Source organism: Oncorhynchus keta, chromosome 20 (assembly GCF_023373465.1).
Source record: "Oncorhynchus keta strain PuntledgeMale-10-30-2019 chromosome 20, Oket_V2, whole genome shotgun sequence".
In the NCBI taxonomy this organism is placed as follows: domain Eukaryota; kingdom Metazoa; phylum Chordata; class Actinopteri; order Salmoniformes; family Salmonidae; genus Oncorhynchus; species Oncorhynchus keta.
In genome coordinates this window covers 16,741,196-16,813,284 of record NC_068440.1, presented here as the reverse complement: position 1 = coordinate 16,813,284, position 72,089 = coordinate 16,741,196, and the positions used below count along the sequence as shown (strand labels likewise).

Genomic DNA, 72,089 nt, shown 5'->3' with positions numbered 1-72,089 from the left:
CATACTTTACAGTTGGGATGAGGTTTTGATGTTGGTGTGCTGTGACTTTTTTTCTCCATACATAGTGTTGTGTGTTCCTTACAAACAACTAGTTTCATCTGTCCACAGAATATTTTGCCAGTAGCGCTGTGGAACATCCAGGTGCACTTTTACAAACTTCAGACATGCAGCAATGTTTTTTTTCGGACAGCAGTGGCTTCTTCCGTGGTGTCCTCCAATGAACACCATTCTTGTTTAGTGTTTACGTATAGTAGACTCGTCAACAGAGATGTTAGCATGTTCCAGAGATGTCTTTAGCTGACACTCTAGGATTCTTCTTAACCTCATTGAGCATTCTGCGCTGTGCTCTTGCAGTCATCTTTGCAGGACAGCCACTCCTAGGAGAGTAGCAACAGTGCTGAACTTTCTCCAATTAAAAAAATGTGTCTTGCCGTGAACTGATGAACATCAAGGATTTTAGAGATACTTTTGTAACCCTTTGCAGCTTTAACAATTCTGCATCTGAGGTATTCTGAGATCTCTTTTGTTCAAGGCATGGTTCACATCAGGCAATGCTTCTTGTGAATAGCAAACTCAGATTTTGTGAGTATTATTTATAGGGCAAGGCAGCTCAAACCAACATCTCCAATCTCATCTCATTGATTGGACTCCATGTTAGCTGACTCCTGACTCCAATTCTCTTTTGGGGAATTCATTAGCCTAGGGGTTCACGTACTTTTCCCCAACCTACACTGTGAACGTTTAAATTCTGTATTCAATATAGACAAGAAAAATAGAAAAATGTGTGTGTTATTAGTTTGAGCATACTATGTTTGTCTATTGTTGTGACTTAGATGAAGATCAGATCAAATTTGATGACTAATCTATGCAGAAATATAGGTCATTCCAAAGGGTTCACATACTTTTTCTTGCCACTGTATGTAAATTAAATATTTCTGTTTTTAATTTTCAATAAATATGTTCACTTAGTCATTACGGGGTATTGTGTGTAGATGGGTGAATCCGTTTTGAATTCAAGCTGCAACACAACAAGATGTGGAATAAGTTAAGGGGTATGGATACTTTCTGAATACACTGTAAATGATCAAGTGTGGTGAAAAAAGCTTTAAATGAAGTTATAGGCAGAAAGGCAGAAAGACTAATTCAACCTAATATTTTATTGAATCAGATGGCTCGTTTATCACAAAACATTTTGAAGTTGCTAATTATTTTAATGACAATTTCATTGGCAAAGTGGGAAAACTTTAGCCATGAAATGCCAACAACAAACTGTGAGCCATCATATTCGTGCATAAAATACCTAATACCGAAAGAAACGCATTGCAATTTTGAAATTTGTACAGTTATTATGGGAGAGGTGGAAAAATGATTGTTGTTCATTGATAATGAGAGTGGGAGAGGTGGAAATGTAGATGGAAAGCTACTGAGGATAGTAATGGGCAATCCTATTTGCCACATCTTTAATCTGAACCTGAAGAATAGTGTTTGTCCACAGACCTGAAGGGAAAGTGATACCACGGCGCTACCCAAGAATGGCAGATCACCCTTTACTGGCTCTAACAGCCGACCAATCAGCTTTCCGCCAGTTCTTAGCAAACTGTGAATAATTTAACAATTTACTTTTAGCATGCTTTGCCTTGATGACAGCGTTGCACACTCTTGGCATTCTCTCAACCAGCTTCACCTGGAATGCTTTCCAACAGTCTTAATGTTCCCACATATGCAGAGCACTTGTTGGCTGCTTTCCCTTCACTCTGCGGTCCAACTCATCCCAAACCATCTCAAATGGGTTGAACTCGGGTGATTGTGGAGGCCAAGTTATCTGATGCAGCACTTCGTCGCTCTCCTTCTTGGTCAAATAACCCTTACATAGCCTGGAGGTGTGTTGGGTCATTGTCCTGATGAAAAACAAATGATAGTCCCACTAAGTGCTTGGGCTCCCACTAAGTTGAGTGTGCTATTTACAGATTGGCTGTGTACAGGTACAGTGATCGGCAAGCTGCTCTGACAGCTGAACGTTAGAGAGGGAGATATAAGAGTCCAGCTTCAGTGATTTTTTCAATTTGTTCCTGTCATTGGCAGCAGAGAACTTGAAGGAAATGCGGCCAAAGGAAGTGTTGGCTTTGGGGATGACCAGTGAAATATATCTGCCGGAGAGCGTGCTACGGGTGGGTGTTGCTATGGTGACCAGTGAGCTGAGATAAGGCGAGGCTTTACCTACCAAAGACTTATAGATGACCTGGAGCCAGTGGGTTTGGTGATGAATATGTAGTGAGGGCCAGGCAACTAAAAAAACTAACAAATTGGATGTCACTGTGATAGACTACATCCAGTTTGCTGAGTAGAGTGTTGGAGGCTATTTTGTAAATGACATCGCCGAAGTCGAGGATCGGTAGGATGGTCAGTTTTACGAGGGTATGTTTGGCAACATGAGTGAAGGAGGCTTTGTTGCAAAAATAAGAAGCCAATTCTAGATTTAATTTTGGATTGGAGATGCTTAATGGGAGTCTGGAAGGAGAGTTTACAGTCAAACCAGACACCTAGGTATTTGTCGTTGTCCACATCTTCTAAGTCAGAACCGTCCAGAGTAATGATGATAGTCGTGGGAGTGTGCGGGCAGCAATCGGTTGAAGAGCATGCAATTAGTTTTACTTGCATTTAAAAGCAGTTGGAAGCTACGGAATGAGTGTTGTATGGCATTGAAGCTCATTTGGAGGTTTGTTAGCACAGTGTAAAAAGAAGGGCCAGATGTATACAGAATGGTGTCGTCTGCATAGAGGTGGATCAGAGAATCACCAGCAGCAAGAGCGACATCATTGATATATATAGAGAAAAGAGTCGGTCCTAGAATTGAACCGTGTGGCTCCCCCATAGAGGGTGCCAGAGGTCCGGACAACAGGCCCTCAGATTTGACACACTGAACCCTATCTGAGAAGTAGTTGGTGAACCAGGCGAGGCAATCATTTGAGAAACCAAGGCTAATGAGTCTGCCGATAAGAAGGCGATGACATGACAGAGTCGAAAGCCTTGGCCAGGTCGATGAATACGGCTGCACAATACTGTCTTTTATAGATGGTGGTTATGATATCGTTTAGGACCTTGAGCATGGCTGAGGTGCACCCATGACCAGCTCGGAAACCAGATTGCACCGTGGAGATGGAACGGTGGGATTCAAAATAGTTGGTGATCTGTTTGTTAACTTGGCTTTCGAAGACCTTAGAAACACAGGGCAGGATGAATATGGGTCTATAACAGTTTGGGTCTAGAGTGTCACCCCCTTTTAACAGGGGGATGACTGCGGCAGCTTTCCAATCATTAGGGACCTCAGACTATACGTAAGAGAGGTTGAACAGGCTAGTAATAGGGGTTGCAACAATTTCAGCAGGTAATTTTAGAAAGAGAGGATCCAGACTGTCTAGCCCAGCTGATTTGTAGGGATCCAGATTTTGCAGCTCTTTCAGAACATCAGCTGTCTGGATTTGGTTGAAGAATTAGTGGGGGGGCTTGGTCAAGTTGCTGCAGGGGGTGCTGAGATGTTGGCCAGGGTAGGGGTAGCCAGGTGGAAAGCATGGCCAGCAGTAGAAAAATGCTTCTTGAAATTCTCGATTATCGTAGATTTATCGGTGGTGACAGTGTTTCGTATCCTCAGTGCAGTGGGCAGCTAAGAGGAGGTGCTCTTATCTTCCATGGACTTTACAGTGTCCCAACGCATTACGCACGCAGGCAATGAGGCAGTGATCGCTGCGATTCTGGTTGAAGATAGCAGAGGTGAATTTAGAGGGCAAGTTGGTCAGGATGATATCTAAAAGGGTGTCCTTGTTTATGGATTTAGAGTTGTACCTGGTAGGTTCCTTGATAATTTGTGTGAGATTGAAGGCATCTAGCTTAGATTGTAGGACAGCCGGGGTGTTAAGCATATCCCAGTTTAGGTCACCTAACTGTACAAACTCTGAAGATAAACGTGGGCAATTCATTCATATATGGTGTCCAGGGCACAGCTGGGGGCTGACGGGAGTCTATAACAAGAGGCAACAGTGAGAGACTTGTTTCTGGAAAGGTGGATTTTTATAAGTAGAAGCTTGTTGTTTGGGCACAGACCTGGATTGTATGACAGAACTCACTGAAGTAGATTGCAACTCCGCCCCCTTTGGCAGTTCTATCTTGTCGGAAAATGTTATAGTTAGGGATGGAAATTTCAGGATTTTTGGTGGCCTTCCTAAACCAGGATTCAGACTAATCAAATCAAATACAATTTTATTTGTCACATGCAGATGTTAGTGCGAGTGTAGCGAAATGCTTGTACTTCTAGTTCCGACAATGCAGTAATAACCAACAAGTAATCTTGCTAACAATTCCAAAACTACTACCTTATAGACACAAGTGTAAGGGGATAAAGAATATGTACATAAAGATATATGAATGAGCGATGGTACAGAGCGGCATAGGCAAGATACAGTAGATGGTATTGAGTGCAGTATAAACATATGAGATGAGTATGTAAACAAAGTGGCATAGTTAAAGTGGCTAGTGATACATGTATTACATAAGGATGCAGTAGATGATATAGAGTACAGTATATACGTATACATATGAGATGAATAATGTAGGGTATGTAAACATTATATTAGATAGCATTGTTTAAAGTGGCTAGTGATATATTTTACATCATTTCCCATCAATTCCCATTATTAAAGTGGCTGGAGTTGAGTCAGTGTGTTGGCAGCAGCCACTCAATGTTAGTGGTGGCTGTTTAACAGTCTGATGGCCTTGAGATAGAAGCTGTTTTTCAGTCTCTCGGTCCCAGCTTTGATGCACCTGTACTGACCTCGCCTTCTGGATGATAGCGGGGTGAACAGGCAGTGGCTCGGGTGGTTGTTGTCCTTGATGATCTTTATGGCCTTCCTGTGACATCGGGTGGTGTAGGTGTCCTGGAGGGCAGGTAGTTTGCCCCTGGTGATGCGTTGTGCAGACCTCACTACCCTCTGGAGAGCCTTACGGTTGTGGGCGGAGCAGTTGCCGTACCAGGCGGTGATACAGCCCGACAGGATGCTCTCGATTGTGCATCTGTAGAAGTTTGTGAGTGCTTTTGGTGACAAGCCGAATTTCTTCAGCCTCCTGAGATTGAAGAGGCGCTGCTGCGCCTTCTTCACGATGCTGTCTGTGTGGGTGGAACAATTCAGTTTGTCTGTGATGTGTACGCCGAGGAACTTAAAACTTACTACCCTCTCCACTACTGTTCCATCGATGTGGATAGGGGGGTGTTCCCTCTGCTGTTTCCTGAAGTCCACAATCATCTCCTTAGTTTTGTTGACGTTGAGTGTGAGGTTATTTTCCTGACACCACACTCCGAGGGCCCTCACCTCCTCCCTGTAGGCCGTCTCGTCGTTGTTGGTAATCAAGCCTACCACTGTTGTGTCGTCCGCAACACGGCTAGGACATCCGGGTTGGCAGAGTGTGCTAAAGCAGTGAATAAAACAAACTTAGGGAGGAGGCTTCTGATGTTAACATGCATGAAACCAAGGCTTTTACGGTTACAGAAGTCAACAAATGAGAGCGCCTGGGGAATGGGAGTGATTCTGGGGGCTGCAGGGCCTGGATGAACCTCTACATCACCAGAAGAACAGAGGAGGAGTAGGATAAGGATACGGCTAAGGCTATAAGATCTGGTCGTCTAGTGCTTTCGGAACAAAGAGTAAAAGGAGCAGATTTCTGGGCACAGAAGTATAGATTCAAGGCATAATGTAAAGTCAATGGTATGGTAGGATGTGAGTACAGTGGAGGTAAGCCTAGGCGTTGAGTGACAATGAAAGAGGTTTAGTCTCTAGAGGCATCATTTAAGCCAGTTGTGGTCACCGCATGTGTCGGGGGTGGAACAAAGGGGCTAGTTAAGGCATATTGAGCAGTGCTGGAGGCTCTACAGTGAAATAAGACAATAATCACTAACCAAAGCAGCAATAGGCAAGACATATTGACATTAGGGAGAGGCATGTGTAGCTGAGTGATCATATGGTCCAGTGAGTAGCTAAGCGAGCTGAAGACGCGCTGATTCAGACAGCTAGCGGCCCGGGTTGGCAGGTTCGCAGATGGGCCTCAGGGGGACGTCGCAATGGAAGAGCTGAAGACGCGCTGATTCAGACGGCTAGCAGGCCCGGGTTGGCAGGTTCGCAGATGGGCCTCAGGGGAACGTCGCAATGGAAGAGCCTTTTGAAACCCCCTCAGGTGGTTACGTCGGCAGACCAGTCGTGATGGATCGGCGCGGCTCCGTTCTAACGTCCATTGCTCTTGTTTCTTGCCCCATCAAGTTTCTTCTTCTTATGGGTGTCTTTTAGTAGTAGTTTATTTGCAGTAATTCGACCATCAAGGCCTGATTCACGCGATCTCTTGAGGAACAGTTGATGTTGAGATATGTATGTTACTTGAACTCTGTGAAGCATTTATTGGGCTGCAATCTGAGGTGCAGTTAACTCTAATTAACTTATCCTCTGCAGCAGAGGTAACTCTGGGTCTTCTGTTCTGTGGCGGTCCTCATGAGAGCCAGTTTCATCATAGCGCTTAAATGTTTTTGTGATTGCACTTGAAGAAACTTTGAACTCAAAGTTCTCGAAATGTTCCATATTGACTGAACTTGATGTCGTAAAGTAATGATGGACTGTTGTGTCTCTTTGCTTATTTGAGCTGTTCTTGCCATAATATGGACTTGGTCTTTTACCAAAGAGGGCTATCATCTGTATACCAACCCTACCTTGATTGGCTCAAATGCACGCCTAACTGATTGGCTCATTTTAAGAAGGAAATAAATTCCATAAATTAACTTTTAACAAGTAACACCTGTTAATTGAAATGCATTCCAGGTGACTACCTCATGAAGCTGGTTGAGAGAATGCCAAGAGTGTGCAAAGCTGTCGTCAAAGCAAAGGGATGCTACCCTGAAGAATCTCAAATATAAATATATTTTGTATCAACATTTTTTGGTTACTACATGATTCCATATGTGTTATTTCATAGTTTTGATGTCTTCACTATTATTCTTCGATGTAAAAAATGGTTAAAAAAACAAACAAAAAAACATTGAAACTTTTGACTGGTACTGTATCTAAAACTAAAAGCATTGTATTTGGTAAAAAAGTATTCCTTAAGTTAAAGACCTCATCTGAATCGGGTAATGAAAAATGTGGTGTTGAGCAAGTGGAGGAGACTAAACTTATTGGTGTTACATTAGATTGTTAACTGTCAAGGCACATGATTATATATTGCTGTACAGATGGGGAGAGGTCTGTCTGTGATAAAGATATGTTCTGCTTTTTTAACACCACATTTGACCAAAAAAGTCTTGCAGGCTCTAGTTTTACTTGACTATTGCCTGGTTATATGGTCAGGTAAAAAAAAAGAAATGATCTAGAAAAAGTTGCAGCTTGCCATTCACTGTAAACAGAGGGATAATGTCAACAAGATGCATGCCAGTCTCTCTTGGCTTAGGTAGAAGAAAAATTGACTGCATCACGTGTTTTTATGTCATGAAAATGTCAAATTGTCTGTATTATCAATAACATACAGTTCTGACATACATACGTGCCCCACAAGAGATACCACCAGTGGTCTCTTTACGGTCCCCAAGTACAAAACAAATTTAAGGCAATGCACAGTATTGCATAGAGCAGGGATCTCCAACAGGTCAATCATCAAAATCAAATCAAATCAAATTGATTTATATAGCCCTTCGTACATCAGCAGATATCTCAAAGTGCTGTACAGAAACGCAGCCTAAAACCCCAAACAGCAAGCAATGCAGGTGTAGAAGCACGGTGGCTAGGAAAAACTCCCTAGACAGGCCAAAACCTAGGAAGACACCTAGAGAGGAACCAGGCTATGTGGGGTGGCCAGTCCTCTTCTGGCTGTGCCGGGTGGAGATTGTAACAGAACATGGCCAAGATGTTAAAATGTTCATAAATTACCAGCATGGTCAAATAATAATAATCACAGGCAGAACAGTTGAAACTGGCCACCCCACATAGCCTGGTTCCTCTCTAGGTTTCTTCCTAGGTTTTGGCCTGTCTAGGGAGTTTTTCCTAGCCACCGTGCTTCTACACCTGCATTGCTTGCTGTTTGGGGTTTTAGCAGCAGCACGGCCAGGTGGACTGGGGACAGCAAGGAGTCATCATGTCAGGTAGTCCTGAGGCATGGTCTTGGGCTCAGGTCCCCCGAGAGAGAGAAAGAAAGAGAGAAAGAGAGAATCAGAGAGAGCATACTTAAATTCACACAGGACACCGGATAGGACATGAGAAGTACTCCAGATATAACAAACTGACCCTAGCCCCCCGACACATAAACTACTGCAGCATAAATACTCGAGGCTGAGACAGGAGGGGTCAGGAGACACTGTGGCTCCATCCGAGGACACCCCCGGACAGGGCCAAACAGGAAGGATATAACCCCACCCACTTTGCCAAAGCACAGCCCCCACACCACCAACCACCAACTCACCATCCTGAGACAAGGCCGAGTATAGCCCACAAAGTTCTCCGCCAAATGGTGTCATGGCTTTAGAAGCTTCTCATAGGCTAATTGACTTATTTTGAGTCAATTGGAGGTGTTCCTGTTGATGTATTTCAAGACCTACCATCAAACGCAGTGCCTCTTTGCTTGACATAATGGGAAAATCAAAAGACCGCAGAAAAGAAAATGTTGATCCTCCACAAATCTGGTTCATCCTTGGGAGCAATTTCCAAAGGCCTGAAGGTACCACGTTCATCTGTACAAACATAGTACATAAGTATAAACACCATGGGACTTCGCATCCATCATACGGCTCAGGAAGGAGACACGTTCTGTCTCCTAGAGATGAACGTACTTTGGTGTGAAAAGTAGAACAACAGCAAAGGACCTTCTGACGATGCTGGAGGAAACAGGTACAAAAGTATCTATATCCACAGTAAAACGAGTCCTATATCAACATAACCTGAAAGGCCACTCAGCAAGGAAGAATCCACTGCTCCAAAACCGCCATAAAAAAGCCAGACTACAGTTTGCAACTGCACATGGGGACAAAGATTGTACTTTTTGGAGAAAAGTCTTGTGGTCTGATGAAACAAAAATAGTACTGTTTGGCCGTAATGACCATCATTATGTTAGGAGGAAAAAGGGGGAGGCTTGCAAGCCGAAGAACACCATCCAAACCGTGAAGCAAGGGGGTGGCATCATCATGTTGTGGGGGTGCTTTGCTGGTGCACTTCACAAAATAGATGGCATCATGAGGCAGGAAAATTATGTGGATATATTGAAGCAACATCTTAAGACATCAGTCAGGAAGTCAAAGCTTGGCTGCAAATGGGTCTTCCAAATGGACAATGACCCCAAGCATACTTCCAAAATTGTGGCAAAATGGCTTAAGGAGAACAAAGTCAAGGTATTGGAGTTGCCATCACAAAGCCCTGACATCAATCCTATAGAAAATTTGTGGGCAGAACTCAAAAAGCGTGTGCGAGCAAGGAGCTCTACAAACCTGACTCATTTACACCAGCTCTGTCAGGAGGAATGGGCCACAATTCACCCAACCTATTGTGGGAAGCTTGTGGAAGGCTACCTGAAACGTTTGACCCAAGTTAAACAATTTAAAGACAATGCAACCAAATATTAATTGAGTGCATGTAAACTTCTGACCCACTTGGAACGTGATGAAAGAAATAAAATCAGAAATAAATCATTCTCTCTACTATTCTGACATTTCACATTCTTAAAATAAAGTGGTGATCCTAACTGACCCAAAATGGAATTTCTACTAGGATTAAATGTCAGGAATTGTGAAAAACTGAGTTTAAATATATTTGGCTAAGGTGTATGTAAGCTTCCGACTTCAACTGTGTCTAAACAACGCAACATTGACATAGTCACTATTTTCTTAAAAAGCCAGCCAATTCATTTCCAGTAATATTGCCCCTGTCTGTCTGCGCATTTTTCTATCAGTCCATGTGTAGCCTGTTGATGTGATAACTGTCTTGTGGGTTGACAGAAATACTTTCCCCAAAACTTTCTCAGTTAAATGTTAACCACAAAGTGGGCTTAACTGGCAGAAGTACAATATATCATGAGTAAGTATATAATTTGTATATATTATTTGTTAATTGCTAACTTTGCCATGAAATGAGCAGCAGCAGTATAGAACCATCTCTACACAGGCACAGTAAAACAGCACATTCCTCACTCTCTCGATGTGCAATTAAAGTGCCAGATGCCCAATTAAAGGAGAATTACACCCCCAAAAAATATTTAAAAAAAACAAGATCTTTACTTTTTTATTTTACAGGGCCCGCTTTAAGTTGTTTACTAACCATTATTTTACCAGGTATATTGACAGAACTTTCTCTCGTACACTAAGGTCCCGGGAAAGAGTTGCAGGGGAGAGGAGAAGGCCGTGCCTATTTGAAAGCTACACCAAAAAAACAAAAACATTTTTCTTAAGTAGCTCTGATGCTAGATAAGTTTGGAGACCACTGGTATAGATCCATAGATACAAGGAGCGCACTTCCATCTCAAATGACCCAGGCAAAGAGCAAAATCAGCTTTAAAAAACAAATTAAACAACCCCTCACGGCTCAGGGGTTCTCAAACTGTTTGACCCCTTTTGTGACAGAAAGTTCATCAGGGGCCGCCTCATAACTCGAGTGATAAAAAAAAAAATGTATACAAGGAGTTTTACTATGACTTCAGCAGTGCATGGTCGACTAAACCAAGTCTCGGGCTCTGGGAAGGAACATTTTAAAAGACCATTTCTTGGCATCAGAGAGAAGATTTTGCCATTCTCAAGCTATTTTCCTGCAATTCCACACGCCTCTGATTGGGTAAAAAGGGGTTGGGCCTGGAGAAATGTAACCACTCTCAAATTCATAGCCAGAGCTAGGACTGACAATCCATGATATCACATTATAGTTTTAACAATGTTTTGAGGCTATACAGTGTTTGTTTACATTTACATTGGATACAAACATTGGAGTAAAACAAGCTTTTATTTTGCTTTTATTTTGGGTTCTGATGGGGTACAACAGTTGAACTAAGTACATGAGGCCTTTGTAAGTTATATTCTTCAAGAATCAATGGGTATATCAGGGTATTCCATACCAAAAATGAATGTAGCAAATAAGGCTTGAAGCTTTAAACTAACAGAGCATGGGGGGGAATAAAATAAATATTTTAAATTGAAAAATGTATAATTGGTGGAGCACTATGGATACCAATATTCATAGCCTCCCAGGCCATGTTAAATAGGGAATGATTTTGTTTTCAGCAGTTTTATTTCCATGATTGATGATGTAAAAAATTGAATTTAGGAAATCTGTTCTCAAGTATTCCCATCCATAATAGAGAGACACTTTGTATACAAATGTAAGAAAGGTTTGAAATGATTATGTTTTGCCTTCTTGCTGTCAATTTTCAGTCTGAAAATTATTTGTAATTATATTCCGGATTATCCTGGATGTACAGTATGTTTCCATTTATAGATGAATTGCTTGTAATTAGGGTTTGGAACTGAAATGATTTTCCAATCATTCTGTTCCGAACAGAACCCCTTATTTTTAAAATTCCGTTTCAGTCTTCAGACCAACATTATAAAGTAACAGTTTGTATAGTTCCTTTTCATTCATTAAAAAAAAAAAAACGTTTGAAATCAACATCGTTTTTAGATTTAGCACATTATTTTACCTCAACAATTAGAACATGTTTAATTGGTCAGTTAGGCTATTCCTAGCATCATAATTTCACTGAATTACAAAATTATATACTAGATTTGATATACAATTTTTGGAACATAAAATAACATTATTAACCAGTTCTCAAGATAAAAAAAACGGTTCTGTTCCGGAACACTATAGATCGCTTTTGTTCCCGGTTATGTTTCCTTTCCTCAAAAATTGTTGTTCTATGTCCAGCTTTCGGTTCTGTTCCCTGATTGGTTGTAATTATCATGTTGACTGTACAATCTACACACACACAATGCATAGCCCGGGTAGCCATTTGATTAGCTGCTCAGGAGTCTTATGACTTGGGGGTAAAAGCTTTTGAGAAGCATTTTGGTCTTAGACTAGCCATGTGGTAGCAGAGAGAACAGTCTATGACTGGGGTGGCTGGAGTCTGATATAAAGGTCCTGGATGGCAGGCAGCTTAGTCCCAGTGATGTACTGGGCCGCACACATTAGCCTCTGTAGTGCCTTGTGGTCAGAGGCTGAGCAGTTGCTGTACAAGGCAGTGATGCAACCAGTTAGGATGCTCTCCATGTTGCAGCTATAGAACCTTTTAAGGGTCTGAGGACCCATGCCAAATCTTTTTAATTTCCTGAGGGGGAATAGGCTTTGTTGTGTGTCACTAGTTCGAGCCTAGGGGATTGGGGCAGAGGAGGAAGCAAATATGTTAGCAGCACAATGTCGTCTGTCACACACATGTACGCCACTTCTTTCTTTGGAGAGTAAGACATATCAGATTGTACACCAGTATTTTTTTTTTGCTGTATAATAAATACATTTGTTGCTGTATAATAAATAGCCAAGCCTTTTTGTGAAATAGCACAAAGGTCTTTACGCTCTCTTTATACTCTCCATGTTTACATCCCAAACGGCACCCTAGTCCCTATATAGTACACTACTCCTGAGCAGGGCTTTCTTTCTTTCACCTCCCTCCCTCTCTCCTGGCAGCACAAGTAAGGTGTGGCCTTACCTTTACCCTGCAATTTGACATAATGACCAGCAGAGATCAGCATACTCACATTTTTGACATAGTCCTGCAGCAGCACAGCGAGCATTTGTGTAACTTCAACAATGCAATCATACCACAATAAGATTAACATAGCATGATCGGTTAATTGCACACAAGGTTCAACCGAAATTTGCCTTCCGCTTTTAACCAGCCCACTCCGAAATACACGTTCAGTACCAGTCAAAAGTTTAGACACACCCACTTATTCAAGAGTTTTTCTTAATTGTACTATTTTCTACATTGTAGAATAACAGTGAAGACATCAACACTATGAAATAACACACCTGGAATCATGTTTAACACTTTTTGTGTAACTACATGATTCCATATGTGTTATTTCACGTAATTGCAAAGGTGGAGCGCTTCATTTTGCACCTTCAGTGCGCCTGTGCGAACTAATCTCCGAACACCTTCGACAGCGATTTCTGAGCACTGTTTTCAAATTGTTAGCTGGCTAGCTATGCAAGCTAATATTTATCTAAGCAGTGTAGCTATGTACAAATGAAAATGTATAGAATATACTAACCTGATAATAGTTGTTGCCTAGCTTTTGGTACTTTTGGTAGCTAAATTAGCTGGTTAATTTAGCTAGTTCCGTCTGGCTTCAGTTGTGTTGATTGAACGACGTAGCCAGCTAACAAGGGATTTAAAGTCGAGCGAAGCAGGAAGCAGCTTTCAAAGGTAAGTGCAGCTAATGTTCGCTATTATATCTTATTTCTCAAGATACACAACTGTCTCGGTGAGAATGTACATGTATTGTGTTCATTGTTAGTTCATTAAAGTTGTTAACTGGTTAGCGAATATATAACTATACTAGTGATGAATTAGCCAGAACTCTGAAAGCTAGCCACCTGTTGCTACCTAGAGCAAGCTAACGTTAGCAATTGTGCTTGTAAACTCGAGTACTGTGCTGTAGCAAGTCTATCACATCACTTGTTTGGTATCAATAAGCTATCTAATGTTGACATTAACTTTATAGTTACGAGTAAATCTATTACGTCTCACTAAATGTTCCTATTTTAGTTAACCAGCTAGTTAGCTGATAAGCTAGTGCAACTAGATAGCTATCCAGGCAGGTCAGGTGCAGTGCACACCCCCATATTCCATAAGACGTTTGGCTATTCTTTTGTGCCACTATAACGTTACATGACATAGTATTTAGTCGGCAAAATGTTGGTTAAATTGATGGTACGTTATTTAGTTGGCACATTAGTTATTTCTGTTTGGTGATACAGTCAGTGTAATGCCAAGTGCCAGAAAAACAATATTGTGGACAGAATTCAAGGTAATTGAAGTATACTTTGAGTTTAACCACAATTTCAGACTACGTTTCCATCTGTATGCCATCGAATAGGCCTAAAAGCAGTTCAGCAGACACACGCAAAAGTACCAGCAAGGCGTTTTTAAATAGGCTAGATCTATTTTGTCTAGTAAAGCCATCAGTTTGATTGTTTTCAGGACTTTGTGTCAGCAAAAAAAACATACAGTAACCTTGCTTCGTCCAGTAACAAGCCATTGTTTCCAGATTGCTCGTTGCGGACGACTCCGTAGCTTAGCATCCTTGATCAACCTATACTATTGTCCCACTTATCAAATTAAATGGTATTGGTCACATACACATGGTCAAGTGTAAGGGGATGAATACGAATAGGTAAATATGTGGATGGCGATGGCTGATGCAGGCAACATGCAGTAGATGGTATAGAATACAGTATTTACATATGAGTAATGTAGAATATGTAGACGTTATTAAAGTGGTGCTATTTAAAGTGCATAGTGATACATTTGTTAAATACATTTATTAAATGTATTAAGGTGGCCAGAGATTTGAGTCTATGTTGACAGCAGCCACTCTGTGTTAGTGGTGGCTGTTTAACAGTCTGATGGCCTTGAGATAGAAGCTGTTTTTCAGTCTCTCGGTCCCAGCTTTGATGGACATGTACTGACATAGTCTTCTGGATGATAGCGGGGTGAACAGGCAGTGGCCCGGGTGGTTGTTGTCCTTGATGATATTTTTGTCTTTCCTGTGACATTGGGTGCTGTAGGTGTCCTGGAGGGCAGGTAGTTTGCCCCCGGTGATGCGTTATGCAGACCGCACTACCCTCTGGAGAGCCTTGCGGTTGTAGGCGGAGCAGTTGCTGTACCAGGTGGTGATACAGCCCGACAGGATGCTCTCGACTGTGCATCTGCAAAAATTTGAGTGTTTTAGGTGACAAGCCAAATTTCTTCAGCCTCCTGAGGTTGTCCCGTCGATGTGGATAGTGGGGTGCTCCCTCTGCTGTTTCCTGAAATCTCGTTTTGTTGACGTTGAGTGAGAGGTTATTTTCCTGACTCCACACTCCCGAGGGCCCTCACTTTCTCCCTGCAGGCCTTCTCATCATTGTTGGTAATCAAGCCTACCACTGTAGTGTTGTCTGCAAACTTGATGATTGAGTTGGAGGCGTGCATGGCCACGCAGTCTTGGGTGAACAGGGAGTACAGGAGAGGGCTGAGAACACACCCTTGTGGGCTCCTAGTGTTGAGGATCAGTGGGGTGGAGATGTATTTTCCTACCCTCACCACCTGGGGGAGGCCCGTCAAAGTCCAGGACCCAGTTGCACAGGGCGGGGTCGAGACCTGCGGTCTCGAGCTTAATGACGAGTTTGGAGGGTACTATGCTATTACATGCTGAGCTGTAGTCAATGAACAGCATTCTTACGTCGGTATACCTCTTGACCAGATGGGATAAGGCAGTGTGATGGTGATTGTGTCATCTGGACTTTTTGTGGGGGATGTAAGCAAATTGGAATGGGTCTTGGGTATCAGGTAGGGTGGAGGTGATATGATCCTTGACTTGTCTCTCAAAGCACTTCATGATGACAGAAGTGAGTGCTACGGGGCCATAGTCATTTAGTTCAGTTACCTTAGCTTTCTTGGGAACAGGAACAATGGTGGCTATCTTGAAGCATGTGGGCCCAGCAAACTGGGATAAGGATTGATTGATTGAATATGTCTGTAAACGCCAGCCAGCTGGTCTGCGAATGCTCTGAGGATGCGGCTAGGGATGCCCTCTGGCCCAGCAGCCTTGCGAGGGTTAACATGTTTAAATGTTTTACTCGCATTGGCCATGGTGAAGGAGAGCCCACATGCTTTGGTAGCGGGCCATGTCAGTAGCACTGTGTTGTCCTCTAAGCAAGCAAGGACGTTGTTTAATTTGTCTTGGAGCAAGACGTTGATGTCCGCGACAGGGCTGGTTTTCTTTTTGTAATCTGTGATTGACTGCAGATCCTGCCACATACATCTTGTGTTTGAGCTGTTGAATTGCAGCTCTACTTTGTCTCTATACTGACGCTTAGCTTGTTTGATTGCGGAGGGAATGGCTACACTGTTTGTATTTGGTCATGTTTCCAGTCGTCTTGCCATGATTAAACGTGGTGGTTCATGCTTTCAGTTTTGCGCAAATGCTGCCATCTCACCGCAGTTTCTGGTTAGAGACGGTTTTTAATGATCACAGTGGGTACAACATCACTGATGCACTTGCTAATAAACTCACTCACCTGGTCAGAGTATATGTCAATGTTGTTGTCTGTGGCTACTCGGAACATATCCCAGTCCACGTGATCAAAGCAATCTTGAAATGGGGAATCCGATTGGTCAGACCACCGTTGGCTAGACCACGGACGTTTCCTGTTTTAGTTTCTGTCTACGGGCTGGGAGCAACTAAATGGAGTCATGGTCAGATTTGCTGAAAGGAGGGCGGGGGAGGGCTTTGTATGCATCGCGGAAGTTAGAGTAGCAATGGTCCAGAATGCTACCAGCTGGTGTCGCGCATTCGATATTCTGATAGAATTTAGGAAGGCTTGTTCTCAGATTAGCTTCGTTAAAATCCCCAGCTCCAATACATCAATAAATGCAGCCTCAGGATATATGGTTTACATAGAGTCCATTCAAGTTCTTTTAGGGCCGTCGTAGAATTATTGGATATGCCTCTGTTGACGGGAAACAGTTATTTTGGTGAAACAGAATAGGCTAGGTTGATCATGGATGCCAGGCTACGGAACCTTCCGCTACAAGACATATGTAACAATGGCTCGTTGCGGGAAGAAGCATACAGTAGCCCTTGAATATAGGCTCTTTTTCATAAGCCCCATCTGGATGAACTACAATTTAGTTTCACTGTTTTATAAGTACTTGCAACTTGAGCAATGTCTCATTCAGCAGCATTCTTATTAGTCTCTCAAGTTTAATAAGCCTATGCCTAGTTCAGTTTCATCTCTCTGGTTTCATTATGCTTGTGATTTGAAACAAGTGTGTAACAATGTAAATCATGTCACTGGGCGTTTTAGTTTCCAAAAAATAGAGAGGAGCAAATACTTCTCAGGCATTCCATTGCATTCATTTTCTGCGTGTTCCAACAAGTGTCCACTGCCTTCAGTGCTGATTGGAGGTTGGAAAAAGCTCTGTAGCACAGGATACCTCAAGGTTTGTCTGACTTGTCAGGTTCTTCTAGAGAGAAGATGAAAGAAAGGGATTGTTTTACTACAGTTCTATCATATTGTGGGTCGTTTTAAAGGTAAGGCTCTGTTTCTATAGCCTGCTTTAACACTGCCCTGCAAAAGGTGATGGAAGTCAAGTCTGGGTTCAAGTCCATGGTTTTAGGGAAGAGATTGGAATGTAATTTTTCGGGACAGAAAATTACTGAGGTCTTCGCTTTCCAATTTAGTGTCTGTCATCCATCACATCAAGGCTACCTTATAATAGGCCTTAATTTAGTTAATAATTGTTTGAAATGGAAAGTTAGTGATATGTGTTTTATTATTGTTTCAGACCTATAGAGCAATCACCCCCCCCCCAACTCTGTGTGTGGACATGGCCAGTGCTGGCCAGTGCTGCAGAATTAACTTGACACAATGGGTGATTGTGCCCACCCAGCAATATGCTTTACTCTGCTCTAGGAACAAGCCGTTAATAAGATGTCAGGGAGTACAGAACAGGCTGCACTGGTTGTCGCTCTCTACAATTTTTCTGAAAGCTATCACACAATTAAAGTGGAGAGCAGCTGATTTAGCACCAGAAGGCATTTTATGTAGGTATTTTTAGCCTTATGCAGTTATTGCCCTCCTACAGTTCATGCATTACTAATCTATAGCCTAATAAGTAATACATTAATAATTTGGCAGGTGCTTATATTTGTCCCATCTCCCACAAGTGTGTATTATACGTATGTGTGAGTTGGAAATGTGTTTTTTGCATATCCCAACTACTCCTGAGACGCCCTCGGACAGTTGGGTCACGGCCAGGGTCTGGCATTATCAACGGCAACCCTGACGCAATTATGTTTAGGTGCTTTTGCTCAAGGGCAAATCAACAGATCACCTGGTCTGCTCAGGGACTCAAACTAGCGACCTTTCATTAACTTGCCCAGTGCTCTAACCGCTAGGCTACCTGCCACCCATGCAAGCTAGGTATGTATGTAATTCGCACAGTCAAGGGAGCACCCACACAGTGAAAGTACATACAATACTCTGATCACTTTACCAAACCTGGAAATCTGGCTTCCTGTGTTACTTTATTCCTTTCTGTGTAATTCTCTGCTTTCCTGAGGCAAGAGAGGACTCTGCAAACAACCTAAACATACCAGTACATACCAGTAAGCACAGAGAGACAGGTCGTCACCTGCTCTGCTCGCTTACCCTTTGATGCAATGTAAAATGGCTGTAGACAAAGGGGTGTGTGTGTGTGTGTGTGTGTGTAACTATCTGTTGCTTGTTCAAGTGTGGACCTGTTGTATTATGGATCCCTCCCCCTTGCCCTCAGAACAGCTTCAATCTGTCGGGCATGGACTCAAAAAGTTGTCAAGTCTTCCACAGGGATGCTGGCCATGTTGACCCCAGTGCTTCCCACAGTTGTCAAGTTGGCTGGATGTCCTTTGGGTATTGGACCATTCTTGATACACACTGGAAGCTGTTGAGCATGAAAGCTGTGTTTCAGTTCTTCAAACAAACCAGTGTGCCTGGCACCTACTACCATAACCTGTTCAAAGGCACTTGAATCTCTTCTTGCCCATTCACCCTCTGAATGGCACACATACACAATCCATGTCTCAATTGTCTCAAGGCTTAAAATCCTTCTTTAACCTGTCTCCTCCCCTTCATCTACACTGATTTGAAGTGGATTTAACAAGTGACATCAATAAGGGATCAAAGCTTTCACCTGGTCAGTCCATGTCATGGAAAGAGCAGGTGTTCTTAATGTTTTGTTCACTCAGTGTAGGTCTACAAATAAATAGCCTACTGATTATCCCATTAAATATAGGAAAAGCAGAGTAACCAGGGCCAGGCAGACACTTTGCAGGCTCTGTCTAGTTCCACCAAGTGCCTGATGATCCGGCTGGCAGTGGGGATTAGTTGGGCTAATTTAAGTGGTGTACAGAGTGGCATACAGACGGACACTGCTACTGCTGAGAGGAAGGACATCACGTGTGTGTCTGTGTACACTACAGTAACACTGGACTAGTCTCCAAACCGGTTAGACAGAGCACAGCTGACCAGGCGTGAGATTGCTGTAACTGCAACAGGACAACTTAGCCCGACTGTTCTATGAATGATTAATTTGGGCTAAATTAGTGTTCAGGTTCAGTAGTTCAAGCAGTGTGTTTTTGGTGTTGTCACTCTTCATGATTAGGGCTGTGACTGTAATTGAATGAGTGTAACTGATGGTTATGGATGGAGACCACCATTTACATTTACATTTACATTTAAGTCATTTAGCAGACGCTCTTATCCAGAGCGACTAATAACTGTCAAAGTTGTTTAAATAGGCCTACATTTTTTTGTTTTTTTGCATAAACTTTATTTTCTTGTAGTTAAACTTCACCTAATAGCGGGATTGTTTACTAATGATTTATAAGCAGTTATGGAAACTTAATCTCTTCTTTCCATCTGTCTGATGCTCGTTCAGCTAAATCGCTAGTTGTGCGTGGGTGTAGAAGCGCCAGCATATAGGATGTGTAAACTTTTAATACAATGCACATTTCCATTGCTTGCTAGTGAATAAATTGGTGTTTTCAAACCGGTTGGATGTGTCTGACTATTCATTAACTATTCAACAGCAGTCGACAAGGTTGTTATGGCTGAGGCCACTAATGTTGTCAAATGGACAAGGCGCCAATCCTCTCCAACCTGGCATGGTTTCATTTGATACGAAACTGTAATTTATAGACTAATGCTGATAAATAGGCTATGGACATGTTGTGTGTATTTGTTTCTATTTTAATGATTGTCAATGTCATACTGTTGCATAGCCGTCTCTCTCCCCTTCATACTTTCCTTGTCAATTCATTATCTTATAGGCTTTCTGAAAGTAGGCTAAGGTAGGGCCAGGTTTTTTAATACCTTTTTTAAGGAAATTATAAATATTTGCTTGTGTCCGACATACGCTGATGGCTTTGATTGACGGGTCCTTTTACGGGAGTGTGAGTTGGCTGATTCTCTCTATAGGCCTAGATGTCCATTCAGGAAGTTTCCTAAAGTAGCCTGTCTGTATCTATTTTAATAAGAATGATTTAATCTAGTAAAAGGCCTATTTTCAGAAAAGGCCCTTTCTCACCAAATCTGTTATTTTCTTCTGAATAATTAGGAGGAAAAAAAACATACACGCACTTCTTGTTTATTACCCCATTCACACCAATTGTGAAATATCGTCCTGCCACAGTCTGTCAATTATTTATTCGGAACAGGTTAGGGTTTTGCGTCTTTTCACATGTGAAAATATGTTGGCCGATAGAAATGATCTCAGACACTGCCACTGACATGTCGGTGGGTACATTGTGTGAATTAATTTCTCTCTGCCTGTTGTTTTTTACATTTGCATTGCATCAGTGAAGCAAGGTATCAATTTAGCCAATGTGGTCTCATTACCCCAGTGCTAGGCTACACGTTGCTCTCACTATTTAAACTTCCCCACCAGTTCATTGCCAACGCAAGAGGTTCGATCGATGATTCTCTCCTCGAATAGGGCTAGACCTATTAGTTAAAAAAAAATATAGCTTGAAATAAGTTTCAAACTATATTGCTGCTCATTGTCTATATATAAGTTACTCGTTCAAGCGCTAGAGAGAGAGGGAAGAGAGGCCAGTGGAATTGGCAGCAGAGATCTGTGATTTGCACAGGAATGGAGCAGTGAAGAAGACAGATGTGTAAGTTAGAAGTTAATATATGAATGCATCATTTGTATAGCCTATATATTAGCCTATATCTTCTAGGCCAGACCTTGACCACCTGTGCTATAGACAACCCTGACAGACAGAGGAAAATATCTGCTGGCGTTTACCCTTATCAATAAGTGTGTTGCACATATTTAGATAAGCCACTCAAATGGAAATGTAATGTCAACAAAACCACCCATTGTTTTCCTAAAATGGATCAACAGCTGACCATTAGGCTATGGACAGGCTGCGTGCATGTGTTTTCTGATGGTTGTCAATTTTGTCTTCATGCCTGTCACAGCTGTCTCTTTTTTAAAACTTCCTCGTCAATTTATATAATAGGCTGCATTGGTTTGGCTGGGTAAAGAATCCCAGACACTACTACTGACTGGGGATGTTACAAGGCCTATGGCCTTCTGAATTGAGTAAGTTACCTAGCTGTCGGCCCCAGTCATGCTCACTGGGCACCTTGCCAGGGGTGTTACCTTCTGATTGATATGTAGGTCAAAGACTTGACTTCCTGTTTGAGCTCTGGGCCATTTTCACAAGGTGAATGTTGATGAAAATAGAAATGGCATAAATAGAGCCTTATTCTACATTTCAGGGAGGCATGTTTGTTCTACGTGACATATTTCTACCTGGACGTTTCATAACATTGCACCAAGATGAACGCAGCCCTTTTTTCTGCTCGGGTTGGTCACATGAGCAGCAGGGAGGGAATGTTTGTTTTGGTCAGTGGACTTCGGTCAGGGACTACTACATTCCAAAGTGCAGCAAAGGGCCGATACTGTACCTACCACAAACCGCCCGCCCATTTTCTGCAACGATAGGCCAGGGCCACACCTACTCCACACGGCCAATCAAATCACAAGCTAGGCGACCACAGCATTCTTTGTTGCTGCGGTGACCGTTCAACTCAGTGGCGATCGGCCCTTTGTGGTGATCAACTTTGTCAGATCCTGATCCAGCCCTGGGTCTGGGTGCGTCTGCCTCAACGAACAAACACTCCCACTAACTGTCTCTCAGTTCAAAGAGCAGCTCTAAGCCTCCCTGGATACCCACTAAAGCTGTCCTTAGTTGTGATTACAGGAAAAGTACCTGATCTCTTGAAGAGGTGATTGTTCCTGTGGGCCACATATACAGACAGTAGGCTTCCATTTAATACAATAAGTCATTGGCTGCGCTTGTCTTGTCCTATTGTCCAGAATAGAAAATAACTAACGGGTGTTTTGCTAAAATATTGTTTGTGTCATGTAGTAGGTTATAGCTTAGTAGTAAAGAAACTAGGTCTTTCCCGAAGTAAAACATGTATATTTGTTGACTGAGTCATTTGTTCTTTTGACCAGTCGATTGGTGGAACTTTTTTACCCGTGTACAGTACCAGTCAACAGTTTGGACACACCTACTCATTCAAGGGTTTTTCTTAATTTTTATTATTTTCTACATTGTAGAATAATAGTGAAGACATCAAAACTATGAAATAACACACATGAAGTCATGTAGTAACCAAAGAAGTGTTTAACCATTCAAAATATATTTGACATTCCTCAAAGTAGCCACTCTTTGCCTTGATGACAGCTTTCCACACTCTTGGCATTCTCTCAACCAGCTTCATGAGTTAGTCACCTGGAATGCATTTAAATTAACAGGTGTGCCTTGTTAATTTCTGGAATGTATTTCTTTCCTTAATGCGTTTGAGCCAATCAGTTGTTGTAACGAGGTAGGGTTGGTATACATAACAGCCCTATTTGCTAAAAGACCGACTCCATTTTATGGCAAGAACCGGTCAATTAAACAAAGGGAAACCACACTGGTATTGGCACGACACAAAAATAACCCACCTTGTATTTAGTTTTGTCGACATTTGGAAAGTTGAGCAAATTTTTTTTTTTTCTCCATCAGGCCGGTGATGACATTTCTTACATGTCACTCAAATAAAATGTTTGATGGAAACCTGGTTAGAGCAACAAAAAAAAAAAATCCCTATTCAACCCCTGCTCTCTTCACCTGACACATGTATCCATCACATGCACATGGGGCTTACCTATGCTTATCATAATCGCCTATGCTTATCATAATCGCATCAATAAGTTGTTTATAAGAAACTCCGAACACTGTAATGCATGTCAGCAAAATGGATGCGGATGACAGGAAAAATAACCTAAAAGGGGAATGTTTACTGGTTGCTCAGGAGGGAAAGACAGATGAGTGGATGACGTTTGACTGAACTGCAGGAGATCATCATAAAGGAACGTAAGAAGCTCTGCGTTCATATTGTGTGCCAAACAGGTGCTGTTACAATACAATACATTTTCTTCTGACCATTAGCAACAGTATAAACAACAAATATATTATAAGCATACTTTTTTTGTAAAGCCATTATTATAGCAAAGACTAAAAACAGCCGCATGCATACGTGAATGCAATTGCCGACATGGAACAGATGAATATTTTAGGGTAATTACTCAAGGCTCCCTTTATTTCATTTTAAAAATAAAATTGCATTTCGAATCATGAATGACTCCTATGCTGTGAACTTGAACAAATTAATGATTGGTACAGTAATACAGTGCCTTGCGAAAGTATTCGGCCCCCTTGAACTTTGCGACCTTTTGCCACATTTCAGGCTTCAAAAATAAAGATAAAACTATTTTTTTGTGAAGAATCAACAACAAGTGGGATTCATGAAGTGGAATCATGAAGTGGAACGACATTTATTGGATATTTCAAACTTTTTTAACAAATCAAAAACGGAAAAATTGGGCGTGCAAAATTATTCAGCCCCTTTACTTTCAGTGCAGCAAACTCTCTCCAGAAGTTCAGTGAGGATCTCTGAATGATCCAATGTTGACCTAAATGACTAATGATGATAAATACAATCCACCTGTGTGTAATCAAGTCTCCGTATAAATGCACCTGCACTGTGATAGTCTCAGAGGTCCGTTAAAAGCGCAGAGAGCATCATGAAGAACAAGGAACACACCAGGCAGGTCCGAGATACTGTTGTGAAGAAGTTTAAAGCCGGATTTGGATACAAAAAGATTTCCCAAGCTTTAAACATCCCAAGGAGCACTGTGCAAGCGATAATATTGAAATGGAAGGAGTATCAGACCACTGCAAATCTACCAAGACCTGGCCGTCCCGCTAAACTTTCAGCTCATACAAGAAGAAGACTGATCAGAGATGCAGCCAAGAGGCCGATGATCACTCTGGATGAACTGCAGAGATCTACAGCTGAGGTGGGACACTGTCCATAGGACAACAATCAGTCGTATATTGCACAAATCTGGCCTTTATGGAAGAGTGGCAAGAAGAAAGCCATTTCTTAAAGATATCCATAAGTGTTGTTTAAAGTTTGCCACAAGCCACCTGGGAGACACACCAAACATGTGGAAGAAGGTGCTCTGGTCAGATGAAACCAAAATTGAACTTTTTGGCAACAATGCAAAACGTTATGTTTGGCGTAAAAGCAACACAGCTCATCACCCTGAACACACCATCCCCACTGTCAAACATGGTGGTGGCAGCATCATGGTTTGGGCCTGCTTTTCTTCAGCAGGGACAGGGAAGATGGTTAAAATTTATGGGAAGATGGATGGAGCCAAATACAGGACCATTCTGGAAGACAACCTGATGGAGTCTGCAAAAGACCTGAGACTGGGACGGAGATTTGTCTTCCAACAAGACAATGATCCAAAACATAAAGCAAAATCTACAATGGAATGGTTCAAAAATAAACATATCCAGGTGTTAGATTGGCAAAGTCAAAGTCCAGACCTGAATCCAATCGAGAATCTGTGGAAAGAACTGAAAACGGCTCTTCACAAATCCTCTCCATCCAACCTCACTGAGTTCGAGCCGTTTTGCAAGGAGGAATGGGGAAAAATTTCAGTCTCTCGATGTGCAAAACTGATACATACCCCAAGCGACTTACAGCTGTAATCGCAGCAAAAGGTGGCGCTACAAAGTATTAACTTAAGGGGGCTGAATAATTTTGCACGCCCAATTTTTCCGTTTTTGATTTGTTAAAAAAGCTTGAAATATCCAATAAATGTCGTTCCACTTCATGATTGTGTCCCACTTGTTGTTCATTCTTCACAGAAAAATACAGTTTTATATCTTTGTTTGAAACCTGAAATGTGGCAAAAGGTCGCAAAGTTCAAGGGGGCCGAATACTTTCGCAAAGGCACTGTATATTGACATATAGGCCTCGGTAAGTTACGGTATTAAGACAGCTCAACAGGATGCGCTCTTAGGCCTACAGCTCGATGGTGGTTATACAAGGCTGCCATACTAAGCCTGCTAATGATAATGACATTATTTATTGTTATAATGATGATGGTCATAATAATAATGAGATCAAGAAAAAGGAAGAAAATGGGGTCAACTCTAAAAGAAACCCTACGTGATATTGCCTCCACACATGTTGTTGTTAATAACCAGAAGCTGTGCAGCTGGTACTGTGGGTGTAATTGATTATGGTTGTAAATCAGCTGGTTGTAATTGGCTAACATAACTGTGGACCTGTGATGCAACACTGCTTGGATCTGTTCTCTAAAAGCCTGAAGCACATCAACAAGTCAACTGACTGCTTTTGGCTGGGTTAGCAACATTTTAGTTTAAAACCCAGACAATTCACATGACATTGGTTCGTTCCTCCATCACCTGGGTCTCTTTCATATGGCCACAAACTTCAGATCTGTCTCAGACAGAAAGTAATTGCTTGATAGCGACAGGTGTTTACATTTTGCCAGTGTAATGAAATTAGTTTTGACTTGGCCGAGCGTCACCTGTCTGACTCGTGGCTAGGCTGACTAATGCACAATTATGTCACAGCTGCTAGCTCAAGCTAGTCTTTTTAGAAGTCATCCTCTTTCACTTCCATCCGCTCTCTGATCATTTACACTGAGCCAATCTGAGTCTGGACAAGCTTGTGGAACACTACATTGATTTGCTACTATCCCGTATGCCCAGAGTCCTACATTTTAATCTGAGGTGTGTTTCGATGTCGAGTGGAAAGCTCAACATCGATTTCCTCCTGTCTTGTGTGTGTGACCAGAGTCCATAACACAGTGAGCACCACAAGTTGGTTGCACTGCCAGCTAACTGAGGATCAAGGGCCATGTTAATAACTAGGGAAGGTGAGAGATTGATTTCTTAGCTACTTATTCAAGGGTTTCTATTTATTTTTACTATTTTCTACATTGTAGAATAATAGTGAGGACAAACTTTGAAATAACACATGGAATCATGTAGTAACCAAAAGTGTTAAACAAATCAAATACGTTTTATATTTGAGATTCTTCAAAGTGGCCACTTTGCCTTCACGACAGCTTTCCACACTTGGCATTCTCTCAACCAGCTTCACCTGGAATGCTTTTCCAACAGTTTTGATGGAGTTCCCACATATGCTGAGCACATGTTGACTGCTTTTCCTTCACTCAGCGGTCCAACTCTTCCCAAACATTCTCAATTGGGTTGAGGTCAGGTGATTCAGCACTCAATCACTCTCCTTCTTGATCGAATAACCCTTACACAGCCTGGAGGTGTGTTGGGTCATTGTCCTGTTGAAAATAAATAATAATCCTACTAAGCCCAAACCAGATGGGATGCTGTATTGCTACAGAATGTTGTGGTAGCCATGGTGGTTAAGTGTGCCTTGAATTCTAAATAAGTCACTGACAGTGTCCCCAGGAAAGCACCCCCCACAAATCACACCACCTCCTCCATGCTTCACAGTGGTAACCACTCATGCGGAGATAATGCGTTCACCTACTCTGCTTCTCACAAAGACCCAGTGGTAGGAACCAAAAATCTCACATTTGGATTTATCAGTCCAATGGACAGATTTCCACCGGTCTAATGTCCATTGCTTGTGTTTCTTGGCCCAAGCAAGTCTCTTCTTCTTGCTGGTGTCCTTTTAGTGGTGGTTTCTTTGCAGCAATTTGACCATGAAGGCCTGAATCACGCAGTCTCCTCTGAACAGTTGATGTTGAGATGTCTGTTAGTTGAACTCTGAAGCTTTTATTTGGGCTGCAATTTCTGAGGCTGGTAACTCCAATGAACTTATCCTCTGTAGCAGAGGTAACTCTGGGTCTTCCTTTCCTGTGGCCAGTTTCACCATAGCGCCTGATTGTTTTTGACTGCACTTGAAGACACTTTCGAAGTTGTTGAAATGTTCTGGCTTGACTGACCTTTCATGTCAGTCAAAGTATGGATGGACTGTTCTTACTCTTAGCTTATTTGAGCTGTTCTTTGCCATAATATGGACTTGGTCTTTTACCAAATAGGGCTTTCTTCTGTATACCTTGTCACAACACAACTGTTTGGCTCAAACACATTAAGAAGGAAAGAAATTCCACAAATGAACTTTTAACAAGGCCAACCTGTTAATTTAAATGCGTTCTAGGTGACTACCTCATGAAGCTGGTTGAGAGAATGCCAAGAATGTGCTTAGCTGTCGAGGCAAAGGGTGGCTACTTTGAAGAAACTTTACTATGTTGAAAATAGTAAAAATACAGAAGCCCTTGAATGAGTAGGTGTGTCCAACATTTTGACTGGTACTGTATATTAGACTAGTTATTAATTTTACAGTAACTAAACTGCTCCTTCCTGGCTTTGCAGCCTGTCTGGTGTCTGTTGGGGAGATGAGGTAAGCACCACTTTAATACTCTGTGGCTCCTCTCCTCCTCTTACAGACTGAATGACAGCTTGAAAGATGATCTGATGTGGTGTGAATTACTCTTTTTACACACAAGCTCTTATCTGAGGTATAAGGACCTCTGACCACAGTCATGCAGGATGAGGGTGGCTAGGTCAAACAAATGTCTCATTAGGCCATGTCATTTATTTTGTCTGTATATTTTAATCTAGTCGTTCTACTTCCTCATTTGTTCTGCTTCTTTTTTTGTCTGACTCAGGAGCTGCTGACTACTGGCCTTTGGACTGTGATGGAAAATCGTGGTAAGAAAAGTATCATTTCAATTCAGGCCTAAATTCTATCCTGGCCTACTGATTTATGAAAATGGATTTAGCCTAGCTGTAGTAGTGTGGCATGCATTTTACTGTTTGAATGGCTTGGCTCTTATTGTCTAGGAAAAGTTAGATTTTGTTTGTGGTGGTCTTAGCTTTTGCCCTCAGTCAAAACATCTGAAAACCCACACACAAGAGTTCTAACCTAGCTAGATGTTATAAGTGTTGCATGCTACTGTGGTGTGCTTTGGAGATTACCATCAGGAATGGTATGAGGAAAGCCGAAAGTGGGGAGTCAACACCAACAGTGTAAAGTGCGAAGTTGCCTGTGCTGGGTAAGCGATACTAGCCTGTCCTATCCGTTAGGGGTTGGGTGCAGCATGACGCATGGCTCTGTTGACAGGGGCTATCTGGTTGGGCCTTTCTCCCAGCAGAGGACACACTTGTAAAGGTTAGGAAGCAGCTCAGTGTTTATTTACCAGCCCCACGCGGCCTTGGCTGTAGTCTCTAATTTCAACTGCGGAAGGACCTCCATGTGAGTCCATGGAAGAGGAGACAGTATCAAGTACAGTCTCGTTAGTGTCTCCCTGTCGCAGACCGATCGGTTGTGTTCTATCGTTGGATGTATTCTATGTCTATTGATCTCTGAAAGGCCTAGCAATGGCTGTACGATGTGAGTAAAATGCTGTTTCTGTTTGTGATTTCTTCTGTTCTGTGCTTGTGTTCGATTGTTTTTTAAATTATTTGTTTGAAACTGGTGAACAATGTCAAAGTTATTTGTGAGGCAGTTTTATCAAGCAGAGTCTAAAAGACTGAACTTGACAACTGAATGGGGGAGCGTTGTGATTGTTTGTACTTTAAGCTGCCCGAGATATTTTGATAGGCGCTGTATGTGTGGCCTCTGATCTTCCTAAGCCAGGCAGTGAAAGACGTGGTGGCTGGTCTGGTGCAGTTCTGGACAGGTCAGGGCAGTGTCCTGGTTGACCAACACACAAAAACAAATAAATATGTTTTCACAATGCAGTGAAATGTGTTGTTTTACAGGGTCAGCCAAAGTACTACGGCACCCCTGGAGCAAATTGGGCTTAAGTGACTTATACCCACCTTGTCGGCTCGGGTATTCGAACCAGCGACCGTTGGGTTGCTAGGCTACCTGCCACTATTAGGCTTAGAGGAACAGACACACAGTCACCAGCTAGGACAGAATAGAAGGCCAGATCTACTCAACTCTGACCCTGGCTGGCTTTCTGACCCTGGCTGTCCTAGTGGCCCAGCTCAGTATAAATACACCTGACTGATTTGATTTCCTCCCTGTCTCTTAAACAGTTTTTAACAGAGGTGTTTAAACCGGACTGATTCCTTCCCCATCATAGTGCCCAGAGCTGTACATGGCTCTGATGGGGCCTTTGATATCAGTGGTGGAAGTTTTGGCAGTTACTGGAGTGACATGGTCAGTGGCAGTAATTCAATCTATTTGTATAGTCATGTAAGCAATAAGAACATTCTCTTGCCCTTGACTCCTGTATTGTGTGTGACTTGATGATGATTCATCAGTATTATGGAATTTGTATTGTGTTGAGTCATGCACTAGCCTATTTTTATTCAGCTCAAACAAATAAACGTTTTTGCTATCACAGATATTCCTTTGATAAATTCAATAAGGCCGGTATGGATCCATGTAGGGACCAGCTGACAGCCAGCTATGGTTCCCAGATTAGGACGTTGTATCAAAAAGCTGACCTATAGCCTCGCATTCCTAACATTCCTGCCTGTCATTTCCTCTTGAGCGAGGGCTCAGTGTCTTGTATTTACCTCTAGAGGGAGCTACTGTGTTCTGCACTGTGGCTCAACAGAGGCAAACAGGTTTTTGAATCGAGTAGTGTCAGATTTGAAAAGACGCACACTCAATCTTTTTTTATTTTTAAGTCAAGGTCATTCACTGTAGACATTCACACACTGACTACTACGTTCAGAGCAGTAAACAGTTGGCTACTTTATAGGTTACACTCTGTATTCAAAATAGCACTGTTTGAAACATTGACAGGTTTGAACAAGTGTCAAGTACGTTATCGTTCCAAGAATTGTGACACCTGTAACTGAATGGTTTAGGAAAGTGTCAACAAACTGCACATTCCCACAGCCAACTAGTCTGTAAATCATTCATTGGTTATGGTGGACCTTTGTAGCTCAGTTGGTAGAGCATGTCACTTGTAACGCCAGGGTAGTGGGTTCAATTCCCGAGACCAGGCCATACGTAAAAAATAAAAAAAAAGATTCAAGCATGACTAAGTTATTTTGGATAAAAGCATCTGCTCAATGGCCATTTATTATTATTATTATTATTATTATTATTATTCATATACACTCAGTAGCCAGTTTATTAAGTTCACCCATCTAGTTTCAGGTGTTCCTCTCATCAATTGTCTAGTGTTGATAATGGCGTGCCCACTGGAGCAGCTTATTGTTTTTAGCTGATAGGAGTGGAGCCCGGTGTGGTCATCTGCTGCAGTAGCCCGGACTGCCACTGACTGGATGTTTTTGTTTGCCACATCATTCTCGGTAACCACAGGACTGCCACTGACTGGATGTTTTTGTTTGCCACATCATTCTCGGTAACCACAGGACTGCCACTGACTGGATGTTTTTGTTTGCCACATCATTCTCGGTAACCACAGGACTGCCACTGACTGGATGTTTTTGTTTGCCACATCATTCTCGGTCAACCCTAGACATTGTTGTGCTTGAAAAGCCCAGGGTGGCAGTCAGTTCTGAGATACTGGAACTGGCGCGCCTGGCACCGACGATCATACCATGCTCCAAGTTGCCCAGGTCACTTGTTTTGCCCATTCTAACGTTCAATCAAACAGTAACTGGATGCCTGTCTGCCTGCTTTATATAGCAAGCCACGGTGCCGTGGTGACTCACTGTCTGTAGGTGTAAATCATTTTAGTGAACAGAGTTGTGTACCTAAAACTAGTGATTGAGTGTATATTATATTGAGCTTCAATAGGTTTATTCACATAATTCCACTAAGACTACAGTTGAAGTCGGAAGTTTACATGCACCTTAGCCAAATGCATTTAAACTCAGTTTTTCCACAATTCCTGACGTTTAATGTCTTAGTTCAGTTAGGATCACCATTTCATTTTAAGAATGTGAAATGTCACTAGTAGGGAGAGATTTATTTCAGCTTTTATTTCTTTCACCACATTCCCAGTGGGTCAGAAGTTCACATACACTCAGTTAGTATTTGGTAGCATTGCCTTCAAATTGTTTAACTTGGGTCAAACGTTTCTGGTAGCCTTCCACACGCTTCCCACAATAAGTTGGTGTAAATTTTGTCCCATTCCTCCTGACAGAGCTGGTGTAACTGAGTCAGGTTTGTAGGCCTCCTTGCTCGCACACACTTTTTCAGTTCTGCCCACAAATGTTCTATAGGATTGAGGTCAGGGATTTGTGATGGCCACTCCAATACCTTGACTTTGTTGTCCTTAAGCCATTTTGGAAGTATGCTTGTGGTCATTGTCCATTTGGAAGACCCATTTGCGACCAAGCTTTAACTTCCCGACTGATATCATGCCTCATGATGCCATCTATTTTGTGAAGTGCACCAGTCCCTCCTGCAGCTACGAAACCCACAACACGATGCTGCCACCCCCATGCTTCACAGTTGGGATGGTGTTCTTCGGCTTGCAAGCCTCCCCCTTTTTCCTCCAAACATAACGATGGTCATTATGGCCAAACAGTTATTTTTTGGACATTTCTCCAAAAAGTACAATTTTTGTCCCCATGTGCAGTTGCAAACCTTAGTCTGGCTTTTTTTATGGCGGTTTTGGAGCAGTGGCTTTTTCCTTGCTGATCGGCCTTTCAGGTTATGTCGATATAGGACTCGTTTTACTGTGGATATAGATACTTTTGTACCTGTTTCCTCCAGCATCTTCACAAGGTCCTTTACTGCTGTTCTGGGATTGATTTGCCCTTTTCGCACAAAAGTACGTTCATCTCTAGGAGACCGAATGCGTCTCCTTCCTGAGTGGTATGACTGCTGTGTGGTCCCATGGTGTTTATATTTATGTACTATGGTTGGTACAAATGAACGTGGTACCTTCAGGTGTTTGGAAATTGCTCCCAAGGATGAACCAGACTTATGGAGGTCTCCAATTTTCTTTTCTAAAGTCTTAGCTGATTTATTTTGATTTTCACAAGATGTCAAGCAAAGGGGTACTTAGTTTGAAGGTAGGCCTTGAAATACATCCACAGGTACACCTCCAATTGACTCAAATTATGTCAATTAGTCTATCAGAAGCTTCTAAAGCCATGACATAATTTTATGGAATTTCCCAAGCTGTTTACAGGCACAGTCAACTTAGTTTATGTACATTTCTGACCCATTGAAATTGTGATACAGTGAAATAATCTGTCTGTAAACAATTGTTGGAAAAATTACCTACTTGCCAAAACTATAGTTTGTTAACAATCCATTTGTGGAGTGGTTTAAAAACGAGTTTTAACGACTCCAACCTAAGTGTATGTAAACTTCCGACTTCAACTATGAGTTTTTAGTGGTCTTTTAATGAGCCACGTTTCCTGGTTTAGTTTGTTTGCCTTCTATTAGCCTACTGTCAATATTGTAGGCTGGTCTCTAAAGGTTGAGTAAATGCATTTCTGTGACTGTTTAGGTTCACTGGCGAACTAGTTAATTTAGTCTTAGGCTATTATAGCTAGGCTAGGGGAAGAACCAACTGTTAATTTCCTTCATGCTCTGCAGTCAGAGTTTGAGATGGACTTTGCACGTTGCTATTTGCGAGAACATCCCTCATCCAGCAGGGCTTCCTGTATTTCATAGCAGTTTCACATTTTTAGGTAAGCTGATATGTACTGTTACATGTATTGGCACAGACTGAATTTGAGTGAAGGCATTTATACAGTCTATTCACATGTTGGCCTCGCGGTCAACTAGGCAACGCTGATTGTCAAATCTTCTCTTGATAAGATTCTCAGTAAATGGAATGTCTTTGTGGACTCTGGGTTGTATCTTCTTGTAGAATTGAAAGGGTTGCATCCTTAGTCTAGTGCACAGCCCACTCGGTCTGATTGGCTGGAGGAAAGACATGCCTTCCTCTCCCACCCCTTTCTTACCTCCCTCCCTCTAACCCACCTTATCTCTCCTTCCAGTAGCTTTTTCTCCTCTCACACCCTCAGCCTAAACGGAGTGGCTCTATGTAACCACACCACTCACTGCTACTGCAGTTCAGTAAAGCAGAGCTGAAGGAACATTGCTGTTAAACAGGGATTTCTGACTGACACGTTAAACACTCACTGAAATGTGAGGTGTTGATTTGAGCATTGTGTTAACGTTGGGGCATCTTAGGTGAGCTGTTATGCTAGTGTTTTCTCTCTTCCTCAACAGTTGGGCCTTTTCAAAACTATCCATAAAATAAGAAAAGTGTTTTGATGAACCTGTCAGCAACAACTCTACCATTCAGCTGTCCTTCTGCACAACGGCACATGCTTCTGTCCTCCCTTCACTCATGTGTGGTGCACTTCACATTATAGGCTATGTGGTTGACTCCGGGAGAGTAACACGAAACCTCAGTGACATCACTTCCCCTTTTCCTGGTGCGAAGCACAACCTTCCACCTAGACCCATCTCACCTTTCACCACTTCTCACGTTACCAATCTCTTCTCTCCCGAGCAGACATGGGTTCAAATACTATTTTAATTCTCTCAAATAGTGTTAGCTTTTGCTCTAGTCTGCCTGGAGTACCATATGGTTGGAATTTGCACTCTTGCACATATTACATTTGTCCCATTGTGCTAGGCAACCTCAATCAAGCCCAGATAAAGTATCTGAAAACATATTGAATAATATTTGACCCCAAGTCTGTTATCCAGCGAGCAGAGAGCCCTCCCATAGCCGTTGTGCCTGGGTGCTGCTCTCTCTGCTCTGCTGGAGGGGCCCACTCTGACTCAAACCTCTCTGGGCTTGACTACCCCCCGGGCCCACCCTACCCTCCACTCCTCTCCTACCCCCCACCACTACTAAGCTCACTCTCTCACCTCCTGTAAACTTTGCCCCTGAAAGATCTGCAGTGAGGAATGACCGGCATCTGAGACTGCTGGTATGCTGCTGCCTTATAACTGGCATACTTTATTTATGAAGTCAGCTAGACAGACAGGAAGGAAGGGAGGAGGGGCTAGCTTCAAACAGAGTGAGTTAGCGAGTGTGTGAGAGAGAGACACACAGAGCAATAGACGGAAGGGCAGGACTAGAAAGAAAGAGAAAAAGAGGTAGAGAACGATGTGAGCTGAGGAAGTAGGAGTGTCTTGGGTTACAGGAGTGTTAAGGCGGTTGTGTTTGTTGGCGAGGATCGTAGCTGGGATCTATTTTTTTCCTCAGTGTGTCTGTATCCCTCCTCCCTGCCGTGGACCCCAGGAGAGGTAGGGGCTGGTGGGACAGGGGCGTGGGGTAGCATGGGACAGAATGCCAGCAACACTGAGACAGTGCCCCAGCAACACCAACAGCAACCTGCTCAACACAACACCGGTGAGTCTAAGGACAGGACAGGTGCATGTACAGAATCTGAGGACATGAGCTTTTGTATTTGAGACATGAGCTTTTGTATTTGACTTTGCATTTGTTTTTGGAAGAGGAGTTTGACTGTTTAGTAGCCTACTCAGGATAGTGCTATTTGTTTTTGTTGGCGTGGGAGAACAGAGGACCTAACAGGACCTGCTTTTGTATTGGTGTCTTTGGAAGATGAGTTTGACTGTTTAGTAGCCTACTCAGGATAGTGCTATTTGTTTTTGTTGGCGTGGGAGAACAGAGGACCTAACAGGACCTGCTTTTGTATTGGTTTCTTTGGAAGAGGAGTTTGACTGTTTAGTAGCCTACTCAGGATAGTGCTATTTGTTTTTGTTGGCGTGGGAGAACAGAGGACCTAACAGGACCTGCTTTTGTATTGGTGTCTTTGGAAGAGGAGTTTGTTTGTTTGGAATGTTTTGTAGAGAAGTGTTTGTGTTAACATGGAACCGAGAGGTTAGGCGGATATGGAGGAAATTTGGTGCAGGTGTTTTTGTGTTGGAAACAGAGAAAGAACGGAGGCAGAGAAGTGCAGGCACAGACAGGTGTGAGGGAATGGATGCTGGAATGTGGTGATTGTGTAATACACAAACCTCACCGACCACTCTGCTGTCTAAACTACACCTCTCTGCTATCTAAACTACACCAACCTCACCGACCTCTCTGCTGTCTAAACTACACCTCTCTGCTATCTAAACTACACCAACCTCACCGACCTCTCTGCTGTTTAAGCTACACCAACCTCACCGACCTCTCTGCTGTCTAAACTACACAGACTTCTCTGCTGTCTAAACTACACCAACCTCACCTACCTCTCTGCTGTCTAAACTACACCAATTACACGACCACTCTGCTGTCTAAACTCCTCTCCATCTCTCCCTCACCCCTTTTTTTATGATGGAACATGGAATCTTTTATTAAAAACAGTGGAGCTGGGAGTGCAAGGCACCAGCTGCCATCTCGAGTGTGTGTCAGGATTCTATCTCTTCTTGTGGGGTTGTACAGTTTGCCTAAAGCTACCATTGTTCCTCTCTAATTCACACAGAAACCGAAACCTGTTTTTGCTGCTATGACTGAAAGGGCAGAACACATAACTGTTGGATTTAGACTGTTCCTCTGTAAACTGTATGTAGAGAGCGATCTCCAATCCCTGCTTGATGGGGTTTTTTTTCTTCTTTTTTTCGTCCTCTCACTGTCAACTGCGTTTATTTTCAGCAAACTTAACATGTAAATATTTGTATTAACATAAGATTCAACAACTGAGACATAAACTGAACAAGTTCCACAGACATGTGACTAACAGAAATGGAATAATGTGTTCCTGAACAAAAGGGGGGTAAAAATCAAAAGTAAGTCAGTATCAGGTGTGGCAACCAGCTGAATTAAGTACTACAGTACATCTCCTCCTCATGGACTGCACCAGATTTGCCAGTTCTTGCTGTGAGATGTTACCCCACTCTTCCACCAAGGCACCTGCAAGTTCCCAGACATTTCTGGGGGTGGAATGGCCCTAGCCCTCACCCTCCGATCCAATAGGTCCCAGACGTGCTCTTGCATTGAGATGCAGTGTCTTAGACCACTGTGCCACTCGGGAGCCCACATGCAACAATGTTGATGACGACGATGCTGTTTTCACTTTGCTGCTTAATATAAATCCACTAGCCTCCTATGACACTATTAGTTTGTCTTTTCTTAGCAAGTTGCCCTAAATCTTGAGTCACTGATTGTTAGCCGCTAATGTTAATAGCTAGCTAACTAATAAATGTACTGAGTAAGAGCAAACGTAGCTAGCTAATACAGCCTGATAATACCAGTGATGGTGTAGACCTAAATTGGCATGTTGTTTGTGCAACAGAGAGGAAATCAAAGAGGGTTATGTGAAGCAAGAATATGTTCGCTACATGAAGTAGCTAAGAGAGAATTAAATGTAGCCAAAGATTGTAGGGTTCCCTAGGAAACACTTATCAACACTTTCCTTCCTACCCTGTCACAATATCTCCTCCCGGGCATTTGAATTTGTCATCTCAAACACCACTGTATTCAAAGTGTCCACTATTATGTTCTAGCTATATAATTACAATAGTCATTCTGTTTCCATGATTCCATCAGTTTTGCTCTAATTCACAAGTCAAATCACAATTTCAACATTTGGTTAAAAATAAGTCCTAGATTATTTGTCCATTTTGTGCAGCCCTACCTGGCAGTGTGGAACTTCTCAATTGAGCAGTGGTGTACAAATACTTAAAAGTACTACTTAAGTTTTTTTTCTTCTGGTATCTGTCTGGTATCTGCATTCTTTAAAAAAAATACTGTACTTTTTACTTCATATTTTCCTTGACACCTAAAAGTACTCGTTACATTTTGAATGCTTAGCAAGACAGGAAAATGGTCCAATTCACGCATTTGTCAAGAACATCCCTGGTCATCTACTGCCTCTGATCTGAGGGACTCACAAAAAACACATGCTTCCTTCGTAAATTATGTCTGAGTGTGCCCCTGGCTATCTTTAAATACAAAAACAAGAAAATGATGCCACCTGGTTTGCTTAATATAAGGAATTTGTACTTTTACTTTTGATACTTACGTATATTTAAAACCAAATACTTTTACTCAAGTAGTATTTTACTGGGTGACTTTCACTTGTACTTGAGTCATTTTCTATTAACGTAGCTTTATTTTTACTCTATGACAATTTGGGTACTTTTTTCACCACTGCAATTGAGTGCAGGAAATGTGGAAATGATAAGTGCTGAAATATGTTTTGGTTGAATTGAACAGTATAAAACAATCAGAATGGAGAGACTCATTGAAATCACTTAGAATGTAAATGTTGCCACCCTAGGGTCACTCACTACTCATAAAGCAATTGTAGAACTTTTATTATTTTTATTTATTTATATATATTTCTTTTTTCTTTTTAAATACTGTCACACTGTCCAATTTATTTAAATATCGTGATATAATATTTTATATGGCCCTAGTGTGATGTTGTGGACTTTTATACGTTGGCATTGTTTTGTTGTGCACTTAGAACTCTTTAAAAAGGTAAAGGAATTGTATGCCTTGGTTTGGCTATTTTATTCGTACAATGTATACAGATTTGGGCTCCCGAGTGGTGCCGTGAGTCAGTCCCATAGGGCGGCACACAGTTGGCCCAGAGTCCTCCGAGTTAGGGCTTGGCTGGGGCAGGCTGTCATTTTAAATATGAATTTGTTCTTAACTGACTTTCCTAGTTAAAAAAAAAAAGGTACATGTCTTTTTATATATTGGAGCCCCTTGGGGAATGTTAATGTAGTGTAGTCCTAGCAGGAATTGCATACTTTAAACTGAGTTGGTAATGTTATGAATGTCAGGAAGTTATTGCATACAATAAACTTGTAACACATGGTGACGCATACAGTGCAGTACATATATACACTACCGTTCAAAAGTTTGGGGTCACTTAAAAATGTCCTTGTTTTTGAAAGAAAAGCACTTTTTGTCCATTTTAAAATAACATTTGATCAGAAATACACTGTAGACATTGTTAATGTTGTAAATGGCTATTGTAGCTGGAAACGGCTGATAAAAATGTTTTTTTTAATAAAAAAATGGAATATCTACATAGGCGTACAGAGGCCCATTATCAGCAACCATCACTCCTGTGTTCCAATGGCACGTTGTGTTAGCTAATCCAAGTTTATCATTTTATAAGGCTAATTGATTTTTAGAAAAACCTTCTGCAATTATGTTAGCACAGCTGAAAACTGTTGTCCTGATAAAATAAGCAATAAAACTGGCCTTCTTTAGACTAGTTGAGTATCTGGAGCATCAGCATTTGTTTTCGATTACAGCCTCAACTTTGTTCTGAAACTCTTCAGTCTATTCTTATTCTGATAAATGAAGGCTATTCCATGCGAGAAATTGCCAAAACTGAAGATCTCTAACAACGCTGTGTACTACTCCCTTCACAGAACAGCGCAAACTGGCCCTAACCAAAATAGAAAGAGTGGGTGGCCCTGGTGCACAACTGTGCACGAGTTGTGCAATTAGTATCTAGTTTGAGAAACAGACTCCCCACAAGTCTTCAACTGGTAGCTTCATTAAATAGTACCTGCAAAACACCAGTCTCAATGTCAACAGTGAAGAGGTGACCCCGGGATGCTGGCCTTCTAGGCAGAGTTGCAAAGAAAAAGCAATTTCTCAGACTGGCCAATAAAAAGAAAAGATTTCGATGGGCAAAAGACCAGACATTGGACAGAGGAACTCTGCCTAGAAGGCCAGCATCCCGGAGTCGCCTCTTCACTGTTGACGTTGAGACTGGTGTTTTGCGGGTACTATTTCATGAATGAATCTTTTGAACGGTAGTGTATGTATTTCTTAAGTATGCATGCATAGTATACCACCACAGTGCTATGCTCATAGGAATAGAATGTAATTACAACTTTATGGCAATGTTACTCCATGTAGGTGTCAGAAGCTGTTGACTCGTGTCATGGCATTGGTATGGGTCATTTACCGTATGGACCCTTCAGTATTACTGCTACTCTAGCAGCTCTTACTGCTTCTCTCGGCTTGTCATGTTAACACAGTAATGGCAGCAGGTGGATTTTAAAGCCGGGAAACAATGGGTGCATTCACCTTGACAATATTGTCACAGATATCTGTTCAAACAAGAAGTGTGTGTGCTGATAGGTGTAGGGGGCTGGCCCTGCCGGTCTCTGTGTAAGCGGGGGGGGGGCCTGCCGGTCTCTGTGTAGCGGGGGGGCCCTGTCGGTCTCTGTGTAGCGGGGGGCCCTGTCGGTCTAGGGTTGTCTGACTGTGGCGTCACCTTTATTCTCCATCTCTGCTGTACTCGGATAACTGCCTTCTCTCCTCACGTTGTCGTATTTTATTGTAACATGGTCGCCTCGCCACACACACCAAGAGACAGACAACCCCCTATTCCTCCCCTCCCAGCACCTGTTTAGTCTGTCTGTCTAGGATATAGTGTGAGGAGCAGCTGTGAGGCCAGTGTGTTTGACAGAGGGAAGATTCACTACCCACCACCCTTCCCTGTCCCCTGCATCTCTGTACTGCCAACCAGTTCAGGTTGAGACCTCTCTGCGGTCAACCGGGGATCACATGAGACTCAGGACTGAACCGACAAAGACTTCTCATAGAAATACCTGCACCTGACAACATTGTTCTGAATTTAAAGGGACAAAAAAAGGAGCACTCATTTGAATGAGGTGTATCATTCACAGCAACGTAAACCAAGGCTTAGACTTAATCCCAAATGATTTCATGTAGAATACAGTGTAGCTAAGATATTAGTTATGGTGACTTGGCATGGTGATTGCTGGTGTTCAGTTGGTACGGCCAGTTCTGGTGACCATGATAAAGTATGGAACTGTCTGTACCCAAATGAAATATGTTCTGAGCTCTGCTGCTGATACATTTACCCTAGACTAACCTCAAGAAGATGAACTGCATTTCTCTGCATTTCTGTTCTCTATATGTATTATCAACCTTAAATCTAAATGAAAATGATTAAAATATCAAATTCAACCAGAGAGTGCTTCGATCATGGGAAAAAGCCGCACTTGAATAATTCCCACAGTGAATGGCTCGGCCCACTACACTATGAAGCCACACACTTTTGCAGTCTTTGATATTACTGGCCGCAATTGATATTGTGAAAACGATATGTGGGGAGGCAGAGGCACAGAAACGCACATCAATACCATTGTCAGATATCACTGTTAAAATATGAATTTATGGTATTGCTTGCAGTCAAAAGGAAACTCTGCTTGAACGACTCAAACTCCCCAGTTTATGCTTTTTAAATGGGCGGCATGGCCGATCTAATTAGGGCCGATTTTCAAGTTTTCATAACAATCCGTAACGGCCAGGTATGGCCAATTACATTGCAATCCACGAGGAGACTGTGTGGCAGGCTGACCACCTGTTATGCGAGTGCAGCATCAAAAGGACCTTGTGGCTGCAAGGAGTCAAGGTAAGTTGCTAGCTAGCATTAAACTTATCTTATAAAAAAAACAAAAACAATCTTCACATAATCACTAGTTAACCTAGTAATATCACCAACCATGTGTAGTTAACTAGCTTGTTCCTCATTGCATATAATCAATGCGGTGTCTGTTAATTGATCGAATCGCAGCCTTCTTCAATTTCGCCAACCGGGTGATGATTGAACAAGCGCATTTGTGAAAAAAGCACAATCGTTGCAATAATATACCTAACCATAAACATCAATGCATTTCTTAAACAATACACAAGTATATATTTTTTAAAACCTGCATATATGTAGTTAAAAAAATCAGTTTAGCAGGCAATATTAACTAGGGAAATTGTCACTTCTCTTGCATTCAGTGTAAGCAGAGTCGGGGTATATGCCTGGCCCGCCTGGCTCGTTGCCAACTGTTGAAAAGCCATTCATTCCTAACGAAGACCGTAATTAATTTGCCAGAATCGTACATAATTATGACATAACATTGAAGGTTGTGCAATGTAACAGTAATATTTAGACTTATGGATGCCACCCGTTAGATTAAAATATGGAACGGTTCCGTATTTCACTGAAAGAATAAACTTTTAGTTTTTTCGAAATCATAGTTTCCGGATTTAACCATGTATACAGTGGGGCAAAAAAGTATTTAGTCACACCAATTGTGCAAGTTCTCCCACTTAAAAAGATGAGAGAGGCCTGTAATTTTGATCATAGGTACACTTCAACTATGACAGACAAAATTAGAAAAAAAATCCAGAAAATCTTTTTTAATGAATTTATTTGCAAATTATGGTGGAAAATAAGTATTTGGTCTTTAACAAAAGTTTATCTCAATACTTTGTTATATACCCTTTGTTGCCAATGACAGAGGTCAAACGTTTTCTGTAAGTCTTCACACGGTTTTCAAACATTCCTCCATGCAGGTCTCTAGAGCAGTGATGTTTTGGGGCTGTTGCTGGGCAACACAGACTTTCAACTCCCTACAAAGATTTTCTATGGGGTTGAGATCTGGAGACTGGCTAGGCCACTCCAGGACCTTGAAATGCTTCTTACAAAGCCACTCCTTCGTTGTCCGGGCGGTGTGTTTGGGATCATTGTCATGCTGAAAGACCCAGCCACGTTTCATCTTCAATGCCCTTGCTGATGGAAGGAGGTTTTCACTCAAAATCTCACGATGCATGGCCCCATTCATTCTTTCCTTTACACGGATCAGTTATCCTAAACAGCCCCAAAGCATGATGTTTCCACCCCCATGCTTCACAGTAGGTATGGTGTTCTTTGGATGCAACTCAGCATTCTTTGTCGACGAGTTGAGTTTTTACCAAAAAGTTATATTTTGGTTTCATCTGACCATATGATATTCTCCCAATCTTCTTCTGGATCATCCAAATTATCCAGCAAACTTCTAGCAAACTTCAGACGGGCCTGGACATGTACTGGCTTAAGCAGGGGGACACGTCTGGCACTGCAGGATTCGAGTCCCTGGCGGCGTAGTGTGTTACTGATGGTAGGCTTTGTTACTTTGGTCCCAGCTCTCTGCAGGTCATTCACTAGGTCCCCCCGTGTGGTTCTGGGATTTTTGCTCACTGTTCTTGTGATCATTTTGACCCCACGGGGTGAGATCTTGCGTGGAGCCCCAGATCGAGGGAGATTATCAGTGGTCTTGTATGTCTTCCATTTCCTAATAATTGCTCCCACAGTTGATTTCTTCAAACCAAGCTGCTTACCTATTGCAGATTCAGTCTTCCCAGCCTGGTGCAGGTCTACAATTTTGTTTCTGGTGTCCTTTGACAGCTCTTTGGTCTTGGCCATAGTGAAGTTTGGAGTGTGACTGTTTGAGGTTGGGGACAGGTGTCTTTGATACTGATAACAAGTTCAAACAGGTGCCATTAATACAGGTAACGAGTGGAGGACAGAGGAGCCTCTTAAAGAAGTTGTTACAGCTCTGTGAGAGCCAGAAATCTTGCTTGTTTGTAGGTGGGCAAATACTTATTTTCCACCATAATTAGCAAATTAATTAATTCAAAATCCTACAATGTGATTTTCTGGCGAAAAAAACATCTAATTTTGTCTGTCATAGTTGAAGTGCACCTATGATAAATTACAGGCCTCATCTTTTTAAGTGGGAGAACTTGCACAATTGGTGGCTGAGTAAATACTTTTTTGCCCCACTTTATGACCAAAGGCTCGTATTTCTGTGTTTATTATAATTAAGTATATGATTTGATAGAGCAGTCTGACTGAGCGGTGGTAGGCAGCAGCAGGCTCTTATGCGTTCATTCAAACAGCAGCTCTTAGCTTGAAGCACAGCTCTGTTTATGACTTCAAGTCTATCAACTCCCGAGATTAGGCTGGCAATACTATAGTGCCTATAAGAAAATCCAATAGTCAAAGGTATATGAAATACAAATGGTATAGGAGAAATGGTCATATAATTCCTATAACTACAACCTAAAACTTCTTAACTGGGAATATTGCGGACTCATGTCTAAAGGAACCACCAGCTTGCGTATGTTCATGTTCTGACCAATGAACTTAAAAGTTAGCTTTCTTAACGTAAACCAAATTGAACATTTTCTTTTATTTATTTTAGGCTTAATTGATTTTATTTATTTATTATATTAAGTTCAAATAAGTGTTCATTCAGTATTGTTGTAATTGTCATATATTTATTTGGTATCTGCTTTTTTTGGTCCTCCAATCAGTATCGGCATTGAAAAATCATAATCGGTCGACCTCTAGCCCATGCATTGCATTTTGTTCGCTATACGTGTTGGGGGATAATATTCACCAGGACATATTCTCTGTCTCATGATTCCCGAGCATGAAACAGCACAGGGGATGTTAAGTGTTCTATATGGCTATATTGACGAAGAACAGATTCCATATGGGATCGAATGGTGGGCTTTTGCACAAATGGGGCTCCATCTACGGCGGGCAGGCCGTGAATGTGCTTCCCTTTGCCACTGAGAGCAACTGGTGGCAAAAGAGCTGAGCACATGCCTCCGATATACTGCAGCAGGTAACTTTGATTGTAAACTACATCCACTGTGCTCAAGCTTGTTCGCAAAAGTACACTCAACAAAAATATAAATGCAACATGTAAAGTGTTGGTCGCATGTTTCATAAGCTGAAATAAAATACATTTTTCAGATGCACAAAAAGCTTCTTTCTCTCACATTTTGTGTTTACATCCCTGTTAGAGCGTTTCTCCTTTGCCAAGATAATCCCTCCACCTGAGAGGTGTGGCATATCAAGAAGCTGATTAAACAGCATGATCGTTACACAGGTGCACCAATTGACTGGAGGAACGTCCACCAGTGCTATTGCCAGAGAATTTAATGTTCAATTCTCTACCATAAGCCGTCTCCAACTAAGTTTTAGAGAATTTGGCAGTACGTCCAACCGCAGACCGCTTGTATGGTGGTGTGTGTGCGAGCGGTTTTCTCAGGTCAATGTTGTGAACAGTGCGCCATGGTGGCAGTGGGGTTATGGTAGGGGCATAAGCTACGTACAATGAACACAATTGCATTTTATCTATGACAATTTGAATGCGCAGAAATAACGTGACGAGATTGAGGCCCTTTTTTTAAGTTACGTGCTGACCAACAGATGCATATCTCTATTCCCAGTCATGTGAAATCCATATATTAGGCCCTAATACATGTATTTAAGTTGACTGATTTTCTCATTTCAGTAAAATCTTAAGTTGCGTTTTTATATTTTTGTTCAGTATATCTGGAGATATGGGATCAGCGCATGACAATGTTCAAATCAAATGTACACTGCTCAAAAAAATAAAGGGAACACTTAAACAACACAATGTAACTCCAAGTCAATCACACTTCTGTGAAATCACTGTCCACTTAGGAAGCAACACTGATTGACAATAAATTTCACATGCTGTTGTGCAAATGGAATAGAAAACAGGTGGAAATTATAGGCAATTAGCAAGATACCCCCAATAAAGGAGTGGTTCTGCAGGTGGGGACCACAGACTACTTCTCAGTTCCTATGCTTCCTGGCTGATGTTTTGGTCACTTTTGAATGCTGGAGGTGCTTTCACTCTAGTGGTAGCATGAGACTCACACAAGTGGCTCAGGTAGTGCAGCTCATCCAGGATGGCACATCAATGCGAGCTGTGGCAAGAAGGTTTGCTGTGTCTGTCAGCGTAGTGTCCAGAGCATGGAGGCGCTACCAGGAGACAGACCAGTACATCAGGAGACGTGGAGGAGGCCATAGGAGGGCAACAACCCAGCAGCAAGCCCGCCCTCTCGCCTTTGTGCAAGGAGGAGTAGGAGGAGCACTGCCAGAGCCCTGCAAAATGACCTCCAGCAGGCCACGAATTTGCATGTGTCTACTCAAACGGTCAGAAACAGACTCCATGAGGGTGGTATGAGGGCCCGACGTCCACAGGTGGGGGTTGTGCTTACAGCCCAACACCGTGCAGGACGTTTGGCATTTGCCAGAGAACACCAAGCTTGGCAAATTCGCCACCGGCGCCCTGAGCTCTTCACAGATGAAAGCAGGTTCACACTGAGCACATGTGACAGACGAGTCTGGAGACGCCGTGGAGAACGTTCTGCTGCCTGCAACATCCTCCAGCATGACCGGTTTGGCGGTGGGTCATTCATGGTGTGGGGTGGCATTTCTTTGGGGGGCCGCACAGCCCTCCATGTGCTCACCAGAGGAAGCCTGACTGCCATTAGGTACCGAGATGAGATCCTCAGACCCCTTGTGAGACCATATGCTGGTGCGGTTGGCCCTGGGTTCCTCCAAATGCAAGACAATGCTAGACCTCATGTGGCTGGAGTGTGTCAGCAGTTCCTGCAAGAGGACGGCATTGATGCTATGGACTGGCCCGCCCGTTCCCCAGCCCTGAATCCAATTGAGCACATCTGGGACATCATGTCTTGCTCCATCCACCAACGCCACGTTGCACCACAGACTGTCCAGGAGTTGGCGGATGCTTTAGTCCATGTCTGGGAGGAGATCCCTCAGGAGACCATCCGCCACCTCATCAGGAGCATGCCCAGGCGTTGTAGGGAGATCATAAAGGAATGTGGAGGCCACACACACTACTGAGCCTCATTTTTACTTGTTTTAAGGACATTACATCAAAGTTGTATCAGCCTGTAGTGTGGTTTTCCACTTTAATTTTGAGTGTGACTCCAAATCCAGACCTCCATTGGTTGATACATTTGATTTCCAATGATAATTTGTATGATTTTGTTGTCAGCACATTCAACTATGTAAAGAAAAAAGTATTTAAGAATATTTCATTCATTCAGATATAGGATGTGTTATTTTAGCATTCCCTTTATTTTTTTGAGCAGTGTATTTATCTAGCCCTTCGTACATCAGCTGATATGTCAAAGTGCTGGTCAGAAACCCAGCCTAAAACCCCAAACAGCAAGCAATACAGGTGTAGAAGCACGGTGGCTAGGAAGAACCCCCTAGAAAGGCCAGAACCTAGGAAGAAACCTAGAGAGGAACCAGGCTATGAGGGGTGGCCAGTCCTCTTCTGGCTGTGCCGGTTGGAGATAATAACAGAACATGGCCAACAGACATGTTTAGAAAACTGAACGTACAGGGGTAATACAAAAACATTCTACAGATGAGTGACTGAGTCAGTGGTTTCAGAGGAAATTATTATTATTGGAGTCTTTCAAAAGCCAACCATGCCCCCTTCCTCGACTGCATGTTTCTAACAGAAAACAGCATCAGTAAGTGTCCCACACAAGTGATGACTAATCACCTCCAACACTTTTAATTGCACTTTGGGACCTAATTCCCAATCCGTTTGACTGTGAGCCTGGTTCAATTGACATGCCGTTAAGTGAAATCGAACAGCTACCCGAGCTGTCATGTGACCGAATGCATTCACAGGTCACTACGGAGGAGTTTTGGTTCCTGACTCAAAGGGAATACCCTGCCGGCTACCTCTGAGCATTAATGCCACATTCAAAACAACTCGAAACTGGGAAATATCTGACTTCAATGAGTTCAAGACAACTGGGAACTCAAAAAACAGAACTCAGACTGGAAATAAAATTGTTTGGAACAGTCCCCCACCTCAGTAACTCGGCCTTCCATCTAGAGCTCCGACGTTCCAACCTAAAGATCACTGACATGATTTGGCCTCATATTTTTCAGAGTTCCGAGTTGCACCGTAAAACTCATGACACCCTTCACCAGCTCAGACTGTATCTGTTTGAAGCTGGATTCAGTGCTCTCGTCTGCATTAAAACCAAAAATCTATCCAGATTGGATGTGACAGCAGGGATGTGTGTGTACCGTCGTCCATGCCCCATGACTTTGAGAAGCTCCTTACGCGACATTCATCAAGCACACCCATCTTATTAGTGCTGGTGAGGTGACATCATTTGCAATTAACCTGTCATAGCTCCATATTAAATGATGTGATGGCAGTGGTGGAATAAGTACCCAATTGTCATACTTGAGTAAAAGTGAAGATACAGTGCCTTGCTTGGGAAATATTTTTATATCCAAATCCGGCTTTAAACTTCTTCACAACAGTATCTCGGACCTGCCTGGTGTGTTCCTTGTTCTTCATGATGCTCTCTGCGCTTTTAACGGACCTCTGAGACTATCACAGTGCAGGTGCATTTATACGGAGACTTGATTACACACAGGTGGATTGTATTTATCATCATTAGTCATTTAGGTCAACATTGGATCATTCAGAGATCCTCACTGAACTTCAGGAGAGAGTTTGCTGCACTGAAAGTAAAGGGGCTGAATAATTTTGCACGCCCAATTTTTCAGTTTTTGATTTGTTAAAAAAGTTTGAAATATCCAATATATATCCTTTGTTTGAAGCCTGAAATGTGGCAAAAGGTCGCAAAGTTCAAGGGGGCCGAATACTTTCGCAAGGCACTGTACCTTAATAGAATGGCTCAAGTGAAGTAAAATACAACGTGTAAAAGTATTTGGTTTTAAATGTACTTAAGTATCAAAGGTAAATGTGATTTTCTTTTTTGACACTTATATTTTAGCAATGTCACATTCCTTATATTAAGTGAGCAGACGCCACCATTTTTATTTAAATTGACGGCTAGCCAGGGGCACACTCCAACACTCAACACATCATTTACCAAGGAAATATTTGTGTTTGAGTCTGCCAGATCGGAGGCATTAGGGATGACAAGGAATATTCTCTTGATAAGTGTGTGAATTGGACCATTTTCCTGTCCTGCTAAGCTTTTGAAAGGTAACGAGTACTTTTGGGTGTCTGGGGAAATGTATGGAGTAAAAAGTATAATTTCCTTAGTAATGGCGTGAACTAAAAGTAAAAGTACTTTACACCACTGTGTGATGGTGAGTTGAGAAGACAATCAGAAATACTGCTACAATGTTTTCATTTAACCGCAATAGCCCCAAACAAAAAAGTGAACATTGGCTGTTAATTAAAAACATTTTTTGTCATGTTTGGTGTTGTGAGAATTTTCAGATAACAAAATGGGTCGTAGGCAAAAAAGTTTTAGAATCCCTGGGTTAGAGGCTGCAACCAAAACAACTGAACTCAATGGTCTGGTTTGTTTTTGCTGGCATTGACTGGCTTCTCTCTCTCTCTCTCTCTCTCAATCTGTTCTGTGGAATTGAGATGAACCTGGCGCCTGCCTGCCACAGGGATATCAGCACCCCATCTTCCCCTCCTGAATCTTGGCCCCGTCTCACACAACTTTTTTTTATTTTTTCACCTTTACTTAACCAGGCAGGCCAGTAGAGAAGTTCTCATTTACAACAGCGACCTGGCCAAGATAAAGCAAAGTAGTGCCGCACAAACAACACAGAGTTACACATGGGATAAGCAAACGTACAGTCAATAACACAATAGAAAAATCTATATAAAGTGTTGTGCAAATGTAGTAAGATTAGGGAGGTAAGGCAATAAATAGGCCATAGTGGCGAAATAATGTCAATTTAGCATTAACACGAGTGATGTGCAGAAGATCTGTAAGTAGAGATACTTGGGTGCAAAGGAGCAAAAAAAGAAAAGAAAACAGGGATGAGGTAGTTGGGTGGGCAATTTACAGATGGGCTGTGTACAGGTACAGTGACCGGTAAGCTGCTCTGACAACTGATGCTTAAAGTTAGAGAGGGAGATATCCGCCTCCAGTTTCAGTGATTTTTGCAATTCGTTTTAGTCATTGGCAGCAGAGAACTGGAAGAAAAGGCGGCCAAAGGAAGTTTGGGCTTTGGGGATGACCAGTGAGAAATACCGGCTAGAGCATGTTCTACCGGTGGGTGTTGTTATGGTGACCAGTGAGCTGAGATAAGGTGGGGCTTTACCTAGCAAGTACTTATAGATGACCTGGAGCCAGTGGGTTTGACGATGAATATGAAGCGAGGGCCAGCCAACGAAAGCATACAGGTCGCAGTGGTGGGTAGTATATGGGGCTTTGGTGACAAAATTGATGGCACTGTGATAGACTACATCCAATTTGCTGAGTAGAGTGTTGGAGGCTATTTTGTAAATGACATCGCCGAAGTCAAGGATTGGTAGGATATTCAGTTTTACGACGGTATGTTTAGCAGCATAAGTGAAGGAGGCTTTGTTGCGAAATAGGAAGCCCATTCTAGATTGGAGAAGCTTAATGTGAGTCTGGAAGGAGAGTTTACAATCCAACCAGACAATTAGGTATTTGTAGTTGTCAACATATTCTAAGTCAGAACCGTCCAGAGTAGTGATGCTAGTCGGGTGGTTGGGTGCGGGCAGCGATCTGTTGAATTGCATGAATTTAGTTTTACTTGCATTTAAGAGCAGTTGGATGCCACGGAAGGAGTGTTATATGTCATTGAAGCTCGTCTGGAGGTTTGTTAACAGTGTCCAAAGAAGTGCCAGAAGTTTACAGAATGGTGTCGTCTGCGTAGTGGTGAATCAGCAGCAGCAAGAGCAACATCATTGATATATACAGAGAAAAGAGTCGGCCCGAGAATTGAACCCTGTGGCACCCCCTGACACTGCCAGAGGCCCGGACAACAGGCCCTCCGATTTGACATACTGAACTCTTTCTGAGAAGTAGTTGTTGAACCAGGCGAGGCAGTCATTTGAGAAACCAAGGCTGTTGAGTCTGCCGATAAGAATGCAGTGATTGACAGAGTTGATAGCCGTGGCCAGGTCGATGAAGATGGCTGCACAGTACTATCTTCTATCAATGGCGGTTATGATATTGTTTAGGACCTTGAGCATGGCTGAGTGCACCCATGACCAGCTCAGAAACCAGATTGCGTAGCAGAGAAGCTATGGTGGAATTTGAAATGGACGGTGATCTGTTTGTTAACTTTGCTTTCGAAGACTTTAGAAAGGCAGGGTAGGATGGATATAGCTCTGTAACAGTTTGGGTCTTGATTGTGTCCCCCTTTTTAAGAGGGGGATGACTGCGGCAGCTTTCCGATCTTTTAGGGCCTTCACACTATACGTAAGAGAGGTTGAACAGGCTAGTAATAGGGGTTGCAACAATTTTGGCAGATAATTTTAGAAAGAGGTTCCAGATCGTCTTGCCCAGCCGAGTTGTAGGGGTCCAGATTTGGCAGCGTTTATTGTAGATTTATCGGTGGTGACTGTTTCCTAGCCTCAGTGCAGTGGGCAGCTGAGAGGAGGTGCTCTTATTCTCCATGGACTTTAGAGTCTCGGAACTTTTTGGAGTTTGTGCTACAGGATGCAAATTTCTGTTTAGGAAAGCAAAGGCTAGCTTTTTCAAACTGCCTGTGTATGTATATTGGTTTCAAACTTCCCTGAAAAGTGGCATATTGCTGGGGTTATTCAATGCTAATGCACTATACCACATGATGTTTTTGTGCTGGTTAAGGGCAGTCAAGGGCAGTCAAGTCTGGAGTGAACCATGGGCTATATCTGTTCTTAGTTCAATTTTTTTGAATGGGGCACGCTTATTTAACCTGTAGTGACACCCCATCCCGTGAACGGGACCGTTGTCATCATCTGACACTAATTAGCATAACGCAACGGACATAAATATAGAAAATATTCCTATTCATGAAAATCACAAGTGAAATATATTGGAACACAGCTTAGCCTTTTGTTAATCACCCTGTTATCTCAGATTTTCAAAATATGCTTTACAGCCAACGCTAGACAAGCATTTGTGTAAGTTTATCATAGCCTAGCATAGCATTATGCCTTGCTAGCAGCAGGCAACCTTGTCACTGAAATCAGACAAGCAATCAAATTTCATCGTTTTTCATTTTTTTCCCAAAATATTATTTTTGTAGGCGAAATAGCTCGTTTTGTTCTTCATGTTTGGCTGAGAAATCGCCCGGAAATTGCGATCACCATAACGCTGAAAAATATTCCAAATTAGCTCCGTAATATCAACAGAAACATGGCAAACGTTGTTGAGAATCCATCCTCAAGGTGTTTTTCTAATATCTTTTCGATAATATATCCGTCAGGACAATTTCTTTTTCACTAGGACCGATTGGAGTAATGGCTACCTCTGTATTTTACGTGAGAATCTCTCTCGGAGCCACCATGTGACCACTTACGCAATGTAGCTCCTACGGCTATTCTTCAACAGAAATGCGTAAAACTATGTCACAATGTTGTAGACACCTTGGGGAATACGTAGAAAGCGTAAGCTCGTTGATGGTACAATCACAGCTGAATAGGGAGTCATTGGAACGCAGCGCTTTCAATACCTGGGGCACTTCCGGATTGGATTTTTCTCAGGCTTTCGCCTACAACATCAGTTCTGTTATACTCGCAGACAATATCTTTACACTTTTGGAAACATTAGTGTTTTCTATCCAAAGCTGTCAATTATATGCATATTCTAGCATCTATTCCTGACAAAATATCCCGTTTTAAAACGGGAACGTTTCTTTTCCAAAAATGAAAATACTGCCCCCTAACACCAAGAGGTTAAGTTGGTGAGAAGCACTTTTTAAAGAATAACCAGGCACCCTCTTCTGACGGAATGAGGTCAACATCCTTCCAGGATACCAGGGGGGTCGTTTGACCGTAAACTCATTATCGGTACAGGCAGTGATCGCTGAGGTCCTGGTTGAAGACAGCAGTGGTGTATTTAGAGGGCAGGTTGGACCGGATGATATCTATGAAGGTGCCCATGTTTACGGATTTAGGGTTGTACCTTGTAGGTTCCTTGATAATTTGTGTGAGATTGAGGCAATCTAGCTTAGATTGTAGGATGGCCGGCGTGGTAAGCATATCCCAGTTTAGGTCACCAACAGTACGAACTCTGAAGATAAATGGGGGATAATTCACATATGGTGTCCAAGGCACAGCTGGGGGTTGAGGAGTGTCTGTAACAAACGGCAACAGTGAGACACTTATTTCTGGAAAGGTGGATTTTTAAAAGTAGAAGCTCGAACTGTTTGCGTACAAACCTGGATAGAATGACCGAACTTAACCGAGATTTTGGGGCGTGGTAGAATAGATTCAGGGCACAATGTTCAGACAGGGGTATGGTATGATGTGAGTACAATGGAGGTAGTATACCTAGGCGATGAGTAACGATGAGAGAGGGTTAGTCTCTGGAGTCACCAATTAAGACCGGTGAGGTCTCCGCATGTGTGTGGGGTGGGACAAAAGAGCTATCTAATGCATGTTGAGCGGGACTGAGGGCTCTACAGTGAAATAAAACAATAAGAACTGGCCAATACGGCAGTAGACAAGGCATATTGACAGAGAGAGGCATAAAGCAATCACAGGTGTTGATCAGGAGAGCTAAGACGACGTGTAAATCCTGATGAATGGGCACAGCAGGTCAGTTAGGTACATACAGGATCTGAGTTCGAGGCTGAGGCCGACAGGTAAACAAAATGAGGTGCCGTGTTATTGCAACTGTCCCGGGGCCATCAGCTGTGTAGCCGAGTGATCATTGGGTCAAAAGAGCAGCAATAGGTGAGTCAGGGTGCTGTTCGGTAGTCACTACTACGCTAGGCGAGCAGGGGACACAGAGTTCCCGAAAGCTAGCGGGCCCGGGGATAGCAGATGATTCTTCTGAGACATCATAACAGAATAGCCTGTTGAGACCACATCGGGCAATCGGATCGGCAGGGCTCCATGTCGACAATAAAGGGTCCAGGCCCATTGGCAAAATATGTATTGTAGCCCTGGAATTGGCTGGTATATGGGCCTAGATCGAGGCTCGCTCAAGGCTAACTGGTGCTTACTTCAAGACCGATGCGTTAGCTAACAGAAGCCACTCGTTTGCAGCTAGCTAGCTGCGATGATCCAGTGTAATGATCCAGAGCGGCAGGAATCCGGTGATGTGATAGAGAGAAGCAGTCCGATATGCTCTGGGCTAAGAGCTAAGGCTGGCTGATGATCAAGAAAAAGGTGAAGACTGCCTCTCTCTTTTTGCCATCTCTCTCTAGTCTTTTATAATAATATTAATTTGTGTTGCCTGCAGTGAATTGCACCTCTATCCTATTTTTAGCATTATTTTATCTATTTTATTTTAATCTATTTTTATTTGAACTATTTGGTCTGTCAAAACCGCTAAGCGAGGACAGAGTTGTTCTTTTTCCTGAGGGCATGATATGCATTCTCTCTCCCTCTAGTTCTTTTTGAATCTGTCAAATTGCCAATTGAGTGAATTTGATCTGTTGCTTTCCACTTAACTTGTATCCCTCTTTCGCATGACAGGGTGTCTGGTAAGAGTCAGAATCGAGGGGGATGAGGGAGAGATGGACGGAGGATGAGGTTGCAAATTGGCTCTGCCCTAAAGTGTGACCCATAAACTGGATTGGTGTGACCTCCGCTATATAAGCCAGACGACTGTAACAGATGTGTTGCATTTTTATATAGAACTCAATGTGAACTGGTTGTGTAGGGACCTCATGCTATTCAAAGCTTCCTGGCTGGCTCCTTAGGAAGTGCATTCGATTGCTGTGTGTCCTATACATCGTCCTCTTGTGCAACGAGTGTGTGCACGGTCGACTCATCACCTAAGAATGGGTGGATATTTCACACCCAGTCTTCCTGGATCTGTTACATGATTTGCAGCAGCAGGTGATGTCATCAGCTGGAGCGCAGTTATGAGTCATTGTTTCTGGGAGAGTAACCTAACCCTGTCCTCTCAAACGTGTTTTGTTTATTCTGCTCTTTAAATGCAGTTTCTGTGGTAATTATGTGTTTACCATTGACTGTGATGGACTTATGTTTGTATTGAAACAGTTTCGAAAGCATCCCACTCTAGTTCGATGTTAAACTCTTGTGTTAATACCTATTTGGCTGCTGCTCTTATCAATTTACTTACATAAGAATTTCTGCTAGCTGGTACAACTCAACAGCCAGTAAGAGTGGAATTCAGACCAGCCTTCAGTTTTAAGCCTGGCTCAGTCTGTACTGTGGTCTAGTAAGACACACTCCCAAAATGTCGATGGAATGTAGCACCAACTAGCACAAGCCTAGTTCATAGTCCTGCAGGCTCTAGTTTTGTCATATCTTGTTTATTGTCCTGTCGAGTGCTGCAAGGAGAGACAGAGTTAAGCTGCAGGTGGCCCAGAACAGAGCGGCACGTCTTGCTCTTCATTGTAAATCAGTGGGCTGATATAAATACTATGCATGGCAGTCTCTCTTGGCTAAGAGTTGAGGAGAGACTGACTGGATCACTTCTTTTTAGAAGAAACATCGTGTTAAATTCCATTTTATTTTTTGCATAGTCCACTTATACACAGCTCTGACACACACACTTACCCCACCCGACATGCCACCAGGGGTCTTTTCACAGGCCCCAAATCCAGAAATAATTTCAAGAAAGCATATACAGTTTTATATAGAGCTGTTAACGCATGGAACTCCCTTCCATCTCATATTGCACAAATAAACAGCAAATCTGGTTTAAAGAAAACAGATAAAGTAACCCCTCACGGCACAACGCCTCTCCTCTATTTGGCCAAGGTAGTTTGTGTATTTATTGATATGTAGGCTACGTGTTCCTTTTTTAAATTGATGTAGTTCTGTCTTTGAGCTGTTCTTGTCTATTAATGTCATGTTGTGTGGACACAACATCAGGAAAAGTAGCTAAAAAGTAGCTAATGCTTTTGCAACAGCTAATCGCAACAGCTAATCGATCCTAATAAAATACCAAATTCTTTAACATTACTGTTGGAGAGTTAGTTAGGGCCTAGTCTATAGAGGAAATGTATCCCTTCTTTACAAACAGGGCAGCACGTTCGTTAAAAAGTGCTGCCCTATTTTATCATTTTCTTTCCCCCATGCCTTAATTTTCTGTCTTGTAATAAGTGTCATGCCACTCACCTCTCCAGATGATGAGGTGGACTTGCAGCAGAGTACGACAGGGAGTGAGGGGGGTGACTCATCAGGCGGAACCCCTCCTTCCAAACGCAAGGGCAAGTTCTCTAGCTTCGGGAATATGTTCAAGCCCTGGAAGTGGAGGAAGAAGAAGAGCAGCGAGACCTTTCTGGAAACATCAATAGGTACCTGCCCTTTAGAAGTAGTCAAATTGATGGATGGATTGTACATCATTGTAAGGAGGTGTTGAAGTTGAACGTTGTCTTATATCTTACTGATTCTGAACAAGACTGTGCCCGATGAGCTGAACCCTAGACGTTACCTTTAAGAGAGCTCAAGTCTTCATGGTCTCAGACAAGGTTACTCATCAAGCCACCTCTGTTACGGGGAAATTAAACCTATTTGTTTACTTTCAGTGTTGGAGAGGAAGATCTCAGTAAGGAGACCTCGTCAGGAGCTGATTGACAGAGGATTGCTGAAAGAACTGCCGGAGAATGGTATGCAGACTAGCGCCCGTGTCCACAAAGCATGTCAGTAGGAGTGCTGGTCTAGGATCAGGCCTTTTGATTATAATAAAACAATATTATATGGACAGATCCTGGATCAGCACTCCCTACTCGTAGATGCTTTGTGGATACGGGCCCTGATCATAGTGGAGTAGACAAAGGCCTACATAAATACTAGTAGCCTATAATTTATCAACAGGAAACAAAACTAATAGTTTGGTAACACTTTTGGAGAATGCTGAGATGTAGAGAATATCTTTGCTGACCTCAAATTCCTTATCAGAATGTATTTCTGTGTGACAGAGGGCAACAACGTGAACCATTCCAAAGGTCCAGTGGTGAAGAATGGCCAGCCAGTACCTATGGATGTTGACCGGGTCTCAGAGACAGGGATCAAGGTGTCCCGGGGGGAGGCAGGCCCAGGGCTCAACCCCACCTGGCTACCCCAGGGAGAGGATCCACGGCGGGGCAGCGTCCCTTCAGACGACCCCCGGAGCAGGAGCCGGGTACCCTCTGACGCCTCGCGCTCCAACCGAGCCCCACTGGACGTAGACTCACACGCCAGGCTATCAGTCATAGATCTGGAGAGACGGAGTAGAGTGCCGTCTGACGTGTCAGAGAGGAGAGGAGGGTCACTACCGAGAGGACCTGCTCCGGAGGAGGGGAGGCAACGGAAAGAGGATAAAGAGGCCAAGAGAGAGGAGAGGAGAGACGGGAAAGAGGAGAGGAGAGACGGGAAAGAGGAGAGGAGAGACGGGAAAGAGGAGAGGAGAGACGGGAAAGAGGAGAGGAGAGACGGGAAAGAGGAGAGGAGAGACGGGAAAGAGGAGAGGAGAGACGGGAAAGAGGAGAGGAGAGACGGGAAAGAGGAGAGGAGAGACGGGAAAGAGGAGAGGAGAGACGGGAAAGAGGAGAGGAGAGACGGGAAAGAGGAGAGGAGAGACGGGAAAGAGGAGAGGAGAGACGGGAAAGAGGAGAGGAGAGACGGGAAAGAGGAGAGGAGAGACGGGAAAGAGGAGAGGAGAGACGGGAAAGAGGAGAGGAGAGAGGAGAGGAGAAACGGGAAGGAGGAGAGGAGAGGTCCTCGTGATGAGAGGGAGGAGAGAGACAACAGGGAAAAGAGAGACCGGCGAGAGGAGAGGGAAAGGAGGGACAGAGATGATCGAGAGAAGAGCGAAGAGGGAGAGAAGGAGGACAAGGAGAAGAGAGGAGAAAAAGATGACAGAAGAGAGGGAAAAGAGAGAAGAGATGATCGTGAGAAAAGAGAGGACAGGAGAGATGACCGGGAAAGAAAAGATGACCGGTACAAGATAATTGTACGTGAAAAGGCAGATGAAAGGAGAGAGGATGGGGAACAAAGGGGGGAGGAGAGGGATAGGAGGAGGAGTCCTCCTAGGCCTGCTAAACCAGAGACCCTCTTGAGACCTTTTGAAGAGGGTCGTCCTGTGGTCAGACTTCACTCTGAGATGGAGCTACGGCAGAGTCTCCAGAAGACCTCCTCAGAGGACCTCCGTAGCAGGGTCCGTCCTGCCTCTGAGGCTTACCGCGGGAGCACCCTGCCCAGGTACATGCCATCTGAGGAGATCAAAGGAGGGGAGACCCGCGGACGAGCAGGTAAGAAACAGCCTGTGGCGTAGAATTCAAAGCATTCGCTTGTATGTCTGAAGGTTGCTCTGAAGTTGTTGAAGTTGAACAATTCTTAGTGGAACAAAGCTTTGTTTATTGGGCACTTTGCAAGTGCAATTTGTTACTGTCTGCTAGTTGAGTGTCTAGGAGATTCTGTTTTGTGTATCTGGTAACGCTGTGAATTTCCTTGTTCTCAGCCCTGTGAAAGGTGTGAGGACTTGACCAGAATCCGTCTTTAGTTAATCTGTTAAAAAGCTGCTTATTGTCCAACGTTGAGTTGCAGCTTATCTCAGCTCTGTGTTCTATGTGCTCAGCACTGTACAGTAACAGTGTGCTTGTTGTGGTTGCACTTTGAGCCCCGGGATCAGGGGGAATAGAAACTCCTATTGTCCCCCTGACCTCTCTCTGTCTCTCTGTCTCTCTCTCTGTCTCTGTGTGTGTGTGTCCTGTGCCTGTCTGTAGAGTCCACTGGTGTCCGCTCGCCCCTGTCCACACCCCAGATCCTGACTCCTCCCGTAGAGAGCCGCCTCCTACCAAACAGGCCATGCTCCCTCCTAAGAGCCACCCCACTATCACCACCTCCACGGAGCCTGTCCGGACCTCCACCCCACCCCCCTCGTCTACCTCCCCTGCTATAGCAGTGGCCAAGCCCGCCAGGACTGTCTCCCTGATCATCAGTGATGACCCTCGTCCCACCCACTCCAACCCTGTCCCCCCTGTACGTTCCAGCCAGGTACCCCCCTCCTCCACCACGGGGGAATCGGCCACTCCCCCCCCCGTACCCCCCCATGCCAAGCAGCCACCTGTACCCCCACCCAAACCCACCAACCGCAACAGCAACCCTGCTCTGCTTGGTGAGTTAACCCTGACCTTTTTCAACCCAAGTGTCTTTTTCAGTGTCATGGTTAGACTCGATGCATACTGAAACGCAGGATGTTGTTCTATACAGTAACTTGGCCTTTTCTCCTGGATTTGCTCAAATCCTGCGTCCTCTCGTCTTGTCGCCTCCTTTTGAAAAAGGTCAAAGGTAATCGAGGAGAGGGAATGTGGATGAAAATGCTCTTGTATGAAATGACTCGCCTTCTCCACTCGCTTGTCATCAGTCAAATTACGTTTACAGGGGTGGATCCCAAAATTTGTGTAAAGTGATAAAACACATTAAGTTAGTTGTGCAAGACATTTTCAGTTCATATCGTTTGTAAATGTTTGCATAATTTTCTCCTTCAAGAAAACAACAGCTGGTTCAAAGGGGGTGTGACAGATTTCAGAACTCTGCCGCAAAGGACTCCGGGTAGGAGAAACTTGTGCTTCCTCGCCAAAAGGAGCCTATCGAGGAGGGGAGAAATAGCTTCCGTTTGCCAAATAGCAAATTGACACACTCCTCAACCACTCTTCAGTTTCCGTCTCACTGAAAAGGCCCTAGTCTGCATTTTCAGTATACATCAAGACACTCTCCAAAGAGAGGGGCAGGGGGTTTGTCTTTGCCGCGTTTATGCAAGCACAACATACACACACACATTGCCGCACTGGCACTCCTCCGACAGGCTGGGAGTGACTCCGGAGCGTCCAGTGCTCTGATTGGCTGCCTCAGTGTTCTGTGTCTTCTTACCCAGCATGCTGCAGCTGCCCTAGGTCGGAGCCCGTCCCAACAGTCAATGTAGTAACAGTTGTTGTGACGCAATTAGAACATTCCAATGCCATTCTGAAGGTGTGGTCCTCATAGATGCGTTGCTCCATTCATACAGAGTGAGTGTACAGCGGAACAGAAATTATAGTTTTCATCATTTGGATCTCCTCTCTGATAGGCTTTGAGTCTGAATTCTGATTGGCTGCTACAGTGACACACTCAGCAAGTCTTAAGTCCTGCAGCTGCTGCTGTTTTCCCTCCATGTCTCCTGGCTAATCCCAGGGGTCAGTGGTTATATCATATACAGAGTGTACAAAACATTAGGGTCACCTGCTCTTTCCATGACATAGACTGACCAGGTGAAAGCTATGATCCCTTATTGATGTCACATGTTAAATCCACTTCAATGAGTGTAAATTAAGGGGAGGAGATGGGTCAAGTAATGATTTTTAAGCCTTGGGACAACTGAGACATGGGTTGTGTGTGTGCGCCATTTAGAGGGTGAATGAGCAAGACAAAAGATTTAAGTGCCTTTGAACAGGTTATGGAAGTAAGTGCCAGGGGCACTGGTTTGAGTGTGTCAAGAACTGCAACGCTGCAAGGTTTTTCACACTCAGTTTCCCGTGTGTATCAAGAATGGTCCGCCACCCAAAGGACATCCAGCCAACATGACACAACTGTGGGAAGTGTTGGAGTCAACATGGGCCAGTGTCCCTGTGGAACGCTTTCGACACTTTGCAGAGCCCAAGCCCCTACAAATTGAGGCTGTTCTAAGGGAAAAGGGGGGTGCAACTCAATATTATGAAGGTGTTCCTAACGTCTTGTACACTCGGTGTATATAACCCTGTCATTGGTCATATTGCAAACATCCATTCTCTCTGTTGGAGAAAAGTGGTTTATGTGTCATCACAATATGTACATACAATAGGTCTACATCCTCACCAGACAATCATGTATTTATCTGTCAGCTTTCTGTCCTTAGAGGCTAAATATTAGATTCAGTAAGATATTAGTTTAGATATTAATTGAGGTAACAATCTGCCTAGCTGGGCAACAGTGACCAGTTATTCAGTGTCCCGCACCTTCAAGCAGCCTGCTGAAGGCCTTGACCTCTGACCTCCCTCATCTCTGTCAGTGTCCACATTGAACAGGGCCTCCAGGGTCCAAGGTCCCCTTTCTCCTCACTACTGTACCAGCTGGAGAAGGCAGGGGGAGCTGGGCCTGTACCTTTCCCTGCCCACCTACCTCCACCGCCGACGGACTGAACAAGCCTGCTCAGGTACCCTGTCCTGAGGGGCGCAACCCAAGCCTGCTGTGACGCTGTCCTTCTGAATAACCATAACCGCTCCACAGCACGTTTTGTTGCACATCACCAAGTCTAATGCCTGAACGATGTCTATAACAACTGAATAACTGTTACCCATTCTGCCCATAGCCCATGGTGTGAAGCACCACCAGCATAGATCGATGGTCCCCCACTACTTCATTCATTGCATGTCGGATTGAGTTGTTGCTAAACTAACTTGACTTGGCTGGAATAAAAACAATGCATGGAAGTTAAGATAACTGCCAGGCAGTGTGCCTCAGCTTGTTGGATGACTTCGATGAGAGGTCAAGAGAGACTGCGGAGACGTGTGAAATGACTTCAAAAGAATGGATTCGGACTAATAAAATTAATCAGGCTTGAATCCTGCTGTGAAAGATTTCCATCTAAACCATAGGTTTAGATGTGTACCGTTCTGCTAATGTCCAGGCCTGATATCATCATGCTTTTAAAATATGTTCCATCTATCCACTGGTAAGTCGTGCATTGTGCCTTCATGAAACTAAACAAATCCTTTTAACCAGTTTGCTTGAGTGTGAATGTGATGCCTTTTATATTTCAGATTAGTAACACTCTTTCTCTTTCAGTTCTGTTTTCTGTGTCTACTGCGTGTCAGTCCTTGTTTAATGACTAGTATTCATTCTGGTGTCTGGATAAGAGCGTCTGCTAAATGACTTAAATGTAAATGTAAATGTTGTGTGTTTTGTTCCATAGCGGAGCTCTCTCAGGCTGGCAGTGGTATCATCGTTGTTCCTGCCCCCACCAGGCGCTCTCCTCCCACTCCGCCCAAGAGGATGACCCCCGTCACCAAGCACCACTCTGGCGACCCGTCCCCTGAGCCAGAGACCTCGGGCCCCTCTGGTTCTGTCCCAGTCCCCATACCTACTGTCTCTGTACCCCCCAGCACAGACCGAGACGACACCAGGGACACCCTCAGAGCAGTAGGGTTCCAACTACCCACCTCTGACTCTGCACCAGCACCCCGACCTCTGTCCCATATACCCACGTCCACTCCCAGCTCCCACCCCCACTTACAGCTCCCCAACCCTGCCTCCGCACCCCTCCCAGTCCCACTCCCCTTCCCTCAGAAGGACCCTCCCAGCCCCACCACAGAGCCGCCCAGCCACCCCCCAGCCTCAGTCCCAGCCATCCCCCTTCACATCCTGATCCAGCGGGCCCTGTGCTCCCCCAGCCCGGCTCAGGCTAACCCAGATGGGTCCCAAAGAGCCCACTCCATGCTGTTTGAGTCCCCCCCAGAGTTCCTCACTGAGGCCGGAGGCCGACGCTCCCTACCCGTCACCATAGAACCCCTCAGACTGTGAGTATACTACTCTATCATACTTCCATAATGTCACAGCATATCTATTAACCACAGTACAAACGGGAACAATATTTATGCTGAGATAAAATCGTGACTTTGATCATTGCAATAGATTAAGACATGTAAAGTTGAAGTCAGAAATTTAAATGCACCTTAGCCAAATATATTTAAACTCAGTTTTTCACAATTCCTGACATTTAATTCTACAAATTCCCTTTCTTAGGTCAGTTAGAATCACCACTTTATTTCAAGAATGTGAAATGTCAGAATAGTAGTAGAGATAATGATTTATTTCAGCTTTTATTTATTTCATCACATTCCCAGTGGGTCAGAAGTTTACATACACAATTAGTATTCGGTAGCATTGCCTTTAAATTGTTTAACTTGGGTCAAACGTCAAAGCCTTCTACAAGCTTTCCACAATAAGTTGGGTGAATTTTGTCCCATTCCTCCTGACAGAGCTGGTGTAACTGAGTCAGGTTTGTAAGGCCTCCTTCCTTGCACATGCTTTTTCAGTTCTGCACACACATTTTCTATGGGATTGATGTCAGGGCTTTGTGATGGCCACTCCAATACCTTGACTTTGTTGTCCTTAAGCTATTTTGCCACAACTTTGGAAGTTTGCTAGCGGTCATTGTCCATTTGGAAAACCCATTTGAGACCAAGATTTTAACTTCCTGACTGATGTCTTGAGATGTTGCTTCAAAATATCCACGTAATTGTTCTGCCTCATGATGCCATCTATTCTGTGAAGTGCACCAGTCCCTCCTGCAGCACAGCACCCCCACAACGTGATGCTGCCACCCCCGTGCTTCACAGTTGGGATGGTGTTCTTCGGCTAGCAAGCCTCCCCCTTTTTCCTCCTAACAAAATGATGGACATTATGGCCAAACAGTTCTATTTGTGTTTCATCAGATCAGAGGACATTTCTCCAAAAAGTATGATCTTCGTCCCCATGTGCAGTTGCAAACCGTAGTCTGGCTTTTTAATGGCGGTTTTGGAGCAGTGGCTTCTTCCTTGCTGAGCGGCCTTTCAGGTTATGTCGATATAACCCGACTTGTTTTACTGTGGATATAGATACTTTTGTATCAGTTTCCTCCAGCATCTTCACAAGGTCCTTTGCTGTTGTTCTGGGATTGATTTGCACTTTTCTTACCAAAGTACGTTCATCTCTAGGAGACAGAACACGTCTCCTTCCTGAGCGGTATGACGGCTGAGTGGTCCCATGGTGTTTATACATGCGTACTATTGTTTGTACAGATGAACGTGATACCTTCGTTTGGAAATTGCTCCAATTGACTCAAATGATGTCAATTAGCCTATTAGAAGATTCTAAAGCATGACATAGTTTTCTGGAATTTTCCAAGCTGTTTAAAGGTACAGTCAACTTAGTGTATGTAAACTTCTGACCCACTGGAATTGTGATACAGTGAATTATAACTGAAATAATCAGTCTGGAAACGATTGTTGGAAAAATTACTTGTCTAGCACAAAGTAGATGTTCTAACCGACTTGCCAAAACTGTAGTTTGTTAACAAGAAGTTTGTGGAGTGGTTGAAAAACAAGTTTTAATGACTCCAACCTAAGTGTATGTAAACTTCCGACTTCAACTGTATATGCATACATCATACCCACTTGATCACTTTCTATTCAACAGTCAGATTCAATGAACATTTGTCCCTTTCTCTCCAGACCTGAGGATGATGACTTTGACATGGAGGAGGAGTTGGAGAAGCTTCACCCCAGAAGGATGCTGCCCCCCAGGCAGCCTGAGCTGGAGCCCAGGAGCAGGAGGGGTCTGGTGGTCGATCCCAGGGTCAGTGTCATCCCAGAGGGCCGGGGGCCCGGAGACAGCAGTGAGGAGGATGAGGAGACCGACTCTGACGGACCCATTCTCTACAGAGATGACGATGAAGACGAGGACGACGATCCACCAAGTAAGTAGATGTGAAGTCTGGTGATAATGCCACGTGTCTGGTGTAGATGTGAAGTCTGGTGATAATGCCACGTGTGTCTGGTGTAGATGTGAAGTCAGGTGATAATGCCACGTGTGTCTGGTGTAGATGTGAAGTCAGGTGATAATGCCACGTGTAGATGTGAAGTCTGGTGATAATGACACATGGGTCTGGTATATATTTCAATGTCAAACTCAAAGTAAGTACAGTACTATCAAGGAAGGCCCTTTCATTATTAGTAAAAAAGTATCAATAAGGGATATTCCAAATCGGTCTTTCTATTTTCTTCCTTCATTGTATGTTTTTTACTACTTGCAGGTAAAGCTAACATGCTGACCAGAACAGACACGTCGCGTGACCGAGCGCCACAAAATACATTTAGAAATCCATGTTATTCAATTATTGCTCCCATACTATTCGCGTGCGTCAACGAGCGTGTCTGCGACGCCAAGGGCTAAAATAGAAGTCATTCCTATTCCTGACGCAGATCGCTCTGAAAGTCCTGCCTCTCCCATCTCCTCATTGGTTTATAGAAGCAGGTACCCACGTGCCATCTCCTCATTGGTTATACCCACGTGGGTGATTGAAAGACTAACTTTGTTGCCGGTTGTCGTGGTAATACTATGAAAGTTTAGATGCGATCACCATATAAGTTCAAAGATGAAAAAGCCTGGAAAGAGGAGAGATGACTAGAAACGATTCCGTTGGCCGTTTTATGTGTGGATTAATTGTAGAGGACCTTGTGCATCTCAGGTAAAATAACAACTCAATGTTTATATCCCAGGACAAATTAGCTAGCAACAGCAAGCTAACTAAATAGGACAAATTAGCTAGCAAGCTAACTAGCTAAATTGCCATACATGTTTAATGCTTTTCGACATGTCCCCAAATTAATGTCATTGGTTCAGAGTTAGTTTTGATATTTTAACCTGTGTGTCTTGATCGCGTTTGGTGTGGGGGGGGGGGGGCAAAATACATTTATGCACGATGGCGCACGCGTGTTGCCGGTTTGGGTTCCATGTTAACCCAAATGAGAAGTGTAATCTGAAGTTTACAATTTTCAAATGTGATGTAGAGTGAAAGTATTGTCCCATGTTACTGGAACTGTTTGTCTGCACCACCCAGGTGCCTTGGCCAGCCGTGTGACGAGGAAGGACACCTTGGCCCTGAAGCTGGAGAGAGAGGAGCGGGAGGGAGGAGAGGGACAAGATGGAGTCGGCTGGCAGAGCAGAGAGCAGTGGGAGGCACTCAAGAACAAGATCGGTACCACGCTCAACAGGTAACTACATCTAGAGATCGCTGTGAGTTGGGGAGGGGGGTGTTCCCCTACCCTAAATGTGTGTGTGTTGTGTGTTTCTCTATTCAGGAGGTTGAGTCAGAGACCCACAGCAGAGGAGTTGGAGCAGAGAAACATCCTTCCAGGTAACTCTCTTTCCCTCTTTCTCTGTCACTTCTATTTTTTCAGTCAATATCAACTTCATGGTTCATCTCCCCTCGCAGTTGGTTTAATGTCCTTCCCCTCTAGATAGACAAGCATCGCTCTGGTTTTACTAGTAACCCAAAATGATCTATTACGATACATCAGTCTGTCTTGTGGTTTGTAAGAGTACTTACATAAAATAAAAGCGATGATTTGATTCATGGTGCAATTTGACCATTGCTCTTGTTTGTTCTTGAGTTTAGCATTGGCACCAAAATGATCTATTACGATACATCAGTCTGTCTGCCCTATAGATGCCCCCTTGTGGTTTGTAAGAGTACGTACATAAAATAAAAGCGATGACTTGATTCATGGTGCAATTTGACCATTACTCTTGTTTGTTCTTGAGTTTAGCATTGGCACCAAAATGGTAGTGCCAACACTTTTTAGAATTTGATATATTGTCCAAAAGGTGTTTTCACTCATGTAGCCTACAGGTAAAGTTTTTCACGTTTGCTTTCTGGTTGTCTTTAGACTCTGAAAGCACTACTTAAAAGCGTTGTCCTTAGACAGCTCTGTAAAAGGACTACATAATGTTCAGACTGCAGTGTATCTAAGACAATGCACTTCCTTGTCCCAGAGGGTAAAGACTGATTAAAACGACTCCCGTTACTCCTGTGAAGACGCCAGGAGAAGCTCAGGGCCCGGAGTGCTGGTCTAGGATCAGGTCCCCCCCTGACCATATAATCATATTCATTATGATCTAAAAAGGAAAAACGGATTCTAGATCAGCACTCCTATTCTGATACGCTTAGTGAATATGGGCCCTGGTCCAGTCTACCATTTTCTCTCTCTCTGACTAGAGGCATGTTTTTGTTCTGTCTCTGATGGGATGGAATGTCTTGTCTTATTGTAGCCAGGAACGAAGCTGATATCAGGGCAGAGCGGAGCGAGATCAAACGCAGACTCACCAGAAAGGTTAGCCCGACTCACACACACACACACACACACACACACACACACACACACACACACACACACACACACACACACTGCAGAATTGAAACACATTTAGATACAGTACACCAATGTGCATACACACACACCGGTGACAAAGCCATCGTACACGGATATAGAAATAAAACACTCAAAAGTAACTGACCAGAGTTTATCATTTTAGTTGGACAGTAGTCACTCAGTGTGTTTTCTCTCTACCTCCCCCCAGCTGTCCCAGAGGCCCACCATAGCAGAGCTTCAGGCCAGGAAGATCCTGCGTTTCCATGAGTACGTAGAGTGTACCACGACTCAAGACTACGACCGCCGTGCAGACAAACCTTGGACTAAGCTCACTCCCTCCGACAAGGTGAGTCGCATTTAAGCGACTAACTAAATACATTGTATATTGTAAAAGATTGGTAAAAAAAATGGTAAGAGTGCTCTTCAACTATAGTATAGTGATAAATCTTTAACATCTTTGCACCTTTATAAGTCCTGAGGTTCTTTACTTAACCATTTCAGCAGGGTTTGGAATTCCAGACATACAGTTGAAGTGGGAAGTTTACATACACCTTAGTCAAATACATTTGAACTCAGTTTTTCACAATTCCTGACACTAAATTCTAGTCAAGATTCCCTGTCTTTGGTCAGTTAGGATCACAACTTTATTTGAAGAATGTGAAATATCAGAATAATAGTGGAGTGATTTATTTCAACTTTTATTTCTTTCATCACATTCCCAGTGGATCTGAAGTTTACATACACTCAATTAGTATTTGGTAGCATTGCCTTCAAATTGTTTAAGGTGGGTCAAACGTATTGGTGGGTCAAATGTCCCCCTTTTCCCTCCAAACATAACAATGGTCATTATGGCCAAACAGTTCTATTTTTGTTTCATCAGACCATTGTACTTTTTGGAGAAATGTCCTATTGTACTTTTTGGAGAAATGTCCTATCTTTGTCCCCATGTGCTGTTGCAAACTGTAGTCTGGCTTTTTAATGGCGGTTTTGGAGCAGTGGCTTCTTCCTTGCTGAGTGGCCTTTCAGGTTATGTCGATATAACCCGACTTGTTTTACTGTGAATATAGATACTTTTGTACCAGTTTCCTCCAGCATCTTCACAAGGTCCTTTGCTGTTGTTCTGGGATTGATTTGCACTTTTCTTACCAAAGTACGTTCATCTCTAGGAGACTGAAAGTGTCTCCTTCCTCAGCGGTATGACGGCTGCGTGGTCCCATGGTGTTTATACTTGTGTACTATTGTTTGTACAGATGAACGTGGTACTTCAGGTATTTGGAAATTGCTCCCAAGGATGAACCAGACTTGTGGAGTTCTACAAAAAAAATTCTAATGTCTTGGCTGATTTATTTTGATTTTTCTATGATGTCAAAGGCACTGAGTTTGAAGGTAGGCCTTGAAATACATCCACAGGTACACCTCCAATTGACTCAAAAGATGTCAATTAGCCTATCAGAAGTTTCTAAAACCATAACATCATTATCTGGAATTTTCCAAGCTGTTTAAAGGTACAGTCAACTTCTGACCCAGTGAAATAATCTGTCTGTAAAACAATTGTTGGAAAAGTTACAAAGTAGATGTTCTAACCGATTTGCCAAAACTGTAGTTTGTTCACAAGAAATTTGTGGAGTGGTTGAAAAACGAGTTTTAATGACTCCAACCTAAGTGTATGTAAACTTCTGACTTCAACTGTATACCGTGTCAAACTAAAATCCCAAGAATGCAATATAACCGCTGCTTAATGGCTTTGCTGAGTTGTCCCCAGAGTATACCAGTTAAGCTAGGAGAAGAGGTTGAAACACAAATTATTGCATACTTTCTGCTATTCAGAGGTTTAAAATCCCTGAGGGAAAAAAATTGTTTGACCATTTCTTTGATTAAAACTGAGGTCTTAAATCATTTGCTGTTTTTTTTTAATTTGCAGGACTTTTATTGACAAGTAAAAAATCTTCAGAGGTTGATATTTGAGTTTTGAGGTGCCAGGATTTGGATATGGGGCAGTGTGCCATCGCAAATATGTCTGACAGCTGGAGAGAACATACTCTGTGGCTCCATTTTCATTTTATTCATATCCAAAAAAGGCTGATTCTGAACTATAGGCACTGATCTATTGATCTGTTTCTGTACTGTACATTAATGTGTAGACCTGCTCCAGGATGTTGCTGTCTGTACAGTGCATCACATAACACCTGACTCAATCTTTGCTCTCTATTCTATTCAATCTAGGCTGCCATTCGCAAGGAACTGAACGAGTTCAAGAGCTCTGAGATGGAGGTTCACGAAGAGAGCAGGATCTATACCAGGTTAATGTCCTATCCATTACCAATATTTATTTTATTTACTCATACCCTGACCCGGGACCCCAAACGAACCAAGGTTTCTCTAAAACTCGAACTGTGGTTGAGATTTTGCAAGTTGAAACCCTAGATCTTCTTAGCCAGTGCACATTATGACTTTTCTCTGTCCCCACTCCTCAGATTCCATCGGCCTTAGCTGTGCTCCCTGGCCCGGCTGCAGAGCAAGCACTTACATGCAATACTGAGCCGGGGGGTTGCAGGACTGCAATACGGAGCACACAGACCCCTGGTGACTGCAATTTCCACAGCCCCCTGTCCTGGCACAAGCCTGTTCCTCTCCTGTAAGGAACATTGTTGATGGCTACATCTCAAACCATGGACTAGAGGTGTATAGCCTGTCTAACCATGGACTAGAGGTGTATAGCCTGTCTAACCATGGACTAGAGGTGTATAGCCTGTCTAAACATGGACTAGAGGTGTATAGCCTGTCTAAACATGGACTATGGATGTGGCCCCTCAGCCTATCCAGTCATTGTTAAAACCACAGACTAGAAGTGTGGCCTATAGATAAACAACTTGCATCTAAAACCATGGACTAGGGATTTGGCCTCTTGGTCAAACCACTTACTGTTAAAACCATGGACTAGGGATTTGGCCTCTTGGTCAAACCACTTACTGTTAAAACCATGGACTAGGGATTTGGTCTCTTGGTCAAACCACTTACTGTTAAAACCATGGACTAGGGATTTGGCCTCTTGGTCAAACCACTTACTGTTAAAACCATGGACTAGAGGTGACCTCCATCGGTCCAACCCCTTGCATATGAATCCATGGGACTACTGGTACTACTGTACTCCAGCGTTGATCTGCCTGACCAGACAACCCACAGGGAGAGCTGGAGAAGAACTAGCTGGACGAGGTTTAGTGGTTTAGGCCTATTTCAGCTGCCATTTTGTAGATTCCCTGTGCCAACACTGACTATCAGAATAGGAAGGACAAGAGGGACAGACGGCGATTGTGACAAAGGATGTTCTGTTTTGTTCCTCACATCACCTCCATTCTCTGTCGTTCCCTAAAGCAAGAATGTTCCCAAGAGGCCTTTACTGTACCTGGTTTTTAGAGTTCCTTCAACACTTTGCCCTATTTTTAATTGAGAACAGAAAATAATTGTATACGTACTGATTGTCGATCATGACGATGGTCAACATTAGTACACGGTAGTATTAATGATTTAATGTTCAACTAAATGTGATACAGAACTTTGTTAGACTACGTGACGCTGGTGAAACCCTGAAACGTGTGTTTATGGGTACCCAATGGTACCGCCCTTATCTCTAATGGGACAATACATGGAGTGGTACGGAAACTGTGCGTAGTAAATGTGAAATGGCTATAGCTAGCCTACATGTCGGTGATGGGTTTAGTTGTCCAACCACAAGACATTAGTTAAATTGAAACTCAAATGTAGTGTCTACTAGTCAGCTATCTAGCTGTGTTACATAGACCTTATTCAGCATTGCTCCATTGTTCCCATACACAATGATGTGCATTTTAACTGTGTTCTGTTGATTATCTAAGTGATTTTGTGACAGCCCATAATATAAGCTGACTAATCGTTTGTTCAGCGTAGTAATAAGGAACCATATTGTTAAAATGGACATTTAAAGTTTAAAAAATTAAAATAAGGAAGTTGTACAATTTGAAACGTTAGAACTAATATAATTTAAGACACAACCTAAAGCTTACGTACACTATAATTATTTAGCGGTTGATTTTGAAAGACTGCGGCAGGAACATGGATATATTTTTACTTCACATTGTTACTTTGTGTATGAAGGTCATTGGTTGGCCTCTGCTGTATAGACTTATCCTGTAGATTGATTTAATTGACTTTATATTATGTCTTCCTAATGTTAAAATAAATGTGTTTTTAAATGTAATTAAAGCGTTACAACAGTGCTATTTTCTAATAATGTTACAGAAATTGGTACCGAAACAGGGTTCCCTTATTTTACAGATGTTTTGTTTTTTATAAAGAGATCTTTAAAATGATTTGCAAACCTACTGTATAAATTAATGGTCAACTCTCACTCAAATTAAAATAAATGGTTTATCATCCTAAAGAATGTTGTCAACTTGTCATTACTTGCCTTTTGAAATATACTCCAGGCGAGGGCAGTATTATACTGTACAAGATATATTGTTTGGCTGCATCTTCAGACTCTTCTGGGTGGAAATCTCAGGGAAACGTTGTGTGTTTTGGGTCAACAATAGCCATCAAACTATTATGAACCTTCACTATCGTCATACATGCAGATGAAACGTGTAGCCTAACTCTGGTAATAGTGTTCTTGTATTCTTCTTCAACTGTTGATACAGGGGATAAACAGCCTTCCTTGATCAGACATGTTATATCATACTGCACATCAAACTCCAAGTTAAATCGGGTCCTATTTGCACCTCTTTACAGCCTTTGAAATGCTAATTATCAAGCCACGTAATAGAGATGTGTTCATTGTGCCCACTCGACCTCATGTTAGTTCTTCTAAGCCAATTAGCTGTAGAATATTGTTATGCAAGTTTTTTAGCAAAGTGAATATCTAATACTCTTCCACTCTTTCTTTCTTTATTGCCTTTCATCTTTGCTGATGTATTCTGTTTTTTATTGTTCCATTTTTTTCTTTCATTGAGTCCTTGGACTATCAATTGTGGACAATGTGTTCCACCCACAATAGCCATCAGTGGGTCCTCTCCTTACCAATACCAACGTCATTCAGAACAGCTGCACCATCGAGAGCATCTTGACCGGCCGCATCATTTCTTGCTAAGGCAAATACACCACCCTCGATCGCATGGTGCTACAGAGGGTGGTGTGGGTGGCACAGTACAGCACTGGGTCCGAGCTCCCTGCCATCCAGGACCTCTATATCAGCCGGTGTCAGAGGAGGGCCCGGAAAATGAACGAAGACTTCAGCCACTCAAGCCGTAGACTGTTCACTCTGCTACCATCCGGGCAAACGGTACTGGACCATCTGCTCTTAGACCGGTTCTACCCCCAAGCCATAAGACTGCTAAATACTCTGGGTATACATTTAGTGAACTGTCTTGCACGGACTCTATGCCCACTTTAAACATGTTGGCTGACAATGTCACAAATGATGCGTGCGCATCTGATGCCTGTGGTGTTATGATTCAGATTGGTCAGATAGTTGGCAACATTGGTAAGAAGCTGCCATGTGGGGAATCGTAATTGGCTCGTACCATATCTTGACTCTTGTCATGTCTATGCTAATATGACAAACATTTACTAGCTAACCAACAGCTGTAACTATGTACAGTATGAGACAAGTGCTCATTGTGCAAATGTAATTGCTTTCAATAAACATTTGTAAAGTAAATATATTTTACATGTCAACAATCTAAGCCAACCCCATAGTTGTGTATTAATCAGATTTGTTGCAATCAATACAAATGTACATCTTTGGCCTGAATGAAAAGCCCTGTCTGGAGAGCCAGGCACAGCTCAACACCCATCGAACACCATCCCTACTGTCAAGCATGGTTGTGGCAACATCGTGCTATGTGGATGCCTTGAATGGAGCCAAATTAATGCAGCCAAATACAGGGAAATCCTTGAACCTACCTGCTTCAGAGTGCAAACAATCTTAGACTGAGGCGAAAATGTACGTTCCAACAGGACAATGACCTCAAGCATACAGCCAAAGCAACACTGGAATGGCTTCAGAACAAGAATTTGAAAGTCCTTGTGTGGCCCACACATGAATCCCATTTCAAATCTGTGGAAAAACTTGAAGATTAATGTTCACTGTTGCTCCCCATCTAACTTAACAGAGCTTGATAAACTGCAGGGGGTAATGGGAGAAAATCCCCAAATCCACATGTGCAAAGCTGATGAAGACACCCAAGAAGACTCAAAGCTGTAATTGCCAGCAAAAGTATTCCTGTAGTTCACTTTCAGTAAATGAATGTGCAAAAATGTTAGTTTTTTTTAAATAAAAAAATGTTTCACTTTGTCATTATGGGGTATTGTGTGTATATATTTTGAATTCAGGCTGTAACAACAAAATGTGGGGAAAAAGCCAAGGGTATGAATTGTATCTGAAGGCACTGTGTACACACACACACTACACCGACACTCACAACCCCCGACACAGGCACGCGCGCATGCTGCCAACACACGTTCACATTCATCATATACTGCTCCTATTCTGTACTTTTTTCTTCTTATCTATCCTATTGCC

The 72,089-nt window shown here is 43.0% G+C and overlaps 1 protein-coding gene across 11 annotated transcripts; it reads left to right on the top strand.

Annotated features, from left to right (window-relative positions):
* Positions 1-13,021: 13,021 nt before the first annotated feature.
* Positions 13,022-69,953, top strand: LOC118398963 (phosphatase and actin regulator 4A-like). Of its 11 annotated transcripts, XR_008072667.1 has the most exons (12): positions 56,711-56,857; positions 57,332-57,723; positions 59,632-59,775; positions 60,535-61,138; positions 62,834-63,078; positions 64,222-64,375; positions 64,463-64,518; positions 65,433-65,494; positions 65,742-65,879; positions 67,757-67,833; positions 68,008-68,243; positions 68,274-69,953. XR_008072667.1 is itself a non-coding variant. In XM_035794730.2 (11 exons), the coding sequence occupies exons 2-11, from the start codon at positions 57,414-57,416 to the stop codon at positions 68,021-68,023; spliced, it is 1,806 nt and encodes a 601-aa protein (XP_035650623.2). In that variant the 5' UTR covers positions 56,711-56,857; positions 57,332-57,413; the 3' UTR covers positions 68,024-69,953. The 11 variants fall into 11 exon arrangements, 10 of the variants coding, with proteins under 10 accessions (XP_052328134.1, XP_052328140.1, XP_052328136.1 ...); XM_035794730.2 differs by having other exon boundaries at positions 68,008-69,953; XM_052472182.1 differs by lacking the exon at positions 59,632-59,775 and having other exon boundaries at positions 68,008-69,953.
* Positions 69,954-72,089: the final 2,136 nt, after the last annotated feature.

Coding starts and splice junctions, on each gene's coding strand:
- LOC118398963 (XM_052472174.1), top strand. Junction 34,447..54,751: donor ACCTGCTCAACACAACACCG/GTGAGTCTAAGG, acceptor TCACCTCTCCAG/ATGATGAGGTGGACTTGCAG. Junction 54,923..55,153: donor CTTTCTGGAAACATCAATAG/GTACCTGCCCTT, acceptor GTTTACTTTCAG/TGTTGGAGAGGAAGATCTCA.